This window comes from Caretta caretta, chromosome 21 (assembly GCF_965140235.1).
Source record: "Caretta caretta isolate rCarCar2 chromosome 21, rCarCar1.hap1, whole genome shotgun sequence".
Taxonomy (NCBI): domain Eukaryota; kingdom Metazoa; phylum Chordata; order Testudines; family Cheloniidae; genus Caretta; species Caretta caretta.
This window is the reverse complement of record NC_134226.1, coordinates 12,614,193-12,682,633: the sequence shown is the minus strand read 5'-3', so window position 1 is coordinate 12,682,633 and position 68,441 is coordinate 12,614,193. Positions and strand designations below refer to the sequence as shown.

At 48.6% G+C, this 68,441-nt stretch overlaps 2 protein-coding genes and 1 long non-coding RNA gene across 3 annotated transcripts in view; 2 read left to right on the top strand and 1 right to left on the bottom strand.

The window, feature by feature from the left end:
* The first annotated feature begins 22,685 nt into the window (after positions 1-22,685).
* On the top strand, positions 22,686-29,111 carry LOC125624967 (uncharacterized). Its single transcript, XR_007353441.2, has 2 exons — positions 22,686-23,351; positions 23,879-29,111. It is a non-coding gene; the product is annotated as an uncharacterized LOC125624967 (long non-coding RNA).
* A 2-nt stretch (positions 29,112-29,113) lies between these two features.
* On the bottom strand, positions 29,114-49,721 carry MTCH1 (mitochondrial carrier 1). Its single transcript, XM_048826385.2, has 12 exons — positions 49,519-49,721; positions 47,449-47,533; positions 45,256-45,362; positions 44,474-44,551; positions 43,628-43,685; positions 42,097-42,148; positions 40,613-40,672; positions 35,523-35,616; positions 34,469-34,516; positions 33,599-33,666; positions 32,757-32,832; positions 29,114-31,493 (listed from the first exon to the last, which is right to left on the bottom strand). The coding sequence occupies exons 1-12, from the start codon at positions 49,699-49,701 to the stop codon at positions 31,422-31,424; spliced, it is 981 nt and encodes a 326-aa protein (XP_048682342.2). The 5' UTR covers positions 49,702-49,721; the 3' UTR covers positions 29,114-31,421.
* Positions 49,722-59,094: 9,373 nt separating this feature from the next.
* The window catches only part of FGD2 (FYVE, RhoGEF and PH domain containing 2), a 22,051-nt gene continuing 12,704 nt past the window's right edge, over positions 59,095-68,441 (top strand). Inside the window, exons 1-4 of the mRNA XM_048826519.2 lie at positions 59,095-59,514; positions 63,510-63,879; positions 65,501-65,581; positions 67,422-67,570. Coding sequence (XP_048682476.2) covers positions 59,450-59,514; positions 63,510-63,879; positions 65,501-65,581; positions 67,422-67,570 — 665 coding nt within the window. The 5' untranslated portion in view covers positions 59,095-59,449. The remainder of the gene's footprint in view (positions 59,515-63,509; positions 63,880-65,500; positions 65,582-67,421; positions 67,571-68,441) is intronic.

Genomic DNA, 68,441 nt, shown 5'->3' with positions numbered 1-68,441 from the left:
CAGCTGGGTGAAATGTTTCAGTCAAACAGTTCATTCACTGAAAAATTCAGATTTGGGGCATCCAAGGCTATCAATGAATTCGGGTTGACTTCAGCAAACAGGTTTAGCTGATTAAAAAACGACACCAAACATTTTTCTGAAAAGTCAAAGTGCTCCATTCTGACTGGGTTTTAACAGAAATGTTTCGACTTTTCATTTGGAAAGGTTAATGTAGCTAGCTTGGTTTAAAAAAAATTAAAGGGTAAAAAACACTGGAAAATGTAACAACCTCAGAAATCGGGGGGGAATAGTTCTGTGTTGAAAGTAACATTTCATACGACCCAGAACAATTTTTTTGGTTTCAGCCAACAAACCAAAAAATCGGTTATTTGCTCAACTCTACTCTAAGTTATTAGAGTCCATTTAGCTCTGAACACCAGCCTACTGGCACTGAAGCCAAGAACTTACCAAGATTCAAAATGGGATGGGACAATTATGTGGATAGCGAGAATCATCATAATTAATTACAGTGGTTTTTTTGGAAGGAATACTAAACCTTGTGCTTCAGAGCTTAATTCAGTCTCTAACTATTAGAGACCAGGGTGAGACTTTCATTGGGAGCAGATTATTCCACATTTACTACTCTGCGTTCTTATACCTTTGTCTCAAGCATCTGATGTTGGCCAGTGTTGGAGATGGGATACTGGACTGGACTGGACGGCCCTTGGGTCTGATCCAGTCTGGCAATTCCTATGCTGCTAAGATCATGAATAGGTTGAAACATGTTGCTTTATGTGTGAAGGTCCTACTTCGCCTACCACCTCTGTTTCAAGGCAATAAAAAGAAACTACAAAAAACAAATACCGGACAAGGGGCAGTTCCCTTCACAACATTATATTCATGGCACAAAATAATGCAGTCTCACCGTATAGGATTCCCTTGAATTAATAGTGCTGAAATACAGGACAAAACGCATCCTATATTCACTTGAGATGGGACACAGAAAATTAAACCCCAGTCAAGGCACACCCTTGGATCCAAATCCAGCTCCGAACTCTGCGAGTTGGGGCCTGCAGGCCAAACCAGAACAGTCCCCAGTGCTCTCAAAGCACTAGCTAAGTTTGGAACTGGATCCAGATCCAGACCCAACATTCACAGCTGGGCACAGTTGTATGAAAGGCTGAAATTAGATGCCCAGATCCAAACCCTAACTTTGGGTCCAGTCATAAACTTTCTATAACAGGCCTAGAGCAGAACAGTGTATCCAAACACCCCAGAATTCTGGGGAACAGTGAGTTGGAGTCAGGAGTTCAAAAGCTTCTGAGCTTGGTCCCATCTCCTGGAAAAGAGTGAGCTCAAAACACATGCACCTGATGACTCCATCGAATAGTAATGCACCCCCTAACCTATGCTTTCACTGCCCCAGCACCTTACGCTTTTAAAATGGATGAATGGGCATTAATTTTGAAGCAGATGGCTTTCTGTTCCCGTGCCTGAGATCAGTGATAGGCCCAGAATGACAAGACCCTGGATACCGCATGAGAAAAACATTGATGAGTTGTTCACATCCTGGTTTGAAGCCCTTGTTGGAAAGAGGTATTGTCCCTGGAGCTCTGTGGCTGAGCCATTCCTCAAGCCGTTTTGCTGCTCTTTAAGGAAGGCAATAGACTGTATAGTTATCACCTGAAATGGGATGAAATCCCTCCCACCAAACTATACAACCTACTACCTCACCTCCACAGAGCAGTACAGAGGCTTGCTCTGCTCCACAGCCCCGACCTGGCGCAGGGGTGCGCCCACGCTCGGCTGCGACTCCACCTGCAGCACTGGGGTGGTTGTGTGATGACCTGACTGTCTCCTTAGGAAAGACAGTAGATTGTATAGTTAGCTCAAAGGGAGGGTAGGACTCCACAACTATTCAATCTACTACCTCAGCCTCAAGGACAGCATAGGGCCACGATGGCCCATCCTGGCAACGACAGCTCCGGGAGGAGGGCCATGTGGGTTCTGCAAAGAGAAAAGAACAAGCAGGGTCAGCCTTCGTAATGACTAATGCTTTACACTTGCTGTTGCCTCAGTCTTACTCACTCGGGCTCCCTCTCCTTCTTTAAATGTCCTTTGATTTGCACAGGCCAAGTGAACCCCAGTCAGCAATTAAGTTGGCCGCAAACTTTAGCACTTGAGTGCTTCTGAATGTACCATCTGCACCAGGGACCCGCTGTAAACTGTATCAGCAGGACTGCTGAATATAGGGAGCTCCACGCAGGTAGAATGTCCCTCCTGCAGTATCAAGTCTACCAGGTACCATCTATCCAGTTAGAATGCAACTTCTGAATGTACCAGGTGAGTTTATAACATTATATTATAAGAATTATAACATTCAAAAACCAGTCGGAGAACACTTCAACCTCCCTGGTCACTCAATTACAGACCTAAAAGTCAATTTATTTGAGCATGAGCTTTCGTGAGCTACAGCTCACTTCATCAGATGCATACCGTGGAAACTGCAGCAGACTTTATATACACACAGCTTAGCTCACGAAAGCTCATGCTCAAATAAATTGGTTAGTCTCTAAGGTGCCACAAGTACTCCTTTTCTTTTTGCGAATACAGACTAACATGGCTGTTCCTCTGAGACCTAAAAGTCGCAATTATTCAACAAAAAACTTCAAAAACAGACTCCAACGAGAAGCAGCAGAGCTGGAATTAATCTGCAAACTGGACACCACTAAATTAGGCTTGAATAAAGACTGGGAATGGATGAGTCTTTACACTAACTAAAAACTATTTCCCCATGCTAATTTTCCCCCTACTGTTACTCACACCTTCTTGTCAACTGCTTGAAATGGGCCATCCTGATTATCACTACAAAAGTTTTTTTTCTCCTGCTGATAATAGCCCACCTTAATCAACTGGTCTCATTAAGAGTTGGTATGGCAACCCCTGTTTTTTCATGTTCTCTGTATATACATATAATCTTCCTACTGTATTTTCCACTGCATGCATCTGATGAAGTGGGCTTTAGCCCAAGAAAGCTTATGCCCAAATAAATTTGTTAGTCTCTGAGGTGCCACAAGTCCTCCTCATTCTTTCTGCTGATACAGACTAACAAGGCTACCACTCTGAAAACAGGTGAGTTTAGAACACACCTGGTGGGCCACAGAAATGGAGCAGGTCAGACAAGGCAGAACACATCCGCTGAGGCACTGAGCGTACCAGTTAGATGAACAGACTAGATATAAGCAGGTACAATACAGCTTCCCAATGTACCTGGTGCCAGGTACATCTAGGTAGAGCTCATTTGCAGAGCTTGTGAATGCACCAATGCGAGAGACAACATTCCTTCAGTGTTATAATAGAGGGCAGCAGCACAAGAGGGCAAAGTTTAACAAGGGATGAAAACATGCTGGCTTTCATCCAACCCCAAGTGCTTGATGTATTTCTCCTCCACTTAGCACACAATCAGCACCACTGTTTTTATTCCCTAGCCGCCGAAATACTGATGCAAACCGGCTGGGGGGTGCAGGTGATTTAAAGAAAATTAATGAGTCTGGTTGTAGTAACAATGGCCAGCTGCAAACAAACTAAAATTCTCTGGAAGGGTAAAGAACATCTGGGGCATAAGCAAAAGACTACTCACTGTAGCACAACAGATGAGGTGAGCATGTAACAGTACTGTCTGTAGGCCATTTTTTCTAAAGAGCTCATGTTCAGATCCTCAAAGATCTTTCAGCCCCTAATTCCCATTGATTTCAATAGGAATTAGGTGCCTAAATATTTCTGGGGATTTGGGCCTCACCTCTTATTCAGGCACCTAAAAAAGATTTTCAGAATTGCTCAGTATGTTGGGTGAACATTGGGTGCTGAGCAATTCTGAAAATATGCCTGTATGTGGTCCAATGAGAGCTGAGCCCTTGGAAATCTGGCCCTCTGTGCAGGTTCTAGTGCTGGTTAAAAAATGCCAATTATTTTGGTGGAAAACTTGCAAAATAACGTGGACGGTTGTGGGTATTTTTAATTTCCTGTGAACGTTTCATTCCTGTGAACGTTTCATTAGTTTCCTGTGAACGTTTCAATGAAAAAATAAAACCTGAAAAAATTCACTTTTTGAAAACTGTTTCCAGTATAAAATTTCCTGTTTTTTTTTTAAAAAGCCAAACATTTTTACCAAAGCCCTCTCCCCCAAAATTTCAGTGTTTTATTTCCAAAAAAAAAAAAGGAGAAAATTTCAGCCAAAACAGAGAAAAAAAACTGCTTTGGTCAAAAAGATATTTTTCACCCTCTGCCCCAAAAGGTTTGATGAAAAATTTTAAACCAACTCTAGTAAGTTACTGTAGTAGTTAAGTTAATTCAAAGCAACAGTGGGGAAGGTGCAGAGGAAGAGAGAAAGTATGTTGTGGAAAAGTGGGCAAGCACAGAGATGCCCATATACCTTCAGCATCTTCTGCCCAACTCATGCAATGGTATGGAGGTATTTGTTTTTAAATGATGGGGAAAGCTTTCTAGCAAAATTTCACCTACATCTATTCCAGCAGCCGCTAGTTCTGGGGGAATCTGGTTGAAATTTCCCAGTTTCCTCACATCTCCCAGCTAACAGTTTGACGGATCAGAGCTCTGATAAACATTTTCCGTCTCTGCATCCTCAATGCAAGCACCTCCGTAGCTTAGACCCGTTCATCGCTATCAGGTGGGCCTGAACATTTTAGGAAATACCAAGTCTAGATTCCGAATGCTGAATGGCTGCAAACTGGATGACCCCCAGGGCATCTCAGGACAGTAAGGTCCAGATCCTCAAAGGAATTTCGGCACCTACCTCCCATTGATTTCAGTGGGAGTTAGGCACCTAAATACCTTTAAAAATCTGGCCCCACTGACTTTTGAAAACATTACCCTCTGAACAGAGATTTCAGAGGAAGTGACACCAGCTTCTTCCCTTCCAGATGCACATATAATGCACCAGAATCAGCCCAAACTCAAAACCAACATGAATTTTTAGAAGTTTGGTTTTCCCTCTTCGTGTCTAACAGTTTCTGAGAGGAACAACCCCAAGATTCCAATACTCGCACTATAACCTAGCAAGGAAACTGTAGCACTATAAGTGGAAATGTAAATTCATTTGGGGATGCGGGCTTGGGCAGATGAAATACTAATAGGTTCCCCCAAAGCCCATAGTAACAGAAAGTTCCTCAGGGTAGCAAAAAATTTGGTGCTCACTCATTTCTGACGGAAGAGATGCCCCATGGCTGCTCTTCCTTTGTTTGGAATCCATACATCACTGATCATGACTTGCACTTCAGATTCCCTAAGAGAAGCCCCATAATGGTATCCTCAGAGATTATAAGCATCCGTCTATGAGGCAAGTTTGAGCACGCGTCAACGCTCTGATTTGAAAACATTGGAGGCACGGCGAGATACTGAGGTCACTTCAAAGGCTCTGAAAATATCAGGAAAGGCTCTGAAGGTTTGAGATGCTGATCTGGTTTATTAAAAAGTCCAGAGTGAAGGAGGGAGGGCAGGAAGGAGAGCCACAAAACAACAAATTAGCTGCTTTAAAAGCAGACACTGCTTCCAGCTTTTGTATAGTCACAGTCCTTGCGAGACGGTGCCAAAATGATCTGGGGACAGGTGGAGTTTCCCAGCAAGAAATCAGGGCCTTGCTTCTCTTAAAAACTTTTCAATCTCCCCAAGCAACAGCTGAACTGGGACAGAACCAGCTCTAGCTTAAAAAAACAAAAAACAAAAAAAACTGCATTGTCAGCTGTCTGCATTGACACAAAATGGCTGCCCGTCAGCCATTTTGTTTCCTTACACTTACCGATATGGAAGCATGCAGCCACTTAACATTTCATTCGCCTCACTGTTTTGCTAAGGTGGAAAAAAAATGACAGTCCCAAACTTTTCAATGGCCCCAGATGTTCTTGTTGTTGCAGTAACATCATTTGTCTGTATGAGCCCCTTCTGCTGTCTGTATTCCCTATAAGAGTTCATTCCCTTGACTCATGGCAGCTGCTTACATGTTTTAATTCGCCGTGCCTCCTGTGAAAATACGGTACTGGTTTTGTGTATCTGGGCATGGCACCATTTAGATCTGGCTCAATTGTATACACCAGCAGAGTGAGAAACACTGACTACAGAAAGGCAACTAGTGGTCTAGCATTCACCTGTAGCTGTTCCCACTTTAAGACAAAAATATCTTTTCCAAACTAGCTAAAGAGAGCAACAGGTCACCCTTAAGTATTTTTAGTTTAACTTCATGTAGAAAAGCAACAGAACCTAACTTCATTTCACACTCCACACTTAAGAGTAAAAAGAAAAGGAGTACTTGTGGCTCAAATAAATTTGTTAGTCTCTAAGGTGCCACAAGTACTCCTTTTCTTTTTGCCGATACAGGCTAACATGGCTGCTACTCTGAAACCTGACACTTAAGAGTGTGACTTAAAATAATACACTTACAAGAGTTAATCAGACGTGCTGTATACAGGCGAAGAGAAATGCAAGCAGAGATTTTAAAATTCACTCACTATAACTGTCTTGGTGCAGCTGTGTTAATTTTTCTTCTCAGTGTTTTATTAATGAAACAGGTCACACTTTATAATAAGGTTAAATTTATAAAGGGCTAGTACATGATTAACAGATGTTTCTATAAACGGCTAATCAATTGTTAGAGATTGCTCTTGACTCCAATTGGTCGTTAATAAGAATCTATACCTTCTATGGATGTACTATTCATATCTGTAACATGCTTATTACATCTACTCATCCTTTATTAACCTTTTAGAAACCCTTTATAAATGTGCCTTAAATATAAAGAGTGACCACAAAGATAACATACTGGCTAGACTTCCAATCAGTACCTTTACCATATATTCTGCCCTCCCTTGCAAAAAAGTTCTATAGAATTTATTAGAATGAAACCAGCAAGGTCCTGTTGACATTTAATAGAAATCTAGAGAAATTTATTCTAAAATGGAGCAATTTTAATAGCGAACGGGACCCTATGGATTGTTCTATTTTAACAATTCTGTAGATTTTGATAGGAGGGATAGAATTCTCTATTAAAGTCCATAGGCTGGTTTGAAAATCCTACAGAAAGAAGATTGCTTTCTATTAAATTCTATAGAACTTTCCCGTAGGGGTTTCATTCAGGTATTGTTAGAATTCAGACATTACTCACACATGGTATCAAATAATGTACAGTGCCAATTGTATACTGTCCAAAGTATTTTCATTTAAAATCCGAACCAAACATCCCAAGCCTGAGGATACAGTACCAGCTGCGTGATCGCCATTTCCATTGCAACCGTCCACCTCGTCCTTTTATGACAAAGCTATTTACATATGGAGGCAAATCTCTTTTCAAGAAATAAGTCTCTTTATGCTGCCCTCGATCCGGGCTGCTTTTTCAAAGTATCTGGTGGTGTAACGTACTCCCCCAAAGAAAGGTGATACTATCACCAAAACCCGATGAACCACCTGTCTAATCGAAATCTGATTGCTGCTTGACTGAGATATATTGTTCTGAACATCCACGGACCAATTGAGCAATGTGATTGTTAGCTGATAAACACAATTATGCTACTGGGGGTGAAAATGCAGACATACTTAAAATAAACCTGCTCTTTTTTTTGGTGCAGAACCTAGTACCTTTGCCATGATACTGCACAGAACCATATGGGAACAGCACCAAGTTCCCCTCAACTTTCACAGCATACCACTTTTCATGGAGCCTCCACCGTATATCACACCTTAAAGCTCACATCTTGTTACAGGAAATATCTTGTTATTATAGTAGCATGATAAATAACTAAACTGTTAGCACTCAAAAAGCAAGAAAGACATATTTTTAAAATAAATTCACCCATTATAATGCTGAGCTGAAAATTTTTAAGGGGAGGCATTTAAACCAAACCAAACCAGAGAGATCACTTTAGCTAAATCCATGTGTTGCTGGACCTGAGGAAAGGTCAAATCCTATTTTCATCTATAGCAAGAGGACACACAACAGGTTAAAGGCATTGATCGGTTCTAATCATACCGAGCCCATGTGTAATACTGCCTGCCCGTCCAAAAACAAATTAGACAATAGCACTCACTGGTATTTTATAAACACACAAGAAAAGAGGGTTGCTTTATTGAATATACGGAACAAACCTTTCCATCCGGCTATACTGTGCAGCCCCATATTTCTGCATGCACCAAGTAGCGCTATATTGATAACACAATAGCTCAGTTTGGCAAACCTAGGCATTTTCAATGCTCAGCATATGCCAAAACTACCCACTCTCTGTCTCCGACTTTGGTCTCCTTCCAAACAGGTCCCTTTTTTTTTTCGTTACAGCCGGTGCCACGTAGAGAGAGAAGCGTTAGGCTCGAACATGGCCGCAGTCTCCGGCAAGAGCCAAGTCCCAGCATCCTCGCTTCCCCCTTCCAGACAGCAAACAAAATGGCCCGGCAGCGGCCATTTTGTTTGCTCTGGAATGGGAGGGAGAAGGGAAGGGAGGGGAGGCGCACACCAGGAGGGCGGTGTGTGTGTGTGGGGGGTGAGTATAAATTAGACAGGAATCAAAGCTCCGCAGAGATGTACTGCTGCATGCTTGCTTCCTGACGCTGGGGAAGGAACGGCCCATCCAGCCCAGCAGCAGCAGAAGAGAAACGGATCAGGTCCTGAGCTTTCTAACTTGTTATAGATGACTGAGCTAGAATCTGCTGAACTTAAAGAGGTAACACTGCATTTCCAAGGCCAGCTGGGTGCCCCCGCCCCGGCTGTCAGCACAGGCAGGGATTCTACTCAGTCCATCCACCTGGACGGAGGGGACGCCCGGCTTGCTCTGTGTAAAAGCTCCTGATGAGAACACAGCAGGAGAACGGAAACCAACCCGGGAATGTCAAACTCCTGAACTTCCCTGGACAGGAAACTGTGCAAATAACACCCACGTAAGGGCATGGGGCAGGGAGCCCAGAGCAAGCAAAGGGGCCCTCGGGAGAGAGATTCATTGGCAATAGGGACAGTACAACCTATAGACTGGCTCCTTATACGAGCTGCATGGCAGTTGCAGGGGAAAAGGCTTTTCTGGCATTTATTAGCTAAGCTAAGCTTTCCCCCATAAACCTCTTTGTTTCAGATACAGCAGCAATACACAATGGTTTGGCATAGTACCTGCCACTGCTCTGTGCTCCCAGAGCCATGTATTTAGTAACACCCAGCTACCGGAAGCTTCTTGAACTAGGGCCGGATCCTAAGCCCAGTGAAAGCAATGGGATCAGGCCCTCAATGCTTGGTATTAAAGTACCTAACAGTGCTAGTGAACACGTCCACTCGGTAGTGCCCTACACCCCCTGAAGTAGAGGCCCCACATTCCCACTCAGGCACAGGCAAAGGGCCCAGACCTGGGACAGATTCTTTTGGGGCTGGTGGTCTGTTCTGGTGGAATCTGGAGAAGGATCTTTCCCAGGACCTTGCAAGTAATCCAGTGCTTTTGGCGTTCATTAACTTCCCTGCACTCTCCGGGGCTAGAGGGAGCCCGGTCTGACTTAACGGTAGGACTGTGAGGAAGGAAAGGCACTTGTTCCATGCATCAGCCACGCCTCCTTTAATATTCCAGCCTGGTGAGGAGGCAGTAAAAGTGAACTCCCGATGAGATAGCTACCAGGGCGTCAGCCCAGGCACGTGAAATGCTGCTGCCAAGCTAACCCCATGGCAAGGACTGAAGCCGAGGGAGCAGGGGTGGCCCTCGCCCCACTATCCCTCTCACTAGAAGGGAAGTTGGATGCATTCTGAGCACCTGTCCAATGTTACGCTACATACAGGTCCATGGGGAGAGAGCTGGAGCATCACCCCTTTGAATGCATCAAGAAGAAAGAAAAACCAGAAGTGGAGGGTTAAATCATGACTGGGGACGGAGCAGGCTCAGCTGGATTCCCATCTGAAGGGAGGTGGCTGACTCATCTGTCAGCCATTACTATAACCTTTGGGTTTGTCCCCTCCTGTTGCCAGCCCTGTGTCTCATTTAATCCTCCCTGGCAACACCGTCAGCCCCATGCAGAACACCCTAGGGATCAGCCTGCTTTACCAGGCTCCCTGGTCTACTGCCTGGGGACACCACTCACAAACCAGGCTCAGTTAAAGTTTCCCTCCCTTTGGCAGCAGTGGCCTGTAGGGTGGCAGGGGAGAGACAGCTTGTCTATGGGAGACAGGACGAGAGAGGTGCAGAGCGAAGCCCAAACTGGGGTGGGGCACCTCTCCAACATGCCACTAATCTCCGCCCCGGTCAACAGTCTTAGCAGAGAGCCCAGGACTGACCTCACCCTAGGTGTGGATCCTTCCAGGTCGCAAGCCGAGGGCGATTCTGAGACTGACTGGATGAAGAGGACTTTGAGTGGTAGCAAGTGTTGAACCTCCATAGCTTAGAGGTCTTCCATCAACACAAGAAACACAGTGCTTGCCTGACACACCGTGACAAAGACAATGGCCGTGGCCAGCTTCATCTTTCGGGCCCTGCTAGCAAGTGGCAAATGGTTTCTGGCAAAACCCTCTCTGCTTCTATCCATGGCATCGGTGCCCTTACCTCCTGCTCTTGCATTGTAAGGGCCTAAGGACACAATGAGATCTGGTGGCGTCTCGTGCATAGCCCAGTATAAATTCACTCTCAGTCGTTTGGTTTGAAAGATGCAGGACAAATCTATGGGAATCAGGACTGTCCCTCAGGATTTGGGATGGGTGCGAGCCCTGCTCCAACTATCAGCCCCAGCACCCGTTGAAGCAACTGTAAATGCCAAAGCCTGGTGGAGAGACTGAAAACCTTAAAGATGCCATAGCAAAATCCCCAAAGGAAGGGTGTTAATTGGGCATGTCACTTAGTCGCCCAGTGCCTCAGTGTCCCCATCTTTACAATGGGGGTAAAGATACTGATCCACTTTCGCAACGTGCCCCAAGATCTTCAGATGAAAAGTGCGATGCAGGATGTGGGCCAAGTTCTATTATCTTTTTTAAAAAGCCTTCCTCTTTCTACCCTGCTGGTGTTGCAGCATGGCTGTTAAACACCCCTCCCCGCGCCCATTTATATGCTCCTTGCTCGTGCAAACACACCTTCAAGCCCCATCACTGGCTCAGGCACACACTCACACTCCTTCCCTTGTGCAGACACACACACACTAAGGTGGCCAGATGTCCTGATTTTATAGGGACAGTCCCGATATTTGGGGCTTTGACTTACATAGGTGCCTATTACCCCGCACCCCGTCTCAATTTTACACACTTGCTGTCTGATCACCCTAGCACGCACACACCCGTGCATTCAATGTCCCTCACGCATGCATGGACCCTCCTTCTTGCTTGCATCTTTGCTTGTGTATACATGCACACGCCTATAGTGTACATGCACACGGTACCTGGACTAAATTGCACTGACTATGCAACAAGCACTCTGGGGTGGAGTGTGACTCGAGCACTGTTAATTGTCTCTGCCATTCATGCACCATCTCCCTCATGACCCTCATCTCCATCCTCATGGGGGGTAATGCTGCCTGGGAGGCTGCCTCGGTGGCCCCTAGCCCATGTTCTCAGAGAAGGTTGCCTTGCAGACAACGTGTCCTCAGTGTGAACTCTTCCGGGCCCATGCTGCAGCTGTTAAGCTTTTATTTAAAATGAGGCTAAAAATAAAACCTGGTGCAAGTTCCTCATTCATCAGAGATCCGCTGGGTTTGTTTCCCTCTCATGGAGAGCGTGGCAGCAGGGCCAGATGGGAGTGGCTCCGAGCTGCTCCTGTTTGCTAGTGGCAGCAGGGCCAGATGGGAGTGGCTCCGAGCCGCTCCTGTTTGCTAGTGAGCTCTGTGCACCAGGCACGGTAGAGCACCAGGATCACTTGGCTCAAGAGCCCAGAGCCTTCTCTCTAGGCTCAATGCTCTTTGTCCTGCAGGTTGCCTTGGCACTTACCCGGGGGGACTTTTGCACAGTACATTAAATATACTTTGCCCACAATGGCTGGGATTTCAAATGAGCTTCAGTTAGGCATCCAAATCCCACTGAAAGTGTATAGGAGCTGCCTCCTGTTAGTTCCAGTAGGAGCCAGGCCATGGCAATTCACATCAATCCTCTGTGCAGCTAACAGAAGCCCCAGAATATTCTACACGGAGGTAGGCGGTGACTATGTCAGACATCCACCCACGTTTTGAGAGACAAATCAGAGAAACTGAATGGGAAAGGGCTGGGTATGCAAAGCTGCCTGGGGGATCTGGATGTGCAGTTCCAATTAGTTACTGTGGGAGCTGGGATCCAAATCCCTGATTTTCAGCCTTGGTCTTTCCTACTGCAATTGACTGAGGCTAGTGAGATCAGCTGCTCACCATCTCGTGGTCCAGGCTTCGGGCCTCCCCAGCATCAAGATCTCATCCAGAGAACTCTCACAGTGAGGATGTTTGCTGGAGTCCCTCCCAGGCTTATCCAGAGCCCCATGGGCCTTCTGGGACACATCCATAGTCTCTCTTTGCATAGACTTCTTCGATGATCTCTCCCCACAAACACCGTCCACATTGCTTCTGGTTTATGTAATATACAACTTCTGCCCACGTGGACAAGTAACAAAGGGCTTTATTGGTTTCATCAGTGGAAGATGCCTCATGCATCCCCTATGGAAGTGGAGGAACCGGGCTGTTTTCGCCTCACATGGTATGAGTGGGTGGATGCAGAAATAAGTCTTGTTAAACGGATGGAGTTTTCTCTGTCCAGGTTCTTATGGCAGCACCTTTCATTGTAATATTTGAGCAAGCCCCTTCCCCCCCCACAAAAGGGTGTTTAGGAAATCGTAGAATGGCAGCAGATCGTTTGTGAAGAGAAGGCAGAGAAGTAATGTGGTCTATCAGTCTGAGCATGGGACTGGATTGCATTCACCCCATGTCCTATCTGCCACCGACTCACTGGGTGAGTCACCTTGCCTATCGGTGCCTCAGGTTCTTCATCTGGGAGATTAACACCCGCTCCCTGTGGTGCTGGGAATATTAATTAGCTAATGCCCTACAGTGCTTTGAACAAGTAAAGCACTTAAGGTGCTAAATAGCATGAAGCTCTAAACCCAAAACTGGCTTCAAACAAGCTCTAAACCCACTCCCGGAAAAAAAAAAATCAATCTTGTTTTCATTTTTCAAGATCTATTTCCACAACTCTTGAAGCTACTAAGAGCTGCGCCCAGAGCCCATTCTAAGTTACTGAGCCACTGAGCTAGTTCAGAGCCCTCTCCTCTCAGGATCCATCACACGGGAGCCTAGAAATGCAGTTGAGGTTCTTCTTCTCATGGTGGTGGCACTGAGGGTCCATCCCAGCTGGGCACCGAAATCCAGTTCAGGGTCTTCTCCTATGGCCTACAGCCAGAGCCCATTCAACTTGTACATGTGACTTCGCCTCTGAACTATGCCCAGAGCCCATTCTGGATGACTTCCCACTCCCAGCTCCTCCTCTTCCTTCCAGAAAGCTCACAGACTGAGACAGAGCTCCACCAGCTAGAAAGAGTGAGGATCAAGTAACCAGGACACATTCCAAATTGGATTTGGATGCATAGTAGATGTGGATGCTGTAGGTCCAACTTCTTTAGACGTAGGCCTGTGTTGGACACATCAAAAGGGCAATCAGGCATTTTATGCAGCCTCAGACCTGTCTAGACATCTACCCATGATTTCTAATGGGAGCCATGAGATTTACGAATGACAGCTAAAGTCCAGAGTCAAATCTCAGGGGCGAGCTGGGGTCATAACCTAGCTCTGAAGTGACTAAATCAAACACCCGACCACCGTGACTGGGTGTCTTAGCAAGGGCAGGTGGTGGTTGTGAGACTCTTGCATTGATCCTTTCCCAATCATTCCATCTGAATCCGGCACTTCAACATTGCGGAGAAATTCGCCTCCCTGGAGCAGCTGCATATGTGCATCTTAGAAGAGTTTTTGTACACAGGTGGGCGTGGGGTGGAGGGGGGGGGGAAGCTAGTTTTCTATCACAAAGAACTTTTTGCCTGGAGACGCAAGAAAAGGTATTTGTGCCTCGAAGGGAAATCTGCCTTCAAGTGCCTGGCTTGTAGAGTTAGTTAAGGGGTCTAACAGATGCCTCTAATATGTTAATGAAGAAAAGAGATACAGCAGCCTCGATCCTTCCACTGCGAGAAATGGCCATCCACTGATTGATACGGGCTTAACCTTAAGCCATCAAACTGCATTTCCAGTTAAAGAGCTTTCAGGCATTTGCTACACAGGTGTTTAACTCATTAGTTTTCAGCACACTTAGGTGGCCCTTATGAATTTAGCAGTCTCTTTGGGCCAATCCTGGAGCTGGGCCTACGATCATGCAAAGAAATGTCCTAAATGGAACCTCTGAAAGTCAAGATCTCCAGTGGGTTCTGTGTGGCTCTTCCTACACAAGAAGAGACAGATCCTGCCCCAAGGGTCTCCCCATCTAGGCTGGACAAATGTACTGGCCATAGTGGGAGGGATGGATGGAACATGAAGTCATGACCATTTGCCTTGTTGGAGAATTGAGATCAGGCCCTTTAAAAAAAGCCTGATTCTCCTCTCACAGCAGTTATGTAATTCCATGGATTTCAACGGAGTTACTCCTGATTTGAAAGAAATGTATAGGGACAACAATTAAGTCATTTCTATAGGTCAAATTTTCAAACTTCCTAGATTTAAACACCTAACTCCACAGTTGGACAACTAGGCACCCACCCACTGATCCAAAACCCTTTGAACTCAGTGGAAATCTGTCATTGGATCAGCCCTTACGGTTGAATTTTTGAAAGAACTCAGATGCCTAAATGGGAACTAACTAGGAGCCAGATTTTCAAACATACTTAGCTCTTCCTAGCATGACACTATGGCCAGGTTTTCAAAAGAGCCCTGCACCTGAAGTGCTGAGCTCTTCAAAAATCTGGGTCCATGTTTGTGCATGCAAAGTTCTTAAAAATTTAGCCAGTAGTGCCCAAAATAAGTACATAGGGGGACTACCTTTAGCTCCCACTTTGCAACACACATACATACAACATAGCCCCAAAACAGCTGCATTTCTCTTTCCTCTCCATTGTGTCTAACAATCTCATAGATAGAGACTTGTCATTCATATTCTTTGCCAACTCACGGACTCCTGTTCAGTTTTGTCCCATCAGCTGTTTGGACTGCTTTTAACCCGGTGCTTCTTATGTTGTTGATCTTCCATGCCCTTCTGTGTGTCCTGCCATCCTCCAGGATGTCAGCACTGCCCGGAGAATAGGGTGGATCACTTGGGGCTCAGCAGTGGCAGAGCACAGAACAGGGCAGGCCCTACGCAAAGCAAGGACTGTAGCTTTTGTTTGCTTTTATTCATCCCTTGATGACAAATGAGTGCATATCAGAATACACAGAATGATAACATTTAGAATCCAGAGGACACTCCCGTCCAATTTTGAGAGGATTTAAAACAGGTTAAATTTTGGGCCTAGGCTACTAGCATCCCTCGAACACCAAGTGAAATGTTTAATTCATAACAAGTCCCTCAGATTGTTTCCGGTCGAAAATGATGCTGTTGCTCTTCAGTAAGAATTGTGGAACAGTGAGGAAATGTCAGAAGCGCAACGACTTGGGACATTTAAAATGACACTGAGCCTAGAGTGTTGGCTCTTTGGGGAGGAACCGTCTTTGTGTTCTGGGTTTGTACAGCCCCTGGCACAATGGGCGCCTGGTCCGGGACTGCTAGGATGTACTGCACAGCACATAATAAATAATAACGCACTGAAGCATAGCATGATCGAGGGGAGGGGACACAGGGGTAGGAAACAGGACTGGGTACTGCTCTGCCACTGAGTTGCTGGGTGACATTTCAGAAGTCATCATGTTACTGTCCTACTGTACCTCATGGCTGTGTTGTGAAGAATCATTAGCTAATGGGACAGATCCTCCATTAACAATTCACAGCAGCTGAGAAGCTGGCCCAGCAGTTGTAAAAGCACTTTTGACAAGGTACTACATAAAGGCCAAGTTTTTATTATCACGGTAGGGCAAGTTTTTAAAAAACCTGGAGTCCTAAAGATAGGCTCCAAACTCCATTATTTAGGCCTGATGGGAGCTGCTGGCTACTTACTGCTTTTGAAAAGCAGGCCCCTTATTTAGACCCCTGTATAAAGACTTCGGAATCTAACTTTAGGTCCCCCCCCCCTTTTAAAAAGTCTTGGTGATGGACAGCAAGCTTGCATGGGCCTGGGGGATGAACATGATAACATCCTCCACATTGAACTTCTCAGAGAGGAGGAGTCAAGGAGCTACTAGTCAGAAAGCTCAGAGCCTACAACCGTCTTAGACAGGGCACCCCAAAGACATCTCAGTGATCCATAAAGCAGACTCTGATCCCCCTGAATGGGATATCTGCTCGTCCATGGGTAGAGAGGGCATTTTACCCAGGTCGCTACTGCAATTCACAACAGCCATACTATGACTGATGCTGCCGTTCAATTAGCTGTACTTCTCATTAAGCCGTTTCCGAATCGCTGAGCAGCGTCGCTGGCTGGGAGGGGAGGAAGGGACAGCGGTGATGGTCAAGGTGTGGCAGGGTGTCCCGGTTAGTGGTGTCAAGCGGTGCTCGTTAAATGTCCCAGAGTATAAAGCCGGCTTCTGCCTGTGATTGGGGGAAGCACTGCTGATGTGTAAAGACAAACAGATGGGTCAGTTTCACAGGGAGAAATGGGCTCTTCTGTACTCCAGACTCACCAGCTGAAAGATTTCCTCCTAAGTCCACCTCCATGTCTCTGGGCATTCGTCCCCTTCACCTGGAAACCTCATGTCAGATAATTCCCAAAGACGGGCCCGGTTCTGCAGAGCTGAGATCCAGATGGGAAATCCCACAGAGTTCCAGGGCGTTTGGATCCAAGCTTAGGTTTGGGGCCTATCTCAAACATCAGTTTCAAATGCTGCATGCTATGTTCTTCTCTTACTTTGGAGCCTCATTTTATGGCTTTTCCTTCCTCCCTGGATCTCCTAAAGCCTGGGGAGCCGGCTGGATTAACAGGAACAACTCCTTCAGCAAAGAAACCTGCAAAATTCCTGCATCCTGTGGGAATCAGGAAGGTAAAACTGCTCCCATAACAAGTCTGATGTTTCTGTAGCCCCAGGCCGCAGCCCCCTGAAGAATGCAAAAGAGCTACAGATTGTGCTGTCAATTAATATGTTGAGCACAGCTCTGCAGCTGTACAGAGTAAAGCAGGTACCTTGGCAAAGACACAGGAAGCGCTGCATCCTCCACTGAAATGCAACCTCCTCTGGGGTAAAATATAGCAAGCGTTCAACAGGGCACAGCAACCCTGCCCAGTAAAGGAGTCAAGAACCCCTCAAGGTATGGAAACTTCAGAGGGAATCTAAGGGTAGGTGGAATATAACGGATCAGTACTCTAAGGAATAGTCTTACTCTATACAAGGGGAACTTTACTCCTTGCAGGGGCTCAGGAGCTCAGTTTTACAACTCACTCAGCACTGGTGCATTGGTACAGTTCTGCCTCAGAGGGAAGAGCCCCAGCTGCTGAATCCCCAGCCTTGCAGTGCTCTGGGTTTCCTTTGCACACCTCCGGCAGCCACCTACCATCTCGGCCCCAACCTGGCTTCGCTGAAGAGACAGACAAGAGCCCAGCATGCCTGCAGTGCTGGCTGCAAAAAGCAACAAAGATTCTGTTGGCACATATTATTTTACCGTAGTGCCATCTAGCTTGTTTGTTTCCTCGCTAGTGGGCCAGCTGGGCACCCCTGGCGCAAAGGGGAAGCTGAGGTGGATTCCAGGGAACTCCGCTGTGTAAATAGCTGCCGTTAAATCAGCCGCTACAGTCCTCTTTTGCATTTGTTCCTCAATGATTAACTCTGCCTGCTCCAGACCAGCTGCTTGAATGGGAGCCAGCCTGCATTCCAATGGGGCTGCTGGGACTCTCCTCCCGCTGCACACACAGGGTTCTCCTTCCTCCTCCTCCAGAGAGTCCCTTTAAAATGCTCTGTAGACGCCTGCTGCAGGGTTGGTACAATTCCCCCCTATACACACACTCCCCCAAAGTCCTTCCTTCGGGCCCTGTAGCTGAAAGCTTGAGATTCCATGCACGGCCCGAAACTTGCCTATCCCCCCCTCCAGCCCCCAGCTGGCACGGATCATATCCAGAGCTTGTATGCAACGGGTTATATGGGTCCAGCCCAAACCAGGGCAGGGATAAAGGAGTGACGCTCCCCCCTGAATCCTCGGTGGCAATCATGTTATTCCCATGAGTTCTCAGGCCAGCGGAAGTCTAAACCACCTGGCCCATGAAACATCCCACGAGTTCCGTTAGGACCCCATGACCTGGAAAGCCCCTGTGCTTTGGGCAGCTTTGGCTGGGCCGAGCCTGGACACTGCCCATCAGGCAGAGACAATAAATGAGGTGCTCTAATGCATAAACCCTAGGATTGTGGGGGAGGCTGAAGGTCCATGTGGAACAATCTATCAGGCAAGGAGAACCGTTCACTCAGACAAGCCAAAGGGGCAGGGCTGTGCTGCTGTGCAGAGAATCCTGGGAGCCTCTCCCTAAGGATCAATGCATTTTTCACTGCCCAAACCTAGAGTGGTGAGGACAAGGGGAACCTGATGGTGAGCAGCAGGGCAGAGCCAGTCATGAAGCAGTAACTGCGTGGGGACCTCCTACGGTGCTGGTCCTCCCACTGAAAAGACCTTCAGCCATCTGGGCCCAACTCCCTACTCATGTTACAATGCAACACTATCATCACCACCACAAAGGTCTTTTTGAGCAAGTTCCAACTTAAGGCCAGTAAAAGACACAATGATCCAATTGCAAATTCCCTCTTAATTTAAAGAATTTATTATTATCGTTTAGCCACGGTCTGGGAGCTCAAGTCTTATTTTGCTGTTCCCTGTACAGAACACAACAGCTGCGTCCCTTGGCAGAGCCCTGAAGGGCGCTTACAGGGGTGCCAGATGTTTTGCTTAGGACACGTCAGAAATTTCTTGCTCCAGCTCAGATCTCGCGCCTCGCCCTGAGGGCCTGATCCAAAGACCACTGGCGTCAATGGGCGTCTTTCCGTTGACTTCAGCGGGCTTTGGATGAGGTCTCATGACCTCTTCTTGTTAAGAAGAAAAAGGGAGGAGTAGCATTTCATGCAGCTTGGGAAATTAATGGCCCTGCCCCTGGGCTGTATTTGTAACAATAATCTGCTGGGGAGAATGGAGAAGCTAAAGAGGCCCCTTCTCGTTATCGTTAAAGAGTCAGATCTTCTGATGTTGTAAACTGGCCTAGCTCCATTGACTTCAACTGAGGCCCGGTCTACACTAAAAAGTTACGTCAACCAAGCCACGTCGCTCAGGGATGTGTGAAAAGTCCACACCCCAAGTGACGTAATTAAGCCGACCTAACTGCCGGTGCAGACAGCACTCAGTCAATGGAAGAAGTCTTCCATCAACCTAGCTCCTGCCTCTTGGGGAGCTGGATTAACTATGCCGACAGGAGAACCCCTCCTGTTGGTGTAGGCTGTGTTTACAGGGACCTGCTGCCGTGGCGCAGCTGTGCTGCTGTAGCATTTCAAGTGTAGACAAGCCCTGCACTAGGCTGATTTAGATCAGGTCCTCAGCTGTCACAAGAAATCCTGTTTGGGGCCCGATCCTGAGAACTCCTAAGCAGCCCCAGCTCCTGCTCAGATTAGCATCAAGCCTTGACTGCCAAATGTATCTGAGGCGAAACCCAATGGCCTGTTTTTCAGAGGGGCTGGACATCTGCAGCTTTCATTGCCTTCAGCTGGATTTATGGGCACTCAGTGCTTATGCAAATCAGGCCTCGGGAATGGACTATCATCCTTTGAGTTGAATGCATTATTTCTAGGATCACGTTTACATGGACGTCATCAGCACCCAAGTCACCACCCACATCACTTCTAAAGAGACTCCTATCGGAGGGCATCTCAAAAAGCAAAACAGTCCATCTTGTGTCCCTTCAGATCATTGAACTAATGGGGAAACCAAGGCTTTAAAAAGTTATGATGTATTAATTGCCTGTCGTATGCTCAGCACTGTACAGAATATGGCTTATGGGCCAGATTGACAATGGGAGTTAGCCACCTTGATGCTTTTGAAAATCTAACTAGGCAGCTCTCTGCATCTTTAGGGGCCTAAATATCTTTAAAAATTTGGTCTTACGTGACTTATCCATAGTCATGCAGCACTTGGCAAAATGGAGTCCCAACTGTGCTACTGTAATAAAAATGATACATTACCGGGAGAGGAACCCAGGAGTCCTGGCACCCAATCACCTTATTCTACTAGTCCCCAGTGGCTCACTAACTGGTTCACATGCAAGGAGACCAGAAAAGCATTTCTCTTTCCTTCCTCAGTTGGATATTTCAATGCTACCTTAAAGAAGGGGTTAGATTTTCTTACACATTTTGACAGGGTGGGCCTGAGGTGGAGAAGGGGATTGTTTCACACTCACGTCCCACTCGGGAGCAGGCGGTGAGCATTCTGCTGGTAGCAGGTGACAATCCGGAAGTGAAAAAGGAGATTTTCAGAGCCCGGTTTGTGTCTCTGTAGGAATGCAAAAGGGGAGACAAAACCTAGGGGAGCCTCTATTTATGTTCTGGTTAAGAGAGCAGCAGCGCTGGGGAACCCGGGCCCAGGTGTTTAGTATTCAGCAGGCATGCTCCTTAAAAGAAAAACCAGAGGCCAATTTTAAGATCTCACTGTACATCCATGCATCACACATGGCAGGGGCTTTCTGGGAGATGTATGGTGGGGGAAATGGATGTCCCTACTGCTTACAAACATTTCCAGAAAGAGTTCAGGAGGGAGGGAGGCACGGGGCGGGGGGGGGAAATCTGTTGCTCTCACTGAAACAATCTGCTTTTGTTGAGTACGAAACAGGCCTAAATTAAGTTTGACATAAAGAGGCCAGATTTTTAGAGGCCGGGCCAAAACCCTGAGCTGCGTTAAGCCAGAGTCTGAGGTGGAATTGCTCTGGATTTACACCGATTGCCAGGGAGGACAGGGTGTAGTCGCAAAAAGGGAGGAGCGGTCCAGGGAGAGGCAAAGTGTGTGCTCCGCAAAGTGCCCTCTGTAATCCTGCCCAGCATTCCCGGATGCCTCAGTAATATGGGCAGATTCCGCTCAATAAAGCCCCGTCCAGATCCATCTCCAAGGGCCACAACCGTGCTCCAGAAACCATCCCTCCCGCACGCCTCGCTCTCCCTCGCACCTTCTCTTGGCACCTGAACAATCTCTGAGACACCTCTGGGCGACACAACTGGGCAAACCAGAGAAAGATCCCCAGACACATCCCACCCCGCTGGGACCTCGTGCCCGGTGAGGCCCCTCTGAATCTCCGCCAAGCAAGCCAAAGGGATGAAAAACGAGCCAGCTTCTAAACAGTTAAACGCATTACAAAATGAAGAGAGAGGATCCAGCCATTTTATTTCCCTCCATCTCCCTCACTCCAGATTAAAATCCCCCCCCCCCAAAATATTCTCCCCCTCTGCCCCAGCCTGTGCTAGATTCCCTCCACCCCACCCCGCACGATGGAAAAGGAGCACGCACCCAGGGGTCGGCTCGGCATTGTAAGCTTCCACCACGTTAGCTGCGGCTGCCATGTTGAATGGCAAATCCGACATGATTCAACATTTTCCCTCTGCGTTGCATAGGGTGGCGAAAAGAAACACACACCCAGCCCCAAAGCGACTCTTAAGAGCTGCAAATGGCCCAATCTGCAGGTGGAAGGGAAAGGGAGGCCAGAGGAAAACGATAATTGAATCCTGGTTCAAATATATGTTTTTTAAAAGTCAGATGTTTTAGCGCCCAGGACCGAAGGAGCAAAAGGAAGAGGAGGGGTGAGGGTTGCAGCAACAACAAAGCGACTGAGCATTTGGACAAATGAAACGTTATTTAAAATTTAAAAAAAAAAAAAATAAATGTAAGAGCTAGGTTTGATTTCGTACCAAGCCAGCGAGAGAGACGCACCGTGGAGGAGAATAGTTTGGTTGTTGAAGTAGCCACTGGATTTAGCTCCGCTTTTCCGGACAATCATCGGGGAAGGATCCTTTTTTCGAGAAAGGCCAGTTTGAGGGAGGCAGCTTTCTCCCCCCCTCCTCTCTCTCTCCCCTTTCCTTCTCCTAACAGCTCGGCGCTAAGAAATGGGTGGTGCCTGCATGCCAGGCTTCATCCAAACGAGACGCCAAAGGCCGAGGAGAGGCTGGCACAAAGGGACGCTGGCAGGAATTCCAGCACTCAGGAGCTGCCTTTCCTTGTGCCCTTGGGACAATCCCTCTTTATTACGTAGCTCGGATTTAAAAACCAAAAAAAAAAAAAACCACCCGTTCTGGTCTGAAAAGTTACCCAAGCCCAATCAAAAACAACCCAAAGGACAAAAACTTCCTTTAGATCAACACAGGTTACACAAAAGGCCAGTTTTTACCTCCCTCCCCCCCCACCGCCCTGACCTCCCCAGCATGCCAGCCCAACATCCGCGTGAAAATAAATCCTGGTTCCCTCCTTCCTGGTTTTCAGGAGGTGGCGGGGTCCTTTAGCAGGAGTGAGAGCGAGACACACCCAAAGAGAGAGAGAGAGATCTATAGCGAAAAACCTTACCGCAGAGGAAGAATCAGTTTTTGCTGTCTTTAAGTACCTGGGGCTGTGCCGATAATAAAAGGGGGTTAAGAAGTGGGGGTAGGGGGCGGGGGGCAGATGGGGGCTGGTAATGCAGCTGGGGAGATGCCAAAAAAAGCAGAACAAAACACGTTTTAGTTTTGTCTGCACCAGCCTGCGACAGTGAGCAAGCGAGCGAGCGAGATGCACAGTGAAAACGCTGCTGAGCTCGGAAACGGGCCTACAGCCACTTTGGAAGCCTCGGCAATAATTCTCTCCCTTCCTCGCATTCACCCTGCCCACTCTGGCTCGGCTGCCAAGTCGGAGAGTTGGCACGGCTTCCCAGGCAGCGCGGAACAAAGCCGTCACCCATCCCTGAACAGGCGCTGACGGCAGGCTAAGTGACAGGCGCATCTTCTGCATGTTAATCCAAGGGGTGAGGAGGAGAGAGCAAAATCCACCGGCTCCCCCGCCACCGGCCACTCCTTTCCAACCCGAGCCCCGGTGGGCCCCGTGCACCGTCCGCAAGGCAGGAGCCCTGGAGAAACAGAGCTGGCCCGGCAAGTCAAACAAACAAGCAAGCAAGCGCAGGATTTAAATACAAACCACCGCCCGACCCAGCAGCACCCTGGCAAACAAGGCCGCTCGGCATCTGCTGTACCTGTTCCCGCTGCCTTCATCTCGCCTTGGAACCGTGACAAGAGAGAAGCGTCGCCTCTGGTGGGCTCTCGCAGCCTCGGGTCTGCAACCCTGTGCAGGAAGTTGGCACCGATCCCAGGTAGGACTTTACTCCCACATCCCCCCCCCCCCCCCCCGCCTCCCGCGTCTTTCTCTCCCCTCCCCTCCTCCACCCACCCTATTCCTTGGCAAATCCCCCCCCCCATTCTTAACTTACTCCCCCCCGCCCCTGGCTGCATGGGCGCAGGGCACGCTAGCGACCAGACACATTCAATGCCCTTCAGAGCACCAGCCAAGAAACACGCACACACCCCTTAAGGGTGACCCGGGCAGCACAGAGAAAGCAGCTGGCTCCCCTAAACGCCTGTTTTGACACGAGGGTTGGGTTGGGTGGGTCGGGGCGGGAGGTTTGGCGGGGGGGGGGGGGGTTGTTTTGGGTTTTTTTGTGCTTGGCAGACCGGTCCAAACACGAGGGGAAGAGAGGGAAAAAAAAAATTAAAGCCCCGACTCTGTCCAGGACAATCAGAAGGGAAGGTGGAGATTAGTGCAACTCCCAGATCACAACCCTCCCTCCCAGCTTCCCCCACATCCATTCACCCCCCCCCTTGTCTTTTTTAATATTCCCAGCGCCTGCATTATTCCAGTCCACAAGCGGGAAGGAGTTTACAGTACAGACTCTCTCTTGAGGCTGCCAGCAGGAAAGAGAGGGAGTTCTCACAATCGAACAGCGAGAAGAGCAAGGAGAAATTAACATCCAATTAGCGCCGTGTTTAACGAGGGAGACAGAGACAGCCGTTGTTTTATTGCCCTGTTCTTTTCATTCGGATCTGACAGGCAGCGCGGCAGGCACCCCCGGCTGCAGTGACGTCATTTTCCCCCCCTTTTTCCTCCAACAAGTTTCCCAGAGGTGGATCGTCAACTCAGCTGGGGAAATTCGTTACTTTCTTGCATTAAAAATTATTCTCCCTCCTCCCCACCCCAAAAAAACGAACAAAAAAACCCATCTCCCTTCGTTCTTGTAAAAGCCAATCCAGGAGACTATTTCTCTGCGTGTCTGTCTCGCTCGCTTGTTTTCCTGCTCTGAGACAGCTCTCTCAGCTTGTAAAAGTTTGAGCCATGTGACACTCCACCCAGCCTCCTTTGGCAGCGTGACAAGAACCGCTTTGGTGTATCAAAGAGAACAGGCAGCTTTTAAGGAAGAAACTCGATTCAGAAAGATTAAAGAATTATGATGTTTTAATCAAGGGAGAGAGAGAGGTTGGGGAGGGAAAACTGCTCATTGCATCTGGATCAACAGGAGCGGCCTTCACAAAAGGCTGTGGCAGCAGAATAGACAGCAGGAGTGTTTGAGGAGGTGGTGGTGGGGGGGGGGGTTTGAAGCAGAAGTGGGAGAGACTTATTTAACAGTTCCAAGCTCATCATTTTCCCCTCCTCCCGCCCCCCCTCCTTTAGGCTGCTGTGAAGAAAGGCCGGGGAGCGAGCGTCACATTTTCAAGGGCTTCACCATCTCTTGTGGAATCCTGCAACCTGTCACAAAACTCTCATGAGACATTTCCATCTCCAGAGAGGCAGGGACAGAGAAACACACTGCCCAGCACACGTACAAACCTCAGTGAGCTTCGCATCTGGGAAGATAGGGCTGCCTTTGCGTCTCCTCCACATCCCAGCTCCCCCTTCCCAAGGCGCAGAGCAGATTCGTCGCCACTTTCACAAATGACAAAAGGACTGGCTCCTTATAATCATCCGTTAAACCTTCTCAAAACTCTACACACTTTGCCACTTCAAAGCTGGCCTTTCTCAGCAGGAACAATGGGACTGGGTGAGTCTAACAGGAACCACCCGGCTTGGTGTTACTTGTTTCGGGTGGTTTCCCTCCAACACTAGCACGGGGATGTATTTTGCCCCCTGATTCCAAAACTGGGCTTACCAACTCTGACAGAGAAACCAGCCACCCTCCCCCCAGGACACCTGAGCTGTGCCCCAGCTCCAACAGGCTTAAGCGACAGAATCCCAGGTTTCCAGTCCTACTTTGTATGAGCTTTAAAGGTCTGTTCTACACTGCACGGTTAAGTCAACACAAGGCAGCTTACATTGACCTAGTTGTGGATGTGTCATTCAGAAGATCAGTCTCTTCTAGATGACTGGCCCCTTGGGCAGTTGCTTAAGACAGATCTTGTTAAGAACATAAGAACGGCCATATTGAGTCCATCTAGCCCAGCGTGCTGTCTTCTGACAGTGGTCAATGCCAGGTGCTTCAAGGGAATGAACAGAACAGGTCATCATCAAGTGATCCATCCCATTGCCCATTCCCAGCTTCTAGCAAAGAGGGGCGAGGGACACCTCTAGGGACATGGCTAATAGCCATGGATGGACCTGGCTATTAGCGGACATGGCTAATAGCCATGGATAGACCTATCCTCCATGAATTTATCTAGTTCTTTTTGAACTCTGTTATAGGCTTAGCCTTCACAACGTCCTCTGGCAAGGAGCACCACAGGTTGACTGTGCGTGGTGTGAAGAAATACTTCCTTTTGTTTGTTTTAAACCTGCTATTAATTTAATTGGGTGACCCCTAGTTCTTGTGTTTTGAGGAGGAGTAAATAACACTTCTTTATTTACTTTCTCCACACTACTCATGATTTTACTCTATTGTATCCCCCCTTAGTCATCTCTTTCCCAAGCTGAAAAGTCCCAGTCTTATTTACTCTCTCCTGGTTGTGCTATATAAACACAACTCCACGCCTGCAAGATGCTGAGCATCTAGAACTCACACCAGAGCCAACGGGAAGTAAGGGTACTCAGCAGCTCATAAACAGTGACTGCAATGTCGGGGGGGGAGGGGGGGGGGGGAGATGTCTATACATCCCTGGGTTTTTAAGGGAATTCCAGTGAGGTGGAAGGGCATCAGCAATGAGTCAACCAAGCTTCCTGTTATAGAGGGGATCAGAAAGAACCCAGGCTGCTGGCCTCAAACAGGAGGGACAACGGAGGAATTAAGCACTAATGCCTGTAAATTAGCACTTCAAGCCTCTTCAAAGGCTCTTCCACCAGCCGGCCATCCAAGGAAAGCCACATACCCTTCTGATTGCAAGGAGCACTTAGGGTGTGGCCCCATCTTGTCAACATCCCGCTGCCACCCAAGGGTACTCTCTTGGGGAGGCCTCTCCTCACTCTGCTGACTAGCACTACGATTACACCTGTACATCTGATGCATAAGCCCCAGCGAACCAGGGATTTGCACACTCACAGGTCGAGAGGAGCTTCGTCTCCTCTCGAGTCAGTGACTGTGCTGTTCTGGACCACAAGCTCTTTGAGATGGTGGCCGCTTCACGCTTTGTTGCGATTTGGATTAGGGGGTGAGAAGGCCCCATGGGGAAGATGAATTAGATGTGATTTGGTAAGATCGCCCTGATAGGATTCAGTGCCTGAAAAAAGCCCTGGGACTGGATGCTCAAAAATGTCCTCTCTACCTCTCTCCCACCCATCCAAGCTGTCTTCCACTCCTGTCTAGGCCCTGCCATCACTTTCCCCACTCCCTCCTCCTAGGTTCCAAGCACCTTCTCTTCTACCAGCTACCCTTCCCCATATCCAGGGTGAGATTCTGGCTCAGATCCTCAAAAGGTATTTAGATGCCTAAATCCCATTGATTTCAATAGGAGTTACGTGCCTACAACTTCAAGGATCTGGGCCTTTGTCCCCATCATATACTGAATCCGATCCCCATATACATACCCTGACCCAGTTATGCCCCAGGATCCAGTCATTCTGCCCGACTAGCAATGAGATCCAGTTCCATCTCCCCTTCGCAGCCCCTCCGCTGTGGATTTTCTTTCCCACACAACATGAGCACCCAAAATGCGGCTGGTTCATGCCTGCTTTTGCTTCCCCTTCATGAACAGCACCTTACAATAGTGCGCGCTCTGGGAGCTGCTGGAATCATAACAGGCAAGGTCAAGCACAAACTGACCAGGATCACTGCTGCCTAAGCTCCACCCTCCTCCGCAAGGCACAGCATCCTAAGTCACCCTTACAGCAGAAGAGGAGGTCTCTGGGCTCCTCATGCCTAACAAGCCATTTTGCGGACAGGTGCTGGGATAGCGCCAGACACAGCCAAGCCCCCTCTGTTGTTCCCAAGTAGGAAGGATTAAAGCCTGGTGACCCCGCCCCCTCAAAAGCAGGAATCAGCTGCTCTTTGCCTACATGTAGCTTGTGTGGGAGGGGAGAAAGCAAACATTTCTATCAGCATTAAGGACATACTCTGCAGGCACGTGCCTGGGGGCTGCAGCAGGCATGGCTCTGCAGCTAGCTGGGGACCCACGAGAACCCTCCGTGCACGGAGTGTGGCGGCATCTTCCTTTCTCCTCAGGCACTTTGATACCACTGCAATGGGCCCACCAGAACCACTTCGATTTCCCTTCACGCAGCCCTGCAGGCAGGAAAGAGCCTTTGTGTGCATGAGAATCTTCTTGGACTCTCTTAGCAAAAGGGAGGCTGTGACAGGTCACAAGGGAGCAGGGCTGTGGGAAGGGAAAAGGAAGTGAAACGAGGCAATTGTAGTAGGGCTGGAATCAGACACCAGCCATTATACGTGGGGCTTTCATAGCTTCCCTGTGCTTAAATGAAAACCTCAGGCTGGTTTGACACCATCTCGGTGAAGTGGAATCCACACTAACAGAAGCCCAGCTCAAAGAGGCTCATCAGAGCTTGCTTGTAACTAGTGCAACAAAGCTGTGATCACCTAGGACTTTATGGCAGCCATGCAGAGCATCACAGGGAGAGAACTCAGCCTCCCACTGCAAAAGCCAGAGGCCCTTACCACTTAGGAGAATCCCTGTTAGCAGTACAAGGCCTATGACACATGGCTGGGCAGGGCTAACTCCATCCACTAGACACTAGCCAGTGTGTTATTCTTTATTCTTGAGCAATCCTTTCCTGCTGAATGTTCAAACCAAAACAAATTTGAAGGGTAGTTAGCTACAAGGATTCCGTTGCAAGAGGAAAGTTAAGTGCAACCCTACTCCACCTTTTGCTTTCTTAGTGTGTGTGTGTGTGTGTGTGTGTGTGAGAGAGAGAGAGATCTCAATCATGAAGCCCTGTTTCTGGCCTCTCTCCTTCCTAAACACTTGAGAGCTGATAAACCCAATCTCGCTTCCTAGCTAAAAGGCTTTTGATAACAGCTGAGCAGCAACAGAAAGAGCAGGCGAGCCACACCCTTCAGATATCCAGGTAAAAGGTGAGAGAAGAGAGTCACTATTCAAACACTGGCTGCTCATTTACCCAGTAGGTGGGAAAGAGAGAACATCAAACTCTGACACAGGTTCTCATAGGTACCCGTTCTCTGTACTGATGTCGCTGGGGAACTGGGCATCTTTATGTAGCTATAGCGTCACCTCCAATCCCCACTTTGCAACTGGCTCTGCCCTCTCCAGAAGGGACTGACACCTAAACTCTTCCAGTGTTTGGAATCCCAGGCCCAGATCACCAAAGGTATTTTAGACTCCTAAATTTGATTCAGGTGTATCAGACTCATTTTACTGAACCTGTACTCGGCCTAGTCAGTTTCCTATGGGGCAAGGTTGGCCCAGAATCATAGAAATGCAAGGACTGGAAGGGACCTAGAGGGTCATCTAGTCCACCTCCCTGCATTGAAAGCAAGACTGTGTATACCTAGACTACTCACATCAGTCGCTGAAAGGCTTAACAGAAGGAATCTGAATTTCCAGAAGTCACTCCCCTTTGGAATAACACTGATTGACCTTAAATAAGGAACCTTCAGATGACTGGAAAGCTGACAGAGCTGGGGTTTAATAATAAATGAATGCACCACATTAAAGACAATGATGAAACTCCGAAAGCCCAAGAGAGGTTGTTCTTAGTTTTATTTTAGACTACAGTGAAATCCTCTGGAACTAATCTCACAGTTATAGAATACGGCCATGCATTTCTTGTTCCTCTTTAACAAACCATATCAAGGGGATGAGGAGGGGGGAGGGGTAAAGGGAGGCTAGGCCTGATCCCATAACACTGGTGGGAAGGGAGGTTCTTGCCTGAAGTAGCTACAATTCCAAAGGCTGCAAAACCTTTCAGTTACACATCTCACTCAAAACATACCCTGCGGTCAGGCCTTGGAAGTGTGAAACAAGCCCATCTGTCCCAGTGAAGCACCCCAGTAATGACAGATCAGGACCCTGAGGCCCTAGGTATGGAAGATGCTGGCTGTCCTAGTCACCAAATGAATCCCTGCATATTTCAGGAACCATAGTCACTCCAGATGGAGCTTTCTCTGGCCACCCTGGGGGCAGACTATGTAGGAAAGCACCACAGGGCAGCCGTCTCTCACTTCATTGTGCATTAGGAACGTTGTGACAATCACTAATGCATTTGCTCGCGAAGGAAGATGAAACCACTCGCGTTTGGAATAGATGTAAAGGACTGCTTTGCAGTACAAGCAAGATGGGGATTTAAATGGAGGGAAGCTGCCTGTCCTTAGTAACAGCACAGAATGCAGGTAAAATACTGTAGATAAATCTCACTCCGCGACCAGGTGAGCTCTGCTACACAAGGCCCCGAAATGCCAACACATGCACCTTAGTGTCTCTGAAGTGCACAGAGACCTGATGGAATTCACTGTCTGATATTCTCTCCACTCTTCCTGCTTTAGGTTTGTTCCACGACTCTAGTCAGCAGCTAACAGACTTAACATTCACATTTAAAGTTGAGCCAATTAATTTTATAGCAACCTTACCTATTAGCAAATTGGACGAATATTAAAAAATGCAGTTGATTGGCACCTCAGAAGTAAGATGGCACTTTTCTGGTCTAGCTGTATCAAGTATCAGTGCTTCGATCTGCCAGAGGCAGCAACTGGTGCTGTTGTGTGAGTTTGGTCCTGGTGGGCTTTGAGTCACCACGGTGACTTGCTACGGCCAGTACAGAAATGGACATATGCCAGCTCAGACTAGTGGTCCATCTAATCCCATATCCTATCTCACACAGCAGCCACTGAATATTCTTTTTGTGCACACTTGCTTGTCAAGTTTAGTTGTCTAATATCCAGCAGCAGGGAGTCCCATAGATTATATTCTTAAATCCCTGTTGCAGCTGATTCACAATTAGTGTCAGGCCTTTCTTCTCATGCCCCTAACCATGCAGTAGCTGCATATTCCTCCCCAAAGTGCTCTGCTCATTCTAGTTCGAGCCCCAACACTTCCCCTGACACTTCTAGTCTTATTAATCTCACTGTGACTTCATTATTCTTGTCTCATTTTCCTTTTAATTTAATAAGGTTATTTCCCATAACACCCCCTTGGAAAGCACCTTGCTCCTTGGTGTTCATATACCCTTCAAGAGCTTGAATGTGGGAGGCCTGGGGTATTCAAAGCCAGGATGGAGCTGCTTGGCAGGTGTGTGGCTGATTAAATGTCCCCCAGAGTGAAGAATATATTACTGGTTATCTGGCAGTGGTACTTTACCAGGAATGGGATTTAACACATCCTCATCCCAGCCTGGTCTCTGCTCCGTTTAACCCTTTCTGGCTCTGATGACTCACATTCACGTCAAGACATAAGGTGCTTCAGTAGACCGATAACTGACAAAGAGGATGTTCACTAAAGCGGAGGCTGGAGACGAGAGTGCTAAGAAGCTTAGGCTCACTTATTGTATCGCTATGCGGCACAAAAAGGGAGGGCCAGGGTTTAGTGTGATCCGGTCAGCAGGGCAAATTCAGACAATGCTACTTTCCAGTTAACATCTCCCAAGTATGTGCTACCTAAAGCAGCTTGTCATCTCTGCACCTGGATCCCCGATAGTGTCTCTGGGCTGGGCTGTTTAAACACCTGGGTATTATCCACTTTTAAACAAACAGACTGTCCCTTCTGACTCAAGAACTGCGAGCTGAGCCAGAGAGCCAACACCCTGCTGCTCTCACTGGTACGTCATGGTCAAGCCAACCACCAAAAAGGGAATTTAACCCAGCTGCAGTTCAGAAGCCAGCTCTCCACAGGCTGATTCATCTCTGGCCTCTCTGGACAGGAGGTGGCTTGGTCCTGCACCTTAGTCTTCAGATGTACAAGAAAAAATATCAAAAGAGGCTTTAAGGGTTCCTTACAAAGAGTCGGTGTTTGTCCCTTTCTCCCAGCCGAGGTAATGAGTTAATAAAGTGAAAGCAGAATTAATCAATGGGGAACCTTGCTGCTGCAGACACTCTGCGGAAAAGCAGGCTGGAACCTCGGAACAACTGCCCCTAGGAGAGAGAAGAGCAGAGGGGTTAGGGGAGGTAGGTGGAGACTCCTCAGCACAGCTGCCTGACTGGCTGCTGAGAAGCCTCTGTACAGCAGGGAATGACTCCTACCACCCACCACTGGAGTATCTCAGTGCCTCCATGTGACTGAAGGGTGAGGATTCTGATGAACTTCATCTTTTTAATTGCTGGAGAGCTCAAGCAACTTCTGTCCAACGGGCAAGAGAAGCAGAAACAAACATGGGTGTGTACCATGCAATTGCTACATTCTGTAGATATGCAAACGGGGCACAAACCTCACGCTTCTTGCAAGTTACCAATGTAGCCCTTACAGTCCTGATTTAGATCATCCAGTGACCCCTGCTCATCTTCTGGCCTGATCACTGAACTCCTTAAACCTCAGGATTCCAAGCCTGCAAATTTTCATTCCTTTGTGCTTAATAATTTGCCCTTCCATAGGACTTTTCAACTGAGGATCTCAAAGCCCCAGGAGCTAGGTAAAGGATATATATCTATATCTATTGAAGCAAAGGGATCACGATCTCACACACACACACCCCTCAATTTGCTATACACCAGGAATGAGGAGCTTGTTTAGGCTGAACACAAGATAAACTGGAATCTGGCAGGATGCTCCCCTACCATTCCAAGAAGTGTCATGGAATTTTTATTTTCAACGATGCACGTTCCATGGAAGTCTCCCATCCAGACTGAGTTCGCCAAACTCCAGCATAGCTTGCAAGATCAGATGGGAACATAACACAAGAGTTTCCAAAACTGCCCTGCACAAGTGGCCTCCTCCTTGAGGTGATAAAGGGTCAGAATGAGGAAGAGGAAGGATAATCCAGTGGTTAGAGGGCAATAGCCTAGGACTGAAGAGACCTAGGTTTGAGTCCCTGCTCCACTTCCTGTGAGATCTTGGGCAAGTCTGTCTGTGCCTTGTTTTCCCATCTGTGCAACAGGGATAGTAGCATTGCCCTGTCTCACCCGGGTACTGTGAAGATAAATACATTAGTTTGTGAGGGAGTAATGAGAGCCATAGAAGTACCTTAGAGAGACAGAATGACAGTGATGGAAAGTTTTGAACAACAGGCTACCAAGCAGATTAGACAAGACAGGCTGCCGGCACCTAGTGTCGGGCTTCTGCTAGGCGGGCCAGGAGACCTTTACTGCCTAAGTATGAACACGGCCAATCCCACACTGCCAGGGAAATCCTGCTGTTGGCTACGACGTCAACTAACTAAAACTGCCCACTGCAGCCCTCACCTGAGCGCTGAGATGTCTCCAACACTGAACCCAGGATGTAAACACAGGAGAGTACGGAGGGAGGCCGGCACGTAACCTGCATGGTAAAGAGAGAGGGTCAAAGAGGAGAATGGACACAAGCAGCACTGTGCAGGGAGGGGGAGCAGACACCACGCAGGACTAGGCGTAAGTAAGTGTCAGCATCAGGCTAAAGGCCAAGTTACTGATAAATAATTCACACCATGACCTACTGCGCAAGTCAGTTACAACTGAAGTGTGCAAATACTGGGAGTTACAGGGACACATTAAAAACGTGGCACTATAAATCTGCATCCCCAGCTCCATCTGCCCACTAAGGAACCAGCTGTCACTCAGAAAATGCTATAGCAAAGGTTCGGCTCCCATTCCCCTTTAGGTTTCCCTCTGTTCACAATCTTCCACATCTGAGAAATGAACGTGAAGAGTGTGTGTGTATTTGGGGGTTGCAAGGCTGGCTGAGCTGAAGAAAACAGCTTCGCTTGTTCTCATTTCTCCCCGACCCCCATCCTCCCTGCTTTGATTCTCCTCTTGATCGTCTAGCCCTCCTGCCCTTATCTCCCTAGTACCCTCTCTATTCTCATTCCTATCGGATCACTGATAATCTCTGCATCCTTCCTTAACTATTGCCCCATGTCTTGTCCATGCCTTCTGATCAAAGAGTCTTTGGGACAGAGAATGCACCTTACCCTGTAAGGGACTGTATAATTTATGGTTCCATATGAAAATGTTAAGACTTTTATGGAAAACTACTGTTGACCTCTGTCAACAGAAAAAAGGTCTCAGAATGGAGAACAAAACATTAGGCCTGAGAATCATAGACATACCCGCAGTTGTTCACGGCCATGAGATCTCCCACTAGAAGGAAGGGATACGTCAGCATGCTCACAGCAATCTGAAACCAAGAATCACCAAACTGAGCGGCTCTCTTCTGCACTACTCAACTCTAAAAGCAGCAGGAAACAATAAGGTCGAGCAGGAAGGCTTCATGCAACAACAGGACAAGTTGGAAGTGCCTAGCACACTGAAAAAAGAATTAACAAACCAACCATCAGGCAACTTCTAACCTCTGCTGTGACAAAGGCTATTGGCTAAAGATAGTTTTGTAGCATATCCCTGCTAGCATTTATTCAGGCTGGGAACTGACTTTTCTCAAAGACCCATCTTCTGTGCTCCTTCCACCCACGGAGCTGCCACATTATTGGTCTGACTGATATTCAAGAGGAGGAAAGCTTAGTGGTGCTTCATGTCACATTGAGTAAGTCAAAGAAGAGCGGTAGTGTCTCCCTGTTACCCAATACATTAAAAATATGAGCCATTGCTAAAACATTTTGGGCGGTAGTGAAGTTACTCTGATCTTTAGGTCTAAAGCACCCCCATTCTGATTCGGAATGGTTTGGGAAAGAGACGCACTGGAACCAATTTACAGAAATGATGAGCACCCACAACTCCAACTGCAAGTCAATGGGACCTATGCGTTTCTGATACTCAGCCCCACAGTACATGGAGACAAGACATGAGCTTACATCAGTTTACCTATAAACAGGAAAGGAGGCACACAGAATTACCCACATGCACAGCAGCACCCACACATAGTGTGCACACACACACGCCTGTAAATGTCTATGCATGAGCTCTCACACCAGAGAATGCAGGGCGGCGGAGGATGAGAAGCAGTGTGCCGACTGTCTACATACCCCCATCACAAACTTTGTGTAGCTCCGGATCACAGATGCCTGGCTGAACTGCAATGGAGAGGAAAGGAAGAAACCAGTGGGGTCATGGAAAAGGCAGCCGATGATAGCATCTCATTTTGTCCTTAACTTAAATCCACCTCACACAAAAGTTTAGCACAAAGAGAAAGTAAAGTAAATGGCAGAAAACCAGAGGTAGCCATGATATGACATATACGTGGAACACCCAAGAAAGGAGTGTGGAGTTAACAGATGGACAAGGGCACCCTTTGTGCCAACCATGGCAGTAGCTTGTGTGAAGACATCTTTTTACTAAGACATAAGCTGCCTCTTTCCTAATTTTATACAGGCCACCAGTCACTGGTTACATGGCAGTAACTTTTGGTTACTCACAACCTGGCTTATGTTTGATCCAGTAAACTAGGGGAGAAAGATTCTATATGCCACATCAGCAATGTAAAGAGTACATGGTGGGGGCGGGGGGGAGGGATATGAACAGTTCAACCAACCGGTTCTACTTTCTATGTATTCACAGTTTCTAATGATAGGCTGTTTCATCACACTTTCCCACCTGTCTCATATCCCAAAACCTGGCTGCTTTGCACAGCTATAACATAGTCTAAGAAACTATCAAAACCACTTGTAAGTCTGTTTCCATTAGGATATTTTTGGGAGGGAAGGGTAAGAGCGGAGGTTGAGCATTTAAGTCAATAGATCTAACACAGCCCAATGGGTTTAGACCAAAATGAAAAAGGGCTTGTGATGTTCACACCATTTTAGGCTGAAGATTTGGAACTGCAGAGTCTAAACCCAAACTCCAGCCCCAATTCATCCTTGAGCCTGATCCCTACCCCTCCAAATCTCAACCTAAACTGGACCCTGATTTGAACATAACATCTTCATCCCTCTTTTAGGGCCTGATCCAAAGTTCACTGATTTCTATGCACCCTACTTTCCATTAACCCCTCTATTTTAAGGTCTGATTACAAACCACCTGATGCTGGAGCTAGGGCATCAAAACCCCCTGCTACTCCAGTTCAACAGAATCACCACTTACATTGTCATCCACTGCATAGGTGTTGATGAAATGAGCCAGGATGTTACAGCACCACAAGAAGACCACGTCTCCCAGGATGTGAGGGACTAAACCACTGAAAGAATAAGAACATGAACATAAGGCAGAGAAAGTCTCCTGGGCTACCTTCAGAATCCCACAACTGGGATGGGAGAGAACACTGCAGAAGTGCTTGGAAAACTGGGTTTGTTCTTGATTGTATATTTCAGTCACTTATTGCTGATTAAAAATGCCAAACTGACAGCCCTGAAAACAGAAATCCTGCTTATTCACAGAGCAGATACAGCTCAGGTAGTGGCAATGAAAGCTTTCTCCTGCCTTTCCCCCACTAACGCACACAAATGGGCCTCAACCCTGACCAGCCAAGGACATCTCTACAAGGGGTGGAGAATTCATTCTTCACCCATATTTGGTCCTTGGTCTCCCTGCTGAGAGCGACAACAAGGGGGCTCATCAGTACCACTTGCGGTGGTTGGTTCTGAAACATGGGCTCTCTGTATTGCAGAAGAGGTTTTGTTTTGTTTACAGCAGTCTAACACACGTTAGTCACCCCATGGTAAACAAACACTTTTGGCAGTGAAGACAAAGCCCTTGACATCTTCACACTAGGAAGGGATTCCAACTGCAGGGAGACAGACTGAAATGATCTAACAGAAGTTAGAATTGTAGGCCCCTTCCACAGCTATGAACTGGACTAAGATCTACCAAGTCACCTCAGCCCACTGAATAGTTGCTGCGTGACACCTTTTGGGCACTACCAACCTAAGGTGGATCTGAACAAGTGATCTATAAGTAAAAGGCTTCAAATCCCATGATCAGCCCATCCCCACTTGTTTTTCCTTAAGCGCCATCTCATTGGTTAATCTCTATTTTGAGGTCTCTGCAAGATTCTTTGCTTGATAATTTCCTTTCGGTAAGTTTGTTTCTGCCTGCGTTTCCTCAACCTTTGCAGAAGGCCCTCTTAGAATGCACGAAAAACTATTATTACTACAAAAGTTTTTTTCTCCTGCTGATAATAGCTCATCTTAATTAGCCTCTTACTCCATCTTTTCACGTTCTCTGTATGTATATATCTCTCTCTCTCTCTTACTATATGTTCCATTCTATGCATCCGATGAAGTGGGCCATAGCCCACGAAAGCTTATGCTCAAATAAATTTGTTAGTCTCTCAGGTGCCACAAGTCCTCCTGTTTTATTTCGTCTTCAGAATGCTCTATCCCTTTTACCATTTGGGGAACAACTTTCCTGCCACTAGCACCATTTTAAGATGAGCAGTTTGCAGCCCTCTTTAGCAGCAGAGGTTCATTAAAGGCTCTTTTGAAACTGCCCATCATCTGGGCACAGCCAGCTTTGCTCAGTTATGGGGGGGGCACACTTAAGTTCTGCTGCTTTGGAGCCCTCTAATGGAACATTCCCTACACAGTCTGGGGCATGGCTAGCTAGTCCTGCCTGGACCTTGCAGCTGGAAGCATTACACTTAAGCCAATGGTGAAGAATCAGGATGCAGGTAGACTCATTGGTTTTACCTTTGCCTTTCATTTTACTGAGCAGGCCAGTGCTCATGGTACCCTAATAGCAGAACTCCACTACCCCCATTTTTAATGGCACTTCAAAATTAAGGAGGCTTTTGGGAAATTAATTTCCTTATTTGTGCACCAGCCTCAACTACATTAGAGCCTCCGCCACCACAGCCACTTAATTTATGCTTCGTCTGCAGAAACAGAGCACAAGCCCATTGCTTTAGCCTAGGTCCTACACACAGCTATTGCTCATGTATTTTAATTTCTCAGTGACAAAGGCTTTGGATGGTATCTCAGTAACCAAAGTAGATATTCAGAATATTCCTCCCAAAGTTAGAACATTTATGGTAACTGAAACGTGGGGGCTTCCAGAGCTTGACAGAGCCTCCTCTGACCATTTCATTCACAGAAGTTCATTCCCCTTCTACCCACCCACCCCAAACAGACTGCCTTTTTTGGAAAGGAAAAAAAAAAAAAAAAAAACAGATTTCCTGTTCCATTTGTTGAAGCAAGACAAACTTAAACAGAACAACATGGTTTGGTCCATCTTGTTTATATTCATGGGTTGCTTTTATATTTTTTAAATGAATCCTGTGCTATGAATGGCTGAGCAGCTTTGAATTCTGCAGTTAATTTTGCCAGAGAAACGATACATGCAGGGATATATAACAGAGGGTTAGCCATATAGCGAAGTAATTCACATGTGCAAGAGATATGATAGAGAAAGTGAAGGTTCTAATTTTTCAGATAGTTTGGTTTCAATTTATAGTTTTACAATACTCATCTAGTGTAAAAAATATTTTCTCTCTACAGTAATTCACAAGAAAAATTTGGAAGGCAGTGCCCTGAATAGTTGCAAATACAATGCAGCTGTGCTTAATGCTAATGAAGGAGGGAAGATTCTAGACATTGTTACTCATCTGGAAGTAATGTTTACTGGGTCTCTGCTTTTGTAAATAGACCTTTCCCCCATTTTCTTTGTACGGAGCTGGATCTCTAGGGTTACGTTTATGACAAGAACCATAATGCTTTATACTATCCTTACTCAATCAGAGATGGAAAAGAAAAGTTTGCATGATGTATCAAAATCCAAAAACATATTTAGTAGCATCAGAACTCCTACTGCCCTAAGAGAGAATCAGGTATAGCTTTCCAAACAGGATCTGAGAAAGATCGGCTTTGCTCAGAACTTTTCCCTTAACAGCATAAGAGACCATTTCATTTCAGAGAAGAGAGACCAAATGATCACCCTGTTACACTGGCAGGCAGGGTGCTACGACATAAGAGAAGCAGAACAAGGAAGACATGGAATTCTGCCTCCATGGAACCATCGAATGCAACCCATAGCCAGTTGAGTTTGATGAATTTAGTGCTAGTGGATTTGCATTGACAGACTTCCTGTGAGCTATTAAGTTTAACTGGGTTACCAAGAGAGTTTATTTTATATGGGGAAGGGAGCACGGACAGCTTCTTCATACAGCATTTCCTAGTGCCTGCATCTCACTGTACAGGTTCTAATAAAAAGAGAATGTTAGCAGAGGCTAAGGGGAAGCACAGCTCTCTCTTCTGGGCTTGGGGTCCCCAATACCACCACCCCCTTTGGCTCAATGTGGTTCGGATCCACCAGCCAGATAATCTGAAGAGGGAGCAGTGGGAGGAACTGGTGCATAGATGAAGAATTTCTGGGACTTCCAGCCTTTGCAATTAGGCCAAGCAGCAGGACAAAGAGAGAAGCAGCGGGGTGTCCTCTAGTCACAGTTGCCTTTACCAAAAACATCTGTCCCTCCCTTCCAAGGGGAGTAGGTGTAAGAGACTTTGCTACAGGAGCCCTTCCCCTCACCAGGGGGCAGCAGAGAACACAGATTTTGCACAAACTCTTCTGAACCATCTTTAAATCTTCTCAAGTGCAGAACATTTGATGGAGTAGTTCAACATTTGCAGGAAACAGCTGCCATAACCCCATATTTTTGTTTGTTCTTTGACACAGCTTCCCCATCGTGGTCACAGAGAGCATCAGGGAGGTACTGCTGCGCAGGGACACACACTCTTTGGCATGGATGGCTATGGCCCTGCTAAGTGACTGGAGCTCCTTTCAAACATTTCTTCCCCTTCCTCTTACCACGTCCTGCAACATAAGACACTGCAATGCTGCATCACCATGTGACATCAAGAATCATCCCAATGGCAAGCAGAACTGATGAGCTCCTTATTTTGCTCTACGGTAGCCGCCAAAGGCAAGAGGACCGTGGACTGCAATTCATGAGCAGGGAAAGAAGCATAAAAACAGCAAGGGGGACGTTCACACACACCAGGATGCTGAGTTGTTGAGCAAGAATGCAACCAGACAGGCAGAAGCATGGGAAAGTTCCTAGAGGAGATGTGTGGCTATGTGACAAGGCAAAAGCTGTGTTTAAACTGAAACCTGGATGCCACACAATACACAGCTGGGACCAAATCCTTGATTTAGGAAAGCATCTCAATTCAGGATAGCATTTAAGTGCATGCTTCAATGGGACTTAAGCACATGATTAAAGGCTCATTGTCTTCCAGAAGATCATCATGTACTTCAGTGCTTTCCTGACCCAACCTCCAACAAAGTAGGCCTTTCCCAGCATCAGACTATTTTCACTTGTGAATTCAGACTATTACCAGCATTTAACGATTGGTTGAGAAACACAGTCATGACAATCTGTGATCATTTAAGATCAGATAGTACATCTTAACCACAATGTGCTGGCTAACTTTCCCAGGGCAGACAATTCCCACACCAAAAGCCTCCTGAGCAAAATCCTCTCCCTGCAGTTTCAGAGACTACTTCACTATTATTGATGTAATAAAAAAAAATGACTTACCCAACTGTTGCTAATAACAGCAGCAGGTGGCTCTGTTTTATAAGACATCAAAAGGGGAGGAATGTGAAATTTTGGCTTAAACCCTTAATTATCTGCCAGACTTCCTCTTTAGTTACATTGTCAATTCATCCTGCTTCATAACAGGGTCAGAAGCGCCTTTGAGCTTTACCGCTGTTTAATTTAGACAGCATTGTCTTCAGAATTCTTCACTGCTATAGCGAAGTCAAACCTACTCACAGTATGAAGCACTTGCTAATTCCAATCCAGAGTGCGTCAGGCATTTGAAATGTGCCTCTTCCCATGGTTTAACTATTTGATTTCAATAGTGCACCTCTTCCATTTTTGCACTTGATCTATCATTAGTATCTGTTGTACAAGCAAGTGCTTTAAGTGTCCCTTTACATCACTGAGGCCCAACATCAAAGAAATTATGTATACAAGAGGGTTTCCCTTGCACACTGAAATTTTGATTGAATAAATTGTCAGAATCGCATGCACACACCCCTAAACCTACAGGCCAAACGGGTGTTCACACAAAGGAAAGACTCAATCCTCATGCCTCCAGTGACAGGGAAGTCACTTGGGAAAAGGAGGTTTCAGATAAGAGGGGACTTGAGACAGGTTTTTTGATGTTTGACTGCTTTCCCTAACGCTTTGCGATTAAGGAAGAAAACACAAAATTAAACAAAGACTCACGTACACAAAGAATCCCAAGATCCCTTCTTCTTTAAAAATCCTGCCAATGGAGCTAAACACGCCACTGTTGAGAGAGAGGAAAAAACAGTTATAGCTAACTGGAGTGCATAACCCCGCTCACGATCTCTGGGCAATAGCAGCCTTGCAAATGCCACTGATATCTTCCAGCACCAGAAAGAACCACCCCCATTCCCTGGGAATAATTCTATTGCAAGCACCGCTGGGACCACCACCACCTTCCTGGGATACTTGGGTCAGGGTGTGCATGTGTACGAAAGAAAGCCCTCAATTCTGCAACTGTCCTCTGGTTCACGTTCAATCCAGAGCTCTGTCCACACTGGGATCAGAACTGTGCTAATTACAGCTGTCAGATTTCAGAGTAGCAGCCGTGTTAGTCTGTATTCGCAAAAAGAACAGGAGGACTTGTGGCACCTTAGAGACTAATCAATTTATTTGAGCATAAGCTTTCGTGAGCTACAGCTCACTTCATCGGAAACACCGTGGTTCGGAGGGCTCTAGTCTGCTGAAGACATTTTCCCCCCTCTTACAACATGGGTTTCACTGTGCTATGGTACGTCTTTAGCATGATCCGTCTAGCACGATTCTCAGGAGGGGAACCACTCTTCCCTTTTGGGGGAAAGCATGCTAGAAATCACTATTTAAACACAGATGTAGCGACCAGTACTCGGAGCCTATTACATTTTTGGGATGAAAATGCACCACCATCACCAGGCTCTTATATAGCACTTTTTAGCAGTAGAACTTAAAGCGTCAGAATCTTTAACATATTTACCCTTACACACCACTCTGAGGGGTGTCAGTGCTATTATCCCATTGACAAATTGGGGAACTGAGGTACAGAGAGACTAAGCTATTTGCCCAAGGTCACAACAAAAGCCTGTTGTGAAGCCAAGAATTGAACCAGGGACTCCCAACTCCTAGGCTACTGCCCTGACCACTGGACCATCCTAGATGGTTCATGCAGAGATACAATCATCACAACGGAGCCAATGCTCTACTATGGCCCTGTTGCGACAGGCTCATGGAAAAGTGTCCCCAGACAAGCAGCAGGAGCAGCACCCTTCAGCCCAATTCACCTCCTTGCTGTTTTCAATGTCTAGTCAGGACAGCGATCCAAGGAAAAATCCAGAGTAACTGGAGTGCACCTATGAACAGACCTGCCTAATCAGGTAGACGTATTACAACAGTTGGCGAAAGCCAGAGACAGAATACTTGACTTAATAGAAGCAGCGAACAGAACAGAACCCAGCCTTCTCTGCTCCCTGCACGACACTGCCGGCCACAAGGCCAGTCATCCCCCAGACAAAGCACAGATTTCAGTTACATTCCTGGCTGTGCAATCAAAGTACGACCTCGTGCATTATTATTTCAGCTCCTCCATTCTGAGTGAAGGAGGAACAGACCCTAAGACTCCTGACTCCAAGTCCTGTGCTTTAAACATCCAACACAAATGCCAGAGCTGTTTACCTGTATTTGACTTCCCGACCTACAAACTGGACCATGCAGCGCATCGAGATTACTGTAAGGAAAGAAACAAAGGAGTTTACAAGGAACCAAATTAAGCTCAATGACTTTTTAAATGGATAGGCATCTGGTCTGGGAGGTGGAAATGACATGGAAATCAAATCACAGTCCCCCAAAACGCCATCAGCCACAGTGTCCCATCATCATCCTGAGAATACTGAACAACTACTCCTCCCCAGCCACCCCCTAATAGCAGTGATGGATTCCAGGTCATTGTCCAATAGCAGGAGAACTCATAAGAACTGGATCACCCTTGTCCACATGTTTGTTGACCCCACTCAAAGGACTCCAATAGATTGGTGAGGCACGATTTCCCTCTACAAAAACCACGTTGACTCTTCCCCAAAAAATCTCATTCATTTATGCGTCTGATAATTATTTTTTTACTATAGTTTCAACCAATTTGCCTAATCCTGAAATTACGGTTACTGGCCTGTAATTGCCTTTTTAAAAAATTGGCATTACATTGGCTATCCTCTAGTCATCTGGTACAGAGGCTGATTTAAGCAATGGGTTACATACCACAATTAGTAGTTCTGCAATTTCATATCTGAGTTCCTTCAGAACTCTTGGGTCAAAACCATCTGGTCCTGGTGACTATTAATTACTGTTTAATTTATTCCAAAACCTCATCTATTGACACCTCCATCTGGGACAGTTCCTCAAATCTGTCATCTACAAAGAATGGCTCAAGTGTGGGAATCTCCCGCACATTCTCTTCAGCGAAGACTGATGCAAAGAATTGCCTTAGCTTCTCTGCATCGGCCTTGTCTTCCTTGAGTGTTCATTTAGCACCTTATCATCCAAGTGCCGTTCCCCCCCAACCTCATTGTTTGGCAGACTTCCTGCTTTTGATGTACTTAAAAGTAAATTTTGTGTCTTTTGCTAGTCGTTCTTCAAATTCTTTTTTGGCCTGCCTAAATTATACTTTTATATTTGTAAAACTCCGAGTATAAGCTACCAAGTGAGCTGTAAGAGACAGCCTCATCTCCAAGCTTTGAATATCCCATCACTAGGATGCTGAGTATTATCCTTTTCTAGTGTCAGTTTGTAACTCATGCTCTTCTAATGGATTCAGATGCTAGGAATCACAATGGGCTTAAGTTGCAGCAAGGGAGGTTTAGGCTGGACATTAGGAAAAACTTCCTGCCAGGGTGGTTAAGCACTGGAATAAATTGCCTAGGGAGGTTGTGGAATCTCCATCACTGGAGATTTTTAAGAGCAGGTTAGACAAACACCTGTCAGGGACGGTCTAGATACTACCTAGTCCTGCCATGAGAGCAGGAGATTGGACTAGAAGATCTCTCGAGGTCCATTCCAGTCCTACGAATCTATGAATAATTTTTTTTTTAAAACAGAAACAAGCACAATGAATTCAGTGACTAGAACTGGATATCCAGCATATCTCAGGGCAGGCAAGGGGGTTAAGCTTTTAAATCAAGATCAGGCAACAGGTCAGAGGAACAGGACTCACCGTGCAGGGGATGTGAGATAACCCGGGATATACACTGCATCAGCATCTCGTGAGAGGTCTGGAAAAAACCATACCACATTAAAAGCTGCAAAGACACTAACCGTGTTACAAGGAACAGGCCTATTCACTGCAACTGACTCTACAATCATCACCTAGCTACAAGAGATCAGCTACCGCCACGAGAAAATGTTTTCAGAAGGCTAAATTAACTGGATTTGTTTCTCACACACGACTCCTATGCCAATTTTAATATTGCTGAATTATGCAGTATGTTCCGAAGCCTGGGGAATGACCCCAAAAGAGGCTTATAAAGAACATAAACATCACAGAAGTACCATGTCCCTACCACAAGGGTGTAAGTACACTGCCCCAAAACATTCAAAGCCTGATCATCTCCTAGGCTGTGTCTAGGGCTCTGTCATTCCTGATCTACTTTTGCATCTGTTTCACTCCTTGGTTTTCTGAATGCTGAGGACCTGGATATGGAGTGAAAAACGGGCACCCACATCTTTTCCCTTTCCTCTTATTAAACGTAACAAGTTTAAAAGACCCACAGGACTTAATCGACATTAAGCTGCTCAACAATATCTGTATGAAATATTTACCAGCCAGGTCCTAGGGTGCACTCCTGTTTAGTGTCAATACCTTGGCACTCACAACGTATTTTTCTGAGCAATTTCACCCATACCAGCTATGTGTATGCTTTGCCCCAGTGCTTTCAGCCTCTAGGGTATGTCTCCACTGTGAGCTCTCTAGATTATTCATTAACATGCAATATTCATACACTGAGATTGCCCTCAGAACCTGCATTTGATAAAGGTTTAATGAGGAGAAAATGCTCCTAACCTCTTTCACCACTTTTCGGAGAGAAGTCTTCACATCATCCTTGTTGGAAACATGCTCCATGTCCTCCACAGGAAAGACCTGGGGTGGGAGGAGAAAAAATAAATGAAATTCACAGCAACTGAACAGACGTGAACAATGACTGGTCTGTGCTCAGGGCTGACAGTGAAACCAACAACGTCTCAGTCAAATTTTGAAGAACGTCGCCTAATGATAAGACTAACAGGCCCGATAAGGAACTTTAAGGATCATATATCACTGATCCTTCACTGCAGACAAGCTCCCACTAACTAAAATTTGAGCATGCAGACTTTTTAAAAGCAACTTGAGCTGTTCTCAAAATATGGTCCAGGAGAATCACCAGCATGTATGGGTTTATGGACTATTTGCAGTGGTCCATAAAGCCACAGGGACAGAGAACACTGGAGGGTATAATCAGGAGGATGGAAAGAAGAGGAAGCAGAAGCAGTACATAAGACCTTCTTCTCACAAAATCATGCACACAAACAGCTGGAGAATCACCAATTTAATGATGGGCACATCCAGAGAGAATTCACTGGAGGCTGAAGCTGTTTCCATCTTGCTTCCGAGCAATTTTTAGAGCTGACTAGAACTTACTGGTTCTCAGCAGAGCACACGCACAAAGAGGGGAGTTTAATGCTCCACATACAGACATGGCCATAACCACCTGTACATGCTACTTAATTCTGTTCCAACAACACTGTGAAATCATGTAGTGTTAGATCCACTAGGTCCCTTATGAAAAAACAAACGTGCCCTTTTACCTTCTTCACAGTCCCCCGGGTGACGGTGGATAAAGTGCTAGAGATGATTCGAGGAGCAAGGCCGCGGAAGAGGCCCATTTTCCCATCCACTTCCACAATGTGTCTAGCTAGGTAAGAAAACAGGACACTGGTGTCATTTCACAAATCATCCCAGTAGCAGGGAATGGAACACAACAGTTTGCAGAGTCTCCAACTTCCAATCTGAACAGCACAAGCACTCAAGCATGTTAAAGCATCTGCCTGAAATGACTTAGTATAGTATCTCAAGTGATTTATCACCCACAGAAGCTTCAGATGGGATGTGAAAGAGCTCTGGGCTGCTTCTAGTTGCCAAAGAAACTTTAGCATTCCCCCCCCACCCCCTTTGGCTAGAGATGGAGCATTAATTCTGATGTCTTGGACTAATAAACCTTTTGATTATGTTCTACCTAACTAAAAGAGTTAAGGCATTTTAACTGGATTAGGACAGGGAGTGAAGAATCCCTTGTCTGTTGCATATGGTTTCTTCCTCCTTCCAGCCCAGAGGGCTTAGTTTGAGAGGATGGATAGCTAGGGTGCTAACATGGAAGAGAGGAGACCCAGGTTCAATTCCCTGCTCTGCCAGACTTCCTACGTAACCGTGGGCACGTCATTTAGTCTGTACCTCAGTTTCCCAGCTGTAAAATGAGGATAATAGTACTTCCCTCTCACAAGAGTGTTGAGGATAAATACATTCAAACTTGTGAGGCACTCAGATAATGGGGGCCAAATAAGTACCTAAAATAGATTTCAGGAATGATAATTTATTCAGTTCTTTGAGATCTTTGAATAAGGTGCTATATAAAACTTCAGTCATTACACAGAACAGCTGAATGCTAGGAAGAGAAGAAAAACAAGTGCATCAAATTTATCTCTGGTGTAACAAAACTGATTTCAGTGGAATTACAGCGGAGGTGAATCTGACCCAATATCTGCTGAGCACTAAAACAGATTGTTCCTGCCCACCCACTCTTTGCTTTCTACAAGGCTGTTTGTTCCTTAATGGAACATTGCATGGATTCCTTAAATCACAAGACCCCCATCACTGCAAACATATTATGAAAATAGACCATCTGACAAGGGGAGACACTGTAGAACTCCCAATGCCTAACATCCCCAGAGCCACAAGAACAGGTCTACAATTCACTGACTGATTGCTACTGCATTTTGAATTCCTTCCCTCATCGGATATTTCAAGCCAGATTTCAGGATCCTATCCATTTCTGCCTTCTCATTTTAAAAGAGCTTTACACAGACACTTGTCACTCCTTGCCCCTCAAGTATTATGACCATTTTAAAAAAGGAGGCAAAGCAATGCACCCAAGGCCAGAGAAATTCACGGTCAGCACTAGGAGCAGGATTCATGAGTGTATGACTCCCACATCTCTCGCACGCGGATACACTTCTAGAGAGAAATTAAAATGTATTTTTCTTGCAAATATCTTCCCCTCCCTTGCTTCTTTACTCCTTTTTTGCAAACTTCTGCCCCTTTAAGGGCCCATCTACACGACAAATAAGCATGTCAGAGGATCAAGTTCCACCACATCCGTATTTTGTAGTGTAGAGAGGAGCTTAACTGTCCCTTAAACCAGGCTAAATCCTTCATCGCTAAGTTTTAGCTCAACAATAAGCCACATTTACATTCCCCATCTACACTACAAAACAGAACAGTGTGGTAAGTGGGCCAGGGAACAGCAGTGTTAGGTGACGTGGTTAAATGTGTAGAGTAGACCTTCATGTAAAGTCACCTCCATAATAATCTCAACCCCAGCTCATTAGTAAAATTACAAACATCTGCCAGTTTACTAAACTGCAATGGTGTACATAAGATTTAGCTCTTCCCAACAACTGTTTTTTTCTTTCTTGCAACAACTGTTACATAGATCTAGCCAAAAGCTTTGACTACAATGTTGAGGCAGCAATCTCTGCTTGCAGTTGAACTCAACAGTATCATTAACAAGGAAAAGAAACTGTGTATGAGTGTTGCCAAAGTATGAGAGGCAGAAACCTGGGGTATACATCAGAGACAAGACAGAGCTGTATCAGGACACTCCTGTATTGTAACTGGGACTGAGAACGTGGGCACTTTAGCTGATTTAAATAGGTCCTACGTGGACAGTTCTCACACCTTCCCCTCCAGAATATGGTCTCAAGCTATTACTAAGATATACTCACCGTATGTGAAAAAGCCAGGTAGGTACAATACTTTTCTCCCCAGCACGTTTCTCCCAATGGCTGGAGGTAGAGGCTCATGCCCGACCTTCAAAAGAAACACCGGTCAGCTACTATCCACTTCTTACAAGGACTCCCCAAAGCCACTGGATCACAAGAACGTGATCATCTGTATCGTGTGTTATAGCAGAGCTGTATTCCTCCATGTCTCCAATCTATTCCAAACTGAGTGTAAAGATACTACTCCCCCTCTCTAAAGACAAACTCCTTCCCCAAGGGTACCCCAATGCTTAAAGAAACCCATCTCCTTTTCTCAAAGAACCCCATTAATGTAGGCACCCTGGCAAGCCAAGACACCAGTATTACTGTTACAAACATTCTTGAGTAAGTCATATTTCTGAGATATAACCAGGCATTAGACTCCACCCATATCCAGCCCAACCCAATGGGAAAGGCCCACTCTTTTCCTTATGTTTCACAGAGCGCCCAACACAACTCTTTTATTACCCCTTCCACATAGCACATCACAATGCTTTCACCCTTCAGTAGCTCAAACATGTGCCATGGTCCCTCCCAGACATACCAGTGTCCCACAATCATACATGTAGAAACCCGACCATGCAACAGGCTCTGAAACTTTTGCATGCTCCAGCCTTCTCATATTTGTACCAAATTCTGGAGTCACTCTGAACTCTAAGACTATCCCCCCATACCTTCCAGTTCTCCAAGACTCCCTACACAGCCCCAGCGCAAAGCACTATCAACTCTCACTCTTCACACACAGCCCAGAACAGCCCTACACCCCGATCTCACACAGTCACGTAGTCCCCAAAGTGCCGGGCTCTCCTTCGGTAGCCCAAGCCCCTAAACATCCCCCTGACAGACAAGTCCGTCTCCATGCCCCTGAATCCTCCACCCCCCCCCAGCACTCCCACAAAATGCCCCAGGCCCACCCCTGTGCACAAAGGTCTCCTACAATGCCCTGGATCCCCCGCACCCCCCCAAAGCAGCCACGTCCCCCCCCCGGGGCTCCCCCCAGTCTCCCCCCCCGGGGCGTCCCCCCCATCTTCCTCTCGAGGCTCCCCCCCCCCGGGGCGTCCCCCCCATCTTCCTCTCGAGGCTCCCCCCCCCGGGGCGTCCCCCCCATCTTCCTCTCGAGGCTCCCCCCCCCGGGGCGTCCCCCCCATCTTCCTCTCGAGGCTCCCCCCCCGGGGCGTCCCCCCCATCTTCCTCTCGAGGCTCCCCCCCCCGGGGCGTCCCCCCCATCTTCCTCTCGAGGCTCCCCCCCCCGGGGCGTCCCCCCCCATCTTCCTCTCGAGGCTCCCCCCCCCCGGGGCGTCCCCCCCATCTTCCTCTCGAGGCTCCCCCCCCCGGGGCGTCCCCCCCCATCTTCCTCTCGAGGCTCCCCCCCCCCGGGGCGTCCCCCCCATCTTCCTCTCGAGGCTCCCCCCCCCGGGGCGTCCCCCCCATCTTCCTCTCGAGGCTCCCCCCCCCCGGGGCGTCCCCCCCATCTTCCTCTCGAGGCTCCCCCCCCCCGGGGCGTCCCCCCCATCTTCCTCTCGAGGCTCCCCCCCCCGGGGCGTCCCCCCCATCTTCCTCTCGAGGCTCCCCCCCCCCGGGGCGTCCCCCCCATCTTCCTCTCGAGGCTCCCCCCCCCCGGGGCGTCCCCCCCATCTTCCTCTCGAGGCTCCCCCCCCCGGGGCGTCCCCCCCATCTTCCTCTCGAGGCTCCCCCCCCCCGGGGCGTCCCCCCCATCTTCCTCTCGAGGCTCCCCCCCCCCGGGGCGTCCCCCCCATCTTCCTCTCGAGGCTCCCCCCCCCCGGGGCGTCCCCCCCATCTTCCTCTCGAGGCTCCCCCCCCCGGGGCGTCCCCCCCATCTTCCTCTCGAGGCTCCCCCCCCCCGGGGCGTCCCCCCCCGGGGCTCCCCCCAGTCTCCCCCCCCGGGGCGTCCCCCAGTCTCCCCCCCCGGGGCGTCCCCTCCATCTTCCTCTCGAGGCTCCCCCACCCCCCGGGCGTCCCCTCCCCCGGGGCTCCCCGCAGTCTCCTCTCGGCCCCCCGCGGGCCGCGCCGCACCTGGATCAGCAGCTTGACGTAGAGCGGCGGGTGGCTCAGCGCCGTGAAGCCGGCCCCCAGCACCACGAAGAGGGACTCGGATCCTTCCACCGGCTCCGGCTCCGGCCTCCCCCGCGCCCCGAGGCCGGCGGGGGCGGCCCGGAGCCCCCGCGGCAGAGCGGCGGCGGCGGCGGCGGCGGCCATCGCCCCTCCCCCCCGCACCAACGGCGGGGAAGCCAGCTGGGGCCAGCAGCGCGCACTTCCGGATCCGGGGAGGGGCACGTGACTAGGAAGCGGCGGGGGCAGGAGCGAACGTGGTGACGTCGCCCGGCGGAGGAGGCGTGGCCTCGGGCCCCGGCCCAGGGCGGGGCTGCCCCCTGTCGGGGGGCTCGCGCAGGCGGTTTGCCGCGCGCTGCGCGAGCCCGGGGCCCAGCACGTGGCCTGAGTCAATGCACCCAGCAGACAACCTGAGCGTTGCCCACTGGCTGGGCAGGCCCAGCTTCGCCAGTTCTCCCCCTGCGCGGTAAATCCCCGGGCAGATGCCCAAGGCACAAGCTGCCTGGGCTTCGCCCCCCCTGGATTTACACGGGCGCACTTCTCATAGCTCAAGCTTCGTCCCTCGGGTGTTTCCGGGTGTCTGGTTGTAGGGAGCGTGAGGTCATTGTTCCCCGTTTATCGCCTCTTCCCGCTGGCTGGGAAAGTCTTTGGCTGTGACCTGGGTCCAACAGTTCCCACTGTGGAGTGTTTCAGAGGAGCAGCCGCGTCAGTCTGTATTCGCAAGAAGAACAGGAGGGCTGGTGGCACCTTAGAGAGGAACCCATTGATTTGAGCATAAGCTTTCGGGAGCTACAGCTGCATGCGTGCGATTAAGTGAGCTGCAGCTCACGAAAGCTTATGCTCAAATAAATGGGTTCGTCTCTAAGGTGCCACAAGTCCTCCTTTTCATTGTGCGGTGTTATCTCTGAGAGGTTTCTATTGCACACAGCTCCTGGGGTGACCCTGGTGCCTGTGCATTTCCTCAATCAGCCATTGTTTTTGGCAGTTGTACCTGAAAAGGCTGTTTTGAACCTCACAACATGCATCTGAAGAAGTGGGGTTTTTACCCACGAAAGCTGATGCCCAAATAAATCTGTTAGTCTTTGAGATGCCACTGGACTCCTTGCAGTTTTTGTGGATACAGACTAATACGGCTACCCTCGATGCACAATGTTTCAGTAACACATACAAAGCTGAACTTCATAACGTCACATACAACGATAGCACATACAAGCCAATGAGACGTTAATGTCTAGCAGATAAAGACTTTTAGAATGATATCTTACAAGACATACTTTGTACAAAACATATCCTAATTACGTGCAGGGCCGGCTCTACCGTTTTTGCCGCCCCAAGCAGTGAAAAAACCCGTCTCCACCGAATTGCCCCCACGGCCGGCGGAACGGAGAAGCTGCCGCCGCATTGCCGCCACCGCGGAAACTCTGCTGCCCCTTTCTGACTGCCACCCCAAGCACCTGCTTGGAACGCTGGTGCCTGGAGCTGGCCCTGATTACATGGCAGTGGCAAATATTGGGGTGTCAGGGTGTCACACCCAGATGTTCCTCCCACTCTGTCAAGCCCCCAGTAAGACTGCCTGTCTGATAACCCCCATGTTGCAGTTCGTCTTTGGACACCTACCCCGTGAGATCTGCTCCCTCTCTGGTCCGCTTTCACACACAGCTGCCCTGCCCTCCCCAGATAGTCACTCCTGTTGCCAGATGAATCGTCTTCTGGCATTCGGCATATCAAAGCCTGAGCAGCTTTCTGACATCTCTCCCACTGGCAGCTCCTTTCCACACTAACCTTCCCGTTTGTGTCTAATCTCTGCGGGACGTAGGACAAGGCCAAGAAACTGAAGTTTTTGGGTTGTGTCAGCACCCTCAGAAGAGCCGTCAGCACCAGGAGCCCAGAGAGAAACCTCGATGCTTTTATCAGCAAAGCCCTGTTTGTGGAGAAGACAAAGGTGAGTAAAATACACACTGGGGTTGTGTTACTAGGCGGGGTTAGTGATTGGCCTGGAGAGCTCTGCAGATTTGTCTAACTTGAACTGCCAACCATTGGATCGTGTTAGACATTTGTCTGTTAGACTGAAGAGCCCATTATCAAGTATTTGCTCCCCGCAGATGAGACAGGGATGGATTGGCAGTGGTGGGGTTCTGCCTGCTTACACCATGCCGGGATCCTGCGGGGGAGGCCACGTGAGGACATGATGGCTCAGTGCTGAGATACAGGTCGCTGGTTCAAACCTCGCCCGTCTCAGCTGGGACTGGAAATCTCCACCTTCTCCAATGGTTTGGTGCTGAGCTGCGCCCGGCGGGCAGGAGGCCACATTGCAAAGACAAAATAGCCTCCCGGACAGCAGGTCCAGCAGAGGCCACAGAGGGGAGGAGGAGGCGGGTTGCACCTTTGCAGGAGGCACGTTGGTGGGGGGCGCGGCCTGGGCCGGGCACCTGGAATTCCGGTCTCCAGGGCTGGCGAGCGGCCCAGCACTAAGGCTACAGGCCACGCGTCCTGGGGGGCTCATGGCATTTCTCAGACCCTGGTGGGATTTGCAGATGTGCTCAGTGCTGGCCTCCTTCTGCTCCCGCTGAGGTCAACAAAACGGCTCCCTCCCGCCCACCGTGGGAGCAGAGTTAGGCTGACGCTGGGTGCTCTGGACAACCCCACCCGGCGCGTCCCCTCCTCGCCAGGCCTTTGGTGGGCAGCGAGCCCCTGTATCTGGCACCTACAGGAGAGCGGCTATGCACGGGGCTGGGGAGGGCTGGTGCGACCAGCGGGCCCGGGGCTCAAAGGCCTTTTATGCTGCCCGTGAGCAGGAGGGACGGAGGGTCCCAGGGTACCTTGACATAGTGATCCTTGGAGCCGGTGACGACCAGGTCGTGGTTGCTCGTGGTCTGGTTCACAGTCAGACCGGCTCGATGTGGCCGGTCAGCTTCCCAATAGACAGTAACCTATAAGCAGGAACTGGGGCCATCAGGGTCTGGGGCGCACTCAGCAGGAGACGCTCGTTCCTGCAGGCCCTTTGCTGGCCCTGTCTCCAAGGCTCCCAGCAGGGACCTTTCCAGCCCCGGGCCCCTCTCCACCACCCCCTCGAATTGGGACCTCCGTCTCTGGGGCACTGAGCACAGAGCACCCTGGGGATACCATGTCCCTGGGCACGATGGGCCGCAATCCCGGCCTCGGGTTAGGGGTGGACATCTGGGGTCAGGAGCAGTGTCAGAGCGGCTCAGCGCACCAGCCAGTCACCCCACGGGCTGCAGCACTGGGTCCTGCTTTCACCCAGCCTTGGGCCTAATCATCTACCCCGGGGATGTGTCCCAGCAGCTGCTGTAGTGCGAAGAGCCTTGTCACTGAGGCCAATGGTCCTAGGCCAAATCCACCAAAATAACAGCTTCCAGCTGGGAGGGAGCGGGCCCCAGCCTAGCCCAGAACGGCTGCTCCCTCTGCCTGGGCAGCATCCAGCTCCCGCCCCACAAGAGCTGCCCTCGCCTGGGGGCCCGAGCCCCGGTGCTGCCCTGACCTGTTGAGCTCCCAGATGCGGGCGGAGTTCCCGGCCGCGGCGTAGAGCATGGTGCCGGCGGGGTTGAGCGCGATCTGGTTGATCTGGTGCTCGCCCTGCACGCTGGCGATGGTGCGGGTCGTGGTCCCGGCACAGGCGTCCCCGGAGATCACCTGACCCGAAGAGCTAAGCCAAAGAGACAGCAAGAGGTGAGCCTCAGGGCAGAGACCCTCGTGGGGCGGGGGGCAGGTGAAATGCGGGTGGGGGGGGATTTACACAATGTGCAATGGAAGATCTGGTCCATTGTGGACTGATTAGAAGGCTGGGGACAGACACTAGAGGGCAAAGCAATGCCACTTCCTGGCCCCATGCAGTGCCAGTGGTGCCAGGATGAGACCCCCCCTCAGCCCCACGTCCCCTCAAACCAGGAGCAACGGCACAGCAAGGGTGACCCAGGCAGCAGCTCTCGGGGGGCGGCCCCAAGGGAGGTGCCTTGCCGAGCAGCCAGCCAGACCCACGCCCAGGGGCGGAGCAACACAAACCCTGCCCCTTGCCTGGAGTTGATGGTGACAGGCAGCCCAGGCCCGTTCCCGCCAGTCTGATTTTAGGTCTGGGGAAGGACTGCAGGCAAGGAGACGTCTCAGTCGGTGGCTGGGCACCAGAGAGAGGGGCTGATTCGCTGGGGTCTGGAAACGGTGCTGGCAGCTGCAGATGGGTCATTACCCATCCCTGATCAAAGCAATCGTAGGCAGTAGGGTGCACGGGGCCCCCTGAAACAGACTAAAGGAGCAACTGCCTTGAGAGCAGAGCAGCAAGCCACAGAGCCTCCGCGAGCCAGGCCGGGCTAGAGCGACCAGCATTGCACCGTTCCTAGGCTCAGCCCTGCAGCCTGCCTGGCCTTTGCTATGCTGCCCTGGGTGCGGGACGCTGGCAGGGCAGCGTGTCGAGCTCGGCCAGGCCCCCAGAGCAGCCTCAGCGCCAGGTACCTACGTGAGGGTGCGGACGCACTTGGCCGAGTCCCAGATGTCCCACACCTTGATGTAGGAGGTAGAGACGGTGAACACCAGCCCCGAGTGGCTGCAATAGTTGACGGACACCCCGTTGTTGGGGTGGCCCTTCAGCGAGGCGATTTCCTGGCCCGTCACCAGGTTCCACATTTTGCAGCTCCGATCTGCGGGAGGAGGCGGGAGCACACGATGATGCGGGACCTTCCCGTCCTCAGCAGAAGAACCCCGGCACCTCCCCTGGAACGAGGGTTTATTAGTGCCAGGTGCGAGGTGGGCACCTGGCCATTAGGGGCTGGGCAGAGGCCCCAGCAACTCACTTCATGGATGTCACTAATGACTCATGCAGCATTGCTGCCCTCTACTGGGGGGATCCAGAACTGCACTGGCCTGTTGTGGCTTAGGGGGCTCTCAGGCAGGCCGGTGCCGTCCGAGCAGGAGGCTCGTGTCCTGTCCTTGCAGTTCGGGGCGGCTCAGCCCCTCCCCTGGGTAACAGGCTCACTCCCCAGTGATCACACCCAGTGCTCAGCAGCCAGCCCACCCCTGAGGTGTGCACCTTTGGATCCAGAGAAGAGCAGCTCGTCGGTGGCGTCCACGCAGAGAACAGGCTTGGAGTGTCCCTCCGCCATGGATATGCACTTCAGAGGGGCCGTCCGGGCACTCCTGGCACCACCCACGGGGTTAATGAGGCCCCTTCGGTGGGAGAGAGAGAGCAAGGGCGTCAACAAGGGGGTGCTGGCTGGGTGATCTAGGATGAAGCCAGATCCCGCCACACAAGGCTGCCAGGGCCTGCTAGTGGGGCTCCAGAGCAAAGCAAACTACAGACAGAGTCTGCAGGGCAGCGTGTGTCCCAGACAGGCCCCCCGGGGGGCAGATCACACCCTGGTTGGTGTTAAGGTCTCAGGGACTCGTTCAGACTCTGCCTTGGCTGGGGGTGGGGGGCTTGGAAAGGCTAAGGAAACTGGCTTCACCCACTGGCTATCTTGCTGCTGGAACACAGGAGCCCCCCCTCTCCCCGTGAGAGTTGTGGGTGGCCCCTGTGCCCCATCCAGGCAAGATCCTGAAGCAAACAGAGTCCAGGCTGCTGCATGGCACATGCTGCCCCATTTCCTGTGGAGTCAGAGACTAGCAGGGGCAGGCTGGCTCTGGACCCAACCCCCAGAACCTCCGGGCTTGAACAAACTGGGGCCTGGCTCCAGCTGTGCTGTGTGGGGCATAAGGGCACCACCCGTGGCCAGCATGGGGAAGCGCCCTCTCTCCATCTGACCCACTCCGGTTTCCCAATGAGCTTCACCCCAGTTTGGCAGATGGGGAAGGGACTCGCAGATGGAAGGTTTCCTGGCCAATGGGAGCTGTGGAGCTGGACCTCGGGGTGGGGGCAATAAGTGGAGCCCTCCCTGGCTGCCCATGCGTCTAGGGGCTGCAAGGACCTGGTGGCCGCTTCCGGGAGCCGCATGGAGCTAGGGAAGGCAGAGAGCCTGCCTTAGCCCCTAGCTCCCGCTGCGCCATCAACTGGACTTTTAACGGCCCAGTCGGCCGTACCAACCAGAGCCGCCAGGGTCCCTTTTCAACCAGGCATTCCGGTCGAAAACCAGATGCCTGGCAACCCTAGTGCCCTCCCATATCATGTCCCTACCTGTGTGTTATTGTAGGTTCTTCCAGAACCTTTACCCACTGCCTTGTTATTGGGAGGAGATTTTGCCTTATATATCAAAGATGTAGATATCTGGACTGAGGTTGAGATGGCAATAGAAGAGAGACTTGTTGAAAGTCTCTGCGTAAGGATAAAAAGGGTAAAAAATAAGGGTGATGTCATGGTAGGGGTCTACTACAGACCACCTACCCAGGAAGAAGAGGTGGATGAGGCTTTTTGAAACAACTAACACAATCATCCAAAGCACAGGACTTGATGGTGATGGGGGACTTCAACTACCCAGACATCTGTTGGGAAAATAACACAGCAGGGCACAGATTATCCAGCGAGTTCTTGGAATGTATTGGAGACAATTTTTTATTTCTGAAGGTGGAGAAGGGGAGAGGCTGTTCTAGATTTGATTTTGACAAAAGAGAAGAACTGGCTGAGAATCTGAAAGTGGAAGGCCGCTTGCGTGAGAGCGATCATGAAATGGGAGAGTTCTTGATTCTAACAAATGGTAGGAGGGAAAACAGCCCTGTAAAGATAATGGATTTCAAGAAGGCAGACTTTCGCAAACTCAGGGAGTTGGTAGGTGAGATGCCATGGGAAGCAAGTCTGAAGGAAAAAACAGTTCAAGAGCGTTGGCAGTTTTTCAAAGAGATATTATTAAGGGCACAAGAGCAGAAAATGTGGAAATGGCAGAAGTGCTAAATGACTTCTTTGTTTCAGTTTTCACCAAAAAGTTTAGTAGCGATTGGACGTCTAACATAGTGAATGCCAGTGATGAGCAGTGATGAAAATGAGGTAGGATCAGAGACTACAATAGGGAAAGAACAAGTTAAAAACTACTTAGACAAGTGATGTGTCTTCAAGTTGCCAGGGCCTGATGAAATACATCCTAGAATACTCAAGGAGCTGACTGAGGAGATATCTGAGCCATTAGCGATTATCTTTGAGAAGTCATGGAAGACGGGAGAGATTCTAGAAGAATGGAAAAGGGCAAAGATAGTGCCCATCTAGAAAAAGGGGGATAAGGACAACCTGGGGAATAGACCAGTCAGCTTAACTTCAGTACCTGGAAAGATAACGGAGCAAATAATCAAGCAAGCAATTTGCAAACACCTAGAAGATAATAAGGTGACAAGTAACAGTCAGCATGGGTTTGTTAAGAACAAATCATGTCAAACCAACCTAATAGCTTTCTTTGACAGGGTAAACGCCTTATAGATGGAGGGAAGCAGTAGATGTGGTCTATCTTGACTTTAGTAAGGCTTTTGATACTGTCTTGCATGACCTTCTCATAAACAAACTAGGGAAATGTAACCTAGATGGAGCTACTATAAGGTGGGTGCAAAACTGGTTGGAAAACCGTTCCCAGAGAGTAGTTAGCAGTAGTTTACAGTCATGCCGGAAGGGCATATCAAGTGGGGTCCCGTAGGGATCAGTTCTGGATCTGGTACTGTTCAATATCTTCATCAATGCTTTAGGTAATGGCATAGAGTGTACACGTGTAAAGTTTGCAGATGATACCAAGCTGGGAGGGGTTGCAATGCTTTGGACGATAGGATTAAAATTCAAAATGATCTGGACAAACTGGAGAAATGGTCTGAAGAAAATAAGAGGAAATTCAATAAGGACAAATGCAAAGTACTCCACTTAGGAAGCAACAATCAGTTGTACACATACAAAATGGGAACTGACTGCCTAGGAAGGAGTACTGCGGAAAGGGATCTAAGGATCATAGTGGATCACAGTGTGACACTTTTGCAAAAAAAGCGAACATCATTCTGGGATGTATTAGCAGGAGTGTTGTAAGAAAGACACGAGGAATAATTCTTCCGCTCTACTCAGCGCTGATTAGGCTTGAACTGGAGTATTGTGTCCAGTTCTGAGTGCCACATTTTAGGAAAGATGAGGACAAATTGGAGAAAGTCCAGAGGCAAGCAACAAAAATGATGAAAGGTTTAGAACAGTGGCTCTCAACTTTTCCAGACTACTGTACCCCTTTCAGGAGTCTGATTGGTCTTGCGTACCCCCAAGTTTCATCTCACTTAAAAACTACTGCTTACAAAATCACACACAAAAATACAAAAATGTCACAGCACACTATTACTGAAAAATTGCTTACTTTCCATTTTTACCATATAATTATACAATAAATCTATTGGAACATAAATCAGTTGGAATACATTTCAGTGTATAGTATATAGAGCAGTATAAACAAGTCATTGTCTGAATGAAATTGTAGTTTGTACTGATTTCGCTAGTGCTTTTTATGTAGCCTGTTGTAAAACTAGGCAAATATCTAGATGAATTGATATACCCCCTGGAAGACCTCTGCGTATCCCCACGGGTACATGTACCCTTTGTTGTGAACCACTAGTCTAGAAAACATGATCTCTGAGGAAAGTTTGAAAAAACTGGATTTGTTTAGTCTGGAGCGGGGACATGATAGTTTTCAAGTACATAAAAGTTGTTACAAGGAGAGAGTCATTTGTTCTCGTTAACCTCTGAGGATAGGACAAGAAGCAATGGGCTTAAATTGCACCTAGGGAGCCTTAGATTGGACATTGGGAAAAACTTCCTAACTATCAGGGTCGTTGAGCACTGGAATAAATTGCCTAGGGAGATTGTGGAATCTCTGTCATCAGCAGTTTTTAAAAGCAGGTTAGACAAACACCCGTCAGGATGGTCTAGGTAATACTTAGTCCTGCCATGAGTGCAGGGGACTGAACTAGAAGACCTCTGGAGGTCCTTTCCAATCCTAGACTTCTATGATTATATATCCTCCCCCATAACATGTGACTGCAGGGTGCACCTGCATGTTATGGCAGCACACACATTATATACTATACATACACAGGTGTGTTATAGGAGTCCCCTGTGGCATGCAGACCCTGGCATATTATTGCTGGGTTTCTCATAACACATACTCATGCTTCTCTCATAATGTGCACACAGTGGGATATTATAGGGTCTCTCTATAGCCACGCGCACCCTACTAAGTAGTCATTGTAGGGCATTTGATAACATGTACATTCAAGTGTTTTATGACAGGGTCTCCCAGAGCATTCACACAGTAGCTTGTTACTGTAGGATCTTCCTGGCGTATTATCATTGGGTCTCTGATAACCTGCACATACTAGCATGGTTTTTAGGGCCTGACACACCAGGGGCAAACTGGTTTATTACTGGTGTCAGAGTAGCAGCCGTGTTAGTCTGTATTCGCAAAAAGAAAAGGAGGACTTGTGGCACCTTAGAGACTAACCAATTTGTTTGAGCATAAGCATACATATTACTGTATGTTCCCTTACAGATTTGCACACACTGGCTTGGCATTGCAGGGTCTCCCATGCTGTGATTTGTTATTGCAGTGTCTACTCTACTTCATTAAGGTCACACATCCTGCTGGTTTAATTTAGATGTACATTGAAATCAGGCCTGCGCTGGACCTACTTTAGTGCATAGTATTTTTCACACCATTTCTGCCTGCTGCTGCCTGCAGGACTTCCTCTTTACTTTTCCTTTTGAGGCCAACCCATATAATATTTGCAAGAGGCTCTCATTCCCCGGACAACAAGAAGAACTGCAGGTTGTCTTCACTTCTCACAAATCTCCCCAGCCAAGTACATTTGCATATCCCGGAAACATCTGAAGACAGAAAGAGAGAGGGGTTCAGAAGACATATCTGGGAGCTGTCTGGTACCTCTTGGTCTCTCAGCAGCTCTTTCTTACCTGGCTTACTGGGACCAATTCTGAGTCACAAGAGCCAGCCTGATGGAGGGGGAGCGAGGCAATCGAATGACCGTGTTTAATCTCGTGGCTGTGTTTGAGAATCCCAGGTAAGGAGAACGTTTCCTGACTGCTAAGTGCAAATTAGGACTCAGCAAGCAGGAGGTGGATGGAGACAGGTTCCAGGAGAATGGGGACTGAAGTGAAGTCTGTGAATTTGCTGATCTTTAGAACTCAGTTCAGTCCCCACTGTCCCTCTCCCCACAGTGAGTTCTGGATATATTCTGCTCTGCACAGGACCTTCAGGTTTACCCTGATTTATTATTGCTCGTTTAATATCTGTTTTAGTGCTGGTGCCAGATTTGCAACCCCACAACCCTGCAGCTTCACAAAAGTTCTCCATTCAGTCACGGAACGGCCTGGGGAATGCAGTGCCTGTTTTCCCCAAGCAGTCCTGCTAACATGTCTCCACTATGCCCTGGAGGGACCAGGCCAGTGGCTCAGAGGGAGTTCAGCAATTGTGGCTTTTAGTCCGCAGCCTCTCCACTGAAACAGCCAGTATAGGAACTAATAGTCATGGCAGGAGCTAATTGTCATTTGATGTGCACACCTGGCCACTAAGAATTTTACTAAGACCATAGTCCAGTTTGTTATTTGCAGTGATCTGATTCCCAGGTATGTTTGCACATGTGCCTAAGAAACCTACACCAAGAAAGGGAACAGAATATATTCAATCAGAGGAGAGATTATGTTCGTTTTTTGATACCCTATCAGTTTGCAACATTGCCTGGTAAAATAGTGTGACAGCTCAGAATACTTGGAAGACAGTAAGGTAGTGCAGTCCAACAGGTAGTGCACTGAATGAGAAGTCAGGTGACCTCTTGCTTTGCCCCCAATTCATTGTATGGCTTTGGGCAAGTCACCTCCTCTCCTTGTGCCTCAGTTTTGTCATCTTTTAAATGGAGATAATGATACTTGCCCTTTTCTATAAAATGTTTTGAGATCTGTGGATGAAAAAGTCTATATAAGAGCTAACGATGATGATGGTGATTAATATGTATTACTGTAATGCCTAGGAGCCCCAGTCATGAACCAGGACCCTGTTGTGTTCGATGCTGTGCAGACACTGAACAAAAAGGTTTTGCAGCTCATTCATGCTTCACAGTTCAGTGTTCTTGAACTCGGTTTCACTACAGATCAATCAGAATATAATGGTAGAGGAGAATATTTTGCCCAGGTACAGCTGTTGAATGGTTTCAGTTATCTTTTTGAGATAGGTGTGCAGTTTTCCACGGGTCTTTTCTGAACTGATTCATTTCCCTGTGTTGACTTACTGTGATCTCTGTGGCTTTATGCCAGCAGTGGCATAAGTAGGTGTAGAGGAAAGTTTGGTACTTACCACAGCTCCTGCCTGGCTTTGTATTTTTCTATTTATTTTAGAGTTTTATCCTGTTGCCCATCACCATAGTATCTGGGTACCTTCCAGGTAAAAACAGTAACAACAGTTCCTATTTCAAGGTCAAAACTCTGCTTGGGGTTAGAGTTTTTTAGATTAAATGTCTCTCTTTGTCTGCTTGGCAGGAATGCAGAAGTAGGAGGAGGCATCACGGTTTGGGGTTAGAGGGAGAAGGGGTTATCAAGCGTTGTGAGCACCATTCTTATGGTGTCAGAGTAGCAGCCGTGTTAGTCTGTATTCGCAAAAAGAAAAGGAGTACTTGTGGCACCTTAGAGACTAACCAATTTATTTGAGCATAAGCTTTCATGAGCTACGATGGAAAGACTCTTTCAAAGAGGAAAGTTTTTCCAGCTTCCTAAAGAAAGTTATACTCCAGATTTACCCAACGTGCTCAGGAAGTTTGTTCTACAGCAAGATCCCCTCAAATGAGAGTGCTTTGTCTCCAGTTCTCACACGCTTTGTCCTGAGCTTTGTGACCTGCATTATCTCGGCTGTGAGCAGCTGTTCCAAGATCCAAATTTGGCCTGTGATGTAGCTGGGGCTTGATCACTTTCATCCCTTGATCTTTTCATCAGATTTGCTGCCCTGGCAAATTTCTGTTGGTTTCCAGCTATGCTTTGTAAGGGGAAATAAAAGTGATGTTTTCGGTTTGTTTGGGAGATGGGGAAGCTGGAAACGAAATGTAAACTCCAATTGTGGAACAGAAAAAGCAAAATTGAGAATTGCACACAGAAATGGAGAAGTTCCCGCCGGAGCTCAGTGATAGGTGTACACAGGTTCTCGAGGGTAAAAGTCTGAAGGAAGGACCCGAAGAAGACCCAGCAGCTCTAGAGAGAAAGGCAGGCATGCTTCTGATGTCCCCTTGTGAAGGCATTGTGTATGCATGTGTGAAGCGTGTGCATAAGGGGTTGCCATGAAAGCGTGTGCATGTACGGGGTTGTGTACATGATTATGTTTGCATGTGCAAAAGTATGTGCCTATATTAGTTTGTGCATTAGGCTGTGTGTACAAGGATGCGCATGCATGAAGGGGAGTGTGTGTCTTAGGGTGCTGTATGCCCACACACATGCATTAGGAATGTGTGCATGTGGGAGGGCGTGTGCGCATCCTTGCATGCACACCTAAAAGGGTGCACGCCCTGCTGGCATGAAGAGAGTGTGTGGATGAAGGTGTGTGCTTGTGAGAGATGTGTGCATGCACAGGGGGTGCATTGGCAATGAGCGAGTTAGAAGAACTTATATAACCGGGGGGAGGGAGGATGGTCTACAGGGAGGGATGTGAGTGGGTCCTGGCCTGCTGGAGGGTGTATCTGGGCCTAAAATCATAGAATCGTAGGACTGGAAGGGACCTCGAGAGGCCATCTAATCCAGTCCCCTGCACTCATGGGAGGGCTAAGTATTATCTCGACCATCCCTGACAGGTGTTTGTCCAACCTGCTCTTACAAATCTCCAATGATGGAGATTCTGCAACTTCCCTAGGCAATTTATTCCAGTGCTTCACCACCCTGACAGGTAGGAAGTTGTTCCCAATGTCCGACCTAAACCGCCCTTGTTGCAATTTAAGCCCATTGCTTCTTGTCCTATCCTCAGAGGTTAACGAGAATAATTTTTCTCCGTCCTCGTAACATCCTTTTATGTACTTGAAAACTGTTACCATGTCCCCTCTCAGTCTTCTCTACTCCAGACTAAACAAACCCACTTTTTTTCAATCTTCCCTCATAAGTTATGTTTTCTAGACCTTTAATCATTTTTGTTGCTCTTCTCTGAACTTTCTCCAATTTGTCCACATCCTTCCTGAAATGTGGCGCCCAGAACTAGACACAATATCCCAGTTGAAGCTTAATCAGCACGGAGCAGAGCGGAAGAATTACTTCTCATGTCTTGCTTACAATACTCCCATCCCAGAATGATGTTGCTTTTTTTGCAACAGTGTCACACTGTTGACTCATATAATATTTAGCTTGTGATCCACTATGACTCCCCGATCCCTTTCCGCAGTACTGCTTCCAAGGCAGTCATTTCCCATTTTGTGTGTGTGCAACTGATCGTTCCTTCCTAAGTGGAGTACTTTGTATTTGTCCTTATTGAATTTCATCTTATTTACTTCAGACCATTTATCCACTTTATCCAGATCATTTTGAATTTTAATCCTATCCTCCCGGCTTGGTATCATCTGCAAACTTTATAAGTGAACCACACTCCGGGGAAACCTTTCCATTGCTGCTCTGCCCCCTGGGTCCTGCTGGGGAAGGGTCAGGGTGCCCTAGACGCTGGCCAAAGCTGCCCATGCCCTGGGCATGTGATGAACCAACAGCCAGGCCTCATGCCCTCCCTGGCCAGTACTGGCCACATTTGTGGATTGCACTAGTTGTCTCCGCGTCCCCTGGCAGAGCCGCCATGTCAGGTGCCCTGCATCAGTCAGCGACCCCTTTGCCCCCTGCCCCATGTAGGTGAGATCGCTGGTGGCTGCAGCTCTTCACCGACAAGGAGGAGTTGCTGAGCCAGGTGGAAGGTAGGTAGGCAGAGGTTGGCGGGAGAGGAACGGGGTCTGGCCTGTATTACTGTGTGTTGGGCTGCATGGGGCGTAGAGGCTGTCTCTGGACCATGAACAGAGGGATAAGAATGCTGTGCTGCTTTCCATGATCCTAGGGCAGAAGAACCCTGCCGGAGTCCCCGCAAGGAATTGATCCAACTCTCGACCAAGCCCAGGCCAGCAGCACCGAACTCCACGGCATCCGCGTTGCTCCCACCCGCAGCAGACAGGGAAGCTCTGAGCAAGGCCAGAGAAGACAGAGCAGAGCCCGAGAACCAGCATGAGGGGCACCAGCCTTCCCTGAGGGTTATCCAGCCGCCCCAGCATCAGGAGCTGGAGGAGAACCCGCCACAGGGTCGGAGAGGGCTCACCGTCAAGTGTCTCAGTTCCTTCAAGAGCAAGATCAACAGCAGCAACTGGCGGACTCAGCAGCCAGTGGATTCCCAGCCGGGGAACGAGTTAAGCCCTGGAGGCAGCAGGAACCAGGTCATTCAATGCCTCCTTCCCTGCGGGGTATTTTAACACCGGAGGGTGACTGAGGGGATACACTGTTAGCCCCCAGTACTGATAGTTATTGTTCATAGAGGGCCATCGGTGCACATGGCCCCGATTCCAAACAGAACAGCCTTGAAGCTACAAGTCATAGCTTGGGAGTGAACTGCTGGGAAGCCCTGAAGCCAGGGGCCCAGCCCAGGATGTGTGGTTAGAGCAGAGACCTCGGAGAGGCAGAACTGCAGGTTTCAAATCCCAGCTCTGCCACTGACTCTCTGTATGACCTGGGGCAAGTCACCTCACTCCTCTGTGTCCCGGTTTCCTCCTCAGGAAGGCTGAGCTTTTCAAAAATCCATACAGAGGCTATTCTGAGAAATGGCCAGATTTTCAAACGTACTAAACAATCGCTGGCTCCCGGGGAGCTCTGTGGGAGAATGGTTTCCCCATGGCACCTCAGGGAGCTGTGAGTCTTAATTCTTGGTGAGGGCTTGTACAGTGCGGGAGACTCTTGGATGACTGGTGCTGCAAAAAAGCAAAGTCTTATTAACCCTAGGGATACGACGGTAATATTCTGTGGGCCCAACGTAAATCAACCTAGTCCCGTTGACTTCTATGGTGCTACGGTGCTTTTCACCAGCTGAGGATCTGGCCCTGCATTTCTATAGTTATTCCCATCTAGATATCTCAATGCACTTTACAGACCACAATGAGTTAACCCTTAGAGCACCTCCCACCACCGGAACAGCTCGGTATCATTATCCCTATTTTACCAAGGGGGAAACTGAGGCACAGATCTCTTGATTTCCAGCCCAAGCGTACTTTCTCCATCTGCCCTGGGACAGCTTCTGTATCGATGTTATAACAGAAAGAAACGAACACAGGCACATGGATCTTGTGTGAGCTGAGGCGGTTTGGCTTCATGCGGTTTGTTAAGATCCCTCCGCATTCCACTCAGCTGATAATAATGAGGTCAGCCTAGTGCCTGGAGAAATGGCCTGAAAACCACTGTGTAAAACCGCTGTCCCAGGAAGGGAGAGAAATCCGAATGGAAGCCTGCTGGCGTGGCCCTGAGCATGGCAGGATGGGGGGAGACCTGGTCCCTGAACTTCAAAGCTGTTTAGACGCCTAATTCCCATTGAAATCAGCCAGCTGCTCTTACTAAAAAGACCACGGACTCTTTAATATCCACGGAGAGCAGGCAGGATGCCGCTTTTTAAAGTTTTAGCCAAAAGACCTTTCCCCCCGCTGAAAATGAAGTGGAAAGGGGTCCCAGCTTGTCTCCCCGAGAGCACTGAATCAGCCCAGCTGGCCTTTGGACTTGTCTGCTGGGAGCCCAGGGGTAGTGAATCATCACTAGACCCCCTTAGCCACACTACACCAGTCCCTCTCCTCTTCTCTCTCTTTCACTCTGATGTGTTAATGATTTCATGCCACCTATACAGCCTATGGAATGCCAAGGGGAATTGCCTTAGGCCCACTGGGACAAATTCATCCCTAAGCTGATCTGGAAAAACTCCACTGACTTGCACCCAGGCTGGATTTGACCACCTGTCTGGTCGTCCATTGTTCCTACCCTGCCTGACCAAACCCATTTCTCCCTCTGCCATACATGCAGGACCCCGAAGAAAAGAAAATTGCGTTGGAGCTGTTGGAAACAGAGCAAGCCTACGTCAATCGACTTCACCTTCTGGACCAGGTCAGGAAGTAGCAGCTGGTCTCTAATGCCATCTGTCCCAAACAGCTCGGCACAGGGCTGGAGAGTAAGAACCCAATGGCCTACAGCAGTGGTTTTCAAACTTTTTTTCTGGCCACCCAGTTGAAGAAAATTGTTGATGCCCATGACCCAACGGAGCTGGGGATGAGGGGTTTGGGATGTGGGAGGGGCTCAGGGCTGGGGCAGAGGGTTGGGGTGCGGGGGTGAGGGCTGTGGGATGGGGCCAGAGATGAGCAGGTGCCAGGCTTACTTCGGGTGACTCCTGGTTAGCGGCGCAGTGGGGGTGCTACGGCAGGCTTCCTTCCTGTCCTGGCACCACAGACTGCACTGCACTCTGGAAGCAGCCAGCAGCAGGTCCGGCTCCTAGGCAGAGGTTCGCAAGTGGCTCTGCGCAGCTCTCGCCCAGAGGCACCGCTCTCCCATTCCCCAGCTTCCATTGGCTGCGGTTCCCGGCCAATGGGAATGGGGAGCCAATGCTCGGGGTGGAGGCAGTGCACGGAGCCCTGTGGCCCCCCGCCTAGGAGCCGGACCTGCTGCTGGCTGCTTCCGGGGCGCAGCGCGGTGTTGGAACAGGTAGGGACTAGCCTGCCTTAGCCGGGCAGAGCTGCTGATGGGACTTTTAACGGCCCAGTCGGTAATGCTGACCAGAGCCGCCACGGCTCAGTGCCTTCCATTCCGCGACCCAGTACTGGGTTGCGACCTGCAGTTTGAAAACCACTGGCCTAGAGTCCACTTGCCTTAACAGTAAGGCACAAAGATCTGATGGGACTATCCGTTACGCACCTAAGGCCTGTTCCTCGAGGCCGCCTCTTCATCTCAGTCCGTCACCCCCAGAAAAAGTCTTTGCACCCCTATCTCATGTGCCTTGGTTACTGTTCAAGTTGTCTCTGCACCCCAGGCTGGGCAACCAAAAGGAATCTACTACACCCCAGGCCCGGAGCAGTTACTTTATGGATGCATGGGTGTGTATGGGGATAGGATCACAGAAATGCAGGGCTAGAAGGGACCTTGAGAGATCATCTAGGCCCACTCCCTGTGCTGAGGCAGGACCAAGTAAACCTAGAGCATCCCTGACAGGTTTGTCCAACCTGTTCTTAAAAACCACCAACGACGGGGATTCCACAATCTCTCTTGGAAGCCTGGGCTTCCAAGAGCGTAACTATCCGGAGAGTAGGAAAGTTTTTCCTAATATCCAACCTAAATCTCCCTTGCTGCAGATTAAGCCCATTGCTTCTTGTCTTACTTTCAGTGGACACGGAGAACAACTGATCCCCATCCTCTTTCTAAAGCCCTTCACATATTTGAAAACTGTTATCAGGTCCCTCCTCAGTCTTCTGTTCTCAAAACTAAACGTAGCCCCCTTTGCTCCAAACCATTCACTGCTGTCACCCCTGGAACCTGCTAGGACACCCCCAAGTACATCTCTGCTCCTAGGCCAGCTCATCTGGTTACCTCCTAAGGGAGCACAGCCTATGCCACTGACCTATATTCATCCCTGCAGTGTATCCCTGATAGCCCCACGCCCCTTTGGTAGCACCGCCCTTCAGGAAGTGCTTTTGTCCCTATTAGTCCCTGAAGCATCCCTGCATTTCTCCCCGGAACACTCCATTACCTCAATCCGTTCCTCCCTTCCCAGCCCTTTTGTATCTAGGACCAGCTGTGAGTGTCCTTCCACCCTAGACACCATTCCTCCTGGAGCCATATGGTCCCCAGGCTGCTTGCTTGGCTCTAAAGGAGCCTCTGAGTTCCCTTTCTCTCAGAGCAGCAGAAATGCTCACTGCCCCTTCCTATTACTGTACCGGTTGGGAATGTGTCTTTTCAGGTGTTTTTTGCAGAGCTGATGAAGGAAGCCAGAAGCGGGAAGACGATCCCGGAGGATGTGGTAAAAATGATCTTCTCCAACATCTCCTCCATTTACCAGTTCCACGCTCTGTTTTTCCTGCCGGAGCTGCAGAAACGCATGGAGGACTGGTGAGTTAGGGGGAGTCAGGATGCCTGGGTTCTATTCCTAGAATGAAGGGGCGGGGGAGCACTTGTGAATTGGGACTGAATGCTGAACCTGTTTTGCTCTGCAAGCCAGTGTGCTGGAAAGCACTTTCTCAAGACAATTTGAGCCAGATGCTGATACTTTTCCTCATGCTGAGTGTGACCTTATTTCATTGACTCATGGAGTCAAGTGCTACTCAGTGTGAGTAAGGGAACTGGATTCCTGTCCATTATTATTTTCATTTGCAAGTGCTTGAAGCCCACTTGACATTTTGGCATCCACACACAGTGAGTTAGCAAATCTGATGTCGGTTAATTTTTTTTTAATGCTGTAGGAAGTGCCAGATTATTTCCCCAGGCAGGGCTGCCAAAATCTCACAGAACATGGACAGTAGCAGTGTCAGCTTTATGTACACACACAGAGACACACTCTCTCTCTCTCTCTCAATCCTGTGCTGTATCTACAACCGTAGGCATGAGAAGGGAGTTCAGTCTCCAAGACCCATTCACCCTTGGCCTCTCTGCTGAGCCTTTCAACCAAAGATGATGGAGACACCGAGGCACAGGGGGAGTGACTTCCCTAAGACCATACAGTGATCAGTGGCAGAGCTAGGAGGTTTCAGGACTCCTAGTTCAGGGACCTGTCCAGGGTCAGTTGAGATGGGATGTTAGTACCATGGACACCTGTCTCCTCGAAACTCAACTGATGCCACCAATTCACCTCTCAGATGCCACTGATTAGTCTTCAGATGAGAACACTGGGGGATGACTCACTACCAGCCGAGGCCAGCAATCTGGATGTGGAGCACTGTTTCCCACTACCGATTCCCAGAGCCTCCTGGCTCCCCAGACACCG

Bases quoted from the DNA above. Each gene is read 5' to 3' on its own strand.
- MTCH1 (XM_048826385.2), bottom strand. From the start codon at position 49,701: ATGGCCGCCGCCGCCGCCGCCGCCGCTCTGCCGCGGGGGCTCCGGGCC. The intron at 33,667-34,468 runs GTATGTAGACAG...TCTTGGTTTCAG, and splicing joins ACACAAAGTTTGTGATGGGG to ATTGCTGTGAGCATGCTGAC. The intron at 31,494-32,756 runs GTGAGGGCTGCA...TCTCTCTCCTAG, and splicing joins GGAGACATCTCAGCGCTCAG to GGGCAGTTGTTCCGAGGTTC.